This window comes from Cryptomeria japonica, chromosome 5 (genome assembly GCF_030272615.1).
Source record: "Cryptomeria japonica chromosome 5, Sugi_1.0, whole genome shotgun sequence".
Taxonomy (NCBI): Eukaryota; Viridiplantae; Streptophyta; class Pinopsida; order Cupressales; family Cupressaceae; genus Cryptomeria; species Cryptomeria japonica.
The window spans coordinates 747,432,060-747,504,148 of NC_081409.1; positions in this window are offsets into that span (position 1 = coordinate 747,432,060).

Consider the following 72,089-nt stretch of genomic DNA (forward strand, 5'->3'; position numbering starts at 1 on the left):
AGTGGTGGAGAGGGATCTCATCATGGATATAGTCGCTACGCCAACAACATTTACATATTCATAAATCACAATGCTTGCAACTATAATTTCTGATAAAAAATTCTTCAATAAAACAAGTAAAACAAGTAAGCAAAATGACTCAATTGTATTAAGAATATCATATAATATGAAATAAACTTAACCAAATCCTCATTGACAAAGCTCAAATTAAATGAATATTTTAAATTAATGATGTCTTACTCCATCACAAAAAAATTGAATCTATTCATAATAATCATGTGATAATATATATGAAATGAACAAGCTAACTTAGATCATCTACGGTCAATATTTCTCGAGTACCATTCAAGACGATTGCGATGGTATACACCGTCGGATATTTCGCGTTTAATTTTGCTTGCGTTTTTCTATGCATTTTTCTATTCACCCGGAGCATGCTGGAAGTTGTGTTTCTTGGAGAAACAAACTTACTTTCCCACGTCACTTCACATACTCCAGTTTGACTACTTTCCATCATTTATGATCTAAGCACTCGTTTAAAATTTATACTAAGGCTAGAATTTATACTAGTTGCTTCTTTTGTTCTATGACTTTAGTGCATGTTTTTAGTAAATAAGATAAAATATAAAAAATTCACTTGACTTTTTTTTAAGAGTAAACTACTTTTCGTAAGCAAGTCGATTTAGTAAATGGATAAGCTCAATGTTACTTTATAAATTACTCTCATATTCATAGAATGTAAGTTCAAAATTAGTGAATATTTTTTTTAGTTTGTTAAACATTTGTTTATAATAAGAGATGCAATGCGTTACGTTCCTGTCAATAATGTGGCTAGTTTAGTTGGGAGAGATAGAAAGAGGGAGGGAGAGAAAGGGGAGAGATAAGTAGAGGAGGAAGAGAGAAGAGGAGCGACAAGAGGAAAAGGGAAAGAGATAACTAGAAAGTGAGTAGAGTGATAGGGAAAGAGATAACTAGAGGGTGATATATATATATATATATATATATAGAGAGAGAGAGAGAGAGAGAGAGAGAGAGAGAGAGATAAGCAAAGAGATAGAGAAATAGATAGGGAGAAAGAGGTGGACAAAGATATGGAGAGAGAGAGAGAGAGAGAGAGAGGAGGGGATGGAGGGGAAAAGGTATGGACAAAAGGAGATAACAAGAAGAATAAGAGAGAGTTAGAAAGAGAGAGAAATGGAGAGGTAGAGATAAAGAGGAGAGATGGAGTGAAAAAGGAGGGAGGTAGAGATAATGAGACAAGTAGTCATAAATTAAATTAATTCGAATTACTTTTGATTATTATTTGTAATTTCATAAAAAGACATAAATAATAAAAGAAAATTTCAAAGTTCAATTTAAATTCAAATGAAAACTACTAAAAAGAAGAAAAATCAATTCGTAATTTTATGATTTATTTAATTCAACTTATATATAACTAATAAAAATTATTAATACTATTCAAATTTATATACAATATTTTTATTTATTTTAATTATTTTTAATTTTGAGTTCCTGCCATGGACGATACTATAGCAATCATTATGTTTTTAAATGGCTTAAATAGTTATTAATCATTGTTCTTCCCAACCAATCAATTTTTAAAAAAAATCAAACTAAAATAATTTTTTATATTTTCAAAAGTTAAAATGCAAAAAAAATTAGTAAAAGTTATTTAAAAACTGATTTATTGTCATATGATTGGTCTATATTATTTTCAATAGACATAAAATTCAATTTTTGTCAACAAAAAATATAAAATAATTACATCAGCAAATGTCAAATCATCTTTTAACTTCAATTTATTTTATTACTATACATAGAACATCTCTACATCATTTATTATTACTAGTGACATCATGTCACATTAACAAAATATTTTTATAAAAAAACATATTTTTATACATATATAAGCATTATTAAATTTTTGAGTGACATTATGTCACATCTAGAGTTTAATTTTCCATTTTTTTTAAATTTAAATTTACATGTTGATGTTTGTGGTGGGCTATACAAATGATTTAGCTTAAGAAAGTTATTTTCATTAACATATTATTATTGTCTTAATTTTTTATTATAACTTTAATTCTTAATTAATAAATAAAATTGACACTCAATTTTTTAATGAATGAACAAGTTTTTCCTTTCCACTTTTTATCATGCTTGCTCTCTAAGGGCATTAGAAATTATTAATCGACCATTCACCTCCTCCTAAGAGTAATTGATCACCTTTTTGAAAGTTTAAATTAGATAAATTTATTGTATTAAACTAATGTAATATATATTTTATAAATTAATATAATATACATTCATTCATATAATTATAGGGTAATTTAGTCTAAAATTAATTGATAGACTATAATGGGATTTTGGATGTATAATGTCAAAAAATCATGCTTGACAAAATCTACTTCTTGGATACTATATTAAATAATTCAAGCTTGATAAAATCAGTTTTTAAGATATGCAATGAATATTTTTGAAAGGAGAATATAGTAAGATAATATGCATTCATTCATTATAGATAGTATTTTTACTTAATTTTATGTCTTTCAATCAACCATTCTTTAATTTTAATTTTATGGAGAAGGAGAGTGGGGAGTAATATAAAATTAAAGAATGATTGATTGAAAGACATAAAATTAAGTAAAAATACTATTTATAATGAATGAATGCATATTGTTAGAGTTATTTTTATTAGCTAATAATTATTTATTTAATTATTAGTCTATTATACTCTATGCTTAAGAAAAACTTAGGAATCTTATAATTATTTAGGGTTTTCACCTTTAGGGTTTCGAGTATCGTTTTATAAGGATTCTCTCTTTGTATTTTCATTAACAACTATAATTATTGAATTGCATTCTTGTTGCACAATCAATATGACTCCTTTTTTTAGGATCTCTGAATTATGGCTTCAATAGCTTTTTTGTTTCTCTCCTTCTATGACAGGTTTGCATGCAGGTGATCTTTGGGAGCTGTAGAGTTGATTTTTCCTTAACTCCAATATGGTATCAAAGCTCCAGATTTGCATGCCCCTGTTCTCTTCATGAGAGATTTTGGGCCTTGTTCTTCAGATTTGTGTTTTTGGGGGTTTGTGCAGTTATTTTTTTTTTTCCATTTTTGGGAGTAGTTGATTTTTTGGTACATTTTGGTGCCAAAAGGACCTCATAGTTGGATTCAAAAGGCTGATTCCATGGATTTTGATATATAATTTGACTATTTTCTGTGACAGGGGCATGATTTTTTATTGGCTCATTTATCGAGGCACCAAAATCCATACGATTGTACCTGCAAATACATCAAAAAAAATCATCAAAAAAAAATTATTATTTTTTACCCTATTTATGCCCTACAAGAGGGGTTTTTTTTTTGGCCGTAAATTGGTCATACGGAGGTGCTTTTTCAAAAACCTTATATCGTCGAAAAGCTCTTTCCGAGCTCTATCTAGATCTGGAGGTTTGAACTTTTGATTGTAAATTTTTTATAGCATTTTTTTTCTGTCAAAGCTAGAGGTTCTTTTTTGCACTCCGGGAGACATAACTTGAGCATCTGAACTCCATTTTTGAAAACTTTATATCGTTCTGATTAATATGAAAAATAGGTTTTAAGGACCCGAAACCTTTAACAAAGGAGCATAAAATAGTTCATCAAAAAGAATCTAGACCTGCTTGAAATAGCTTACAAAATGACTGGCAAAAAGGCCAGTAATCCGAACGGATAGCAAAAGAAAGGAACAGCAAAGCAGAAAAAACCAGTAAAAAGACAAACAACAACTATAAAGACTTAAGAAGATTCGTCGCCTTATTGATCAGTTGGTCATAGTTTTTCGAAGTAGCTTTGAGCTCTTCCATATCCTTGTTTGGCTTCTTCTCCTTCTTTTTGCCTCTAGTCCTTGTTCTAGGTCCTTGCACTTCTCCTGTACCTTCAATGTTTGGTTCTAGCTCCAGGGAATCCTTCTCATCCTCCAATTTGTTGATGAGAATTTTGGTATTGTCGGTCGAGGCCTTCAAAATGCTATAGCTTTATTCAGCAATACTTTTGAGGCATTTTTCAATTTTGTTGAATTTGTTGTTAGTATCTGCCATTCTCTGGTCCATAACATTATCATTAGTTTTTATCTCTGTCGGGTCCTTCTCAATTTGCTCAAACCTAGGGTTGAAAGAATCTCTAATCTCTTCAGCTCTGGCAACATTTTTAGTTAGATCCTTAACATATTCTGCCATAGATTTGCCTCCACCAATACTGATTGTCCCCCGAATTCGGACCCTGTGGCTCAACTTCTTATTATCCTCCATAGCTTTCTTGTAACTGTTAATTAACCAATCGATGGTGTCTACAAAACCTTTCAATCCCTTAGAGGGAGGATTTGAAGGGGGAGTTTTCTCACCAAGATTGTCCTGTTCATTTTTGGGGATGTCGCCACTAGTGATCTTATCAACATTTCCTTCAACCCTCTAATCAAAACCTTCCCCTGTGGTCTCCTCCTCCAATTTCTGATCGACTTCAAGATCCTTTCTCTGCACTTGTACCTCCAACTCCATAACATTATCTTCCTGCCTCTTCTATTTGATCCTTGTCTGAATAGAAGTTTTAGTTTTCTTTTTCTAAGGAGATTGGGGTTCATCCTTCTCAGAATCCTCAAAGACCTCCGAGGAGGAGGAGGAGGAGGAGGAGCGGATCTAGAATACCTTTTCTTTAGATTTTTTCTTACCCTTCAAGGAGGAGGGCCTGGTACTCACTTTTTTTTTTCCTTACCACTTTTAGCTTCAGAGTCATCCTGACTCTCCTCTGACTCACTCATTGAATCACTTTCAGACTCCTCACCCATAGAAAAACTAGAATCCAACCCTTCCTCCTCAGACTTTGAGATAGAAGGATGAGGACGGGAAATCTGGTTGGCTTTTAGATGGTCATAAATTAACACCATAAGACCTTGATGCATGGTTATATCACCCTTAGGGTTCTCTTTATGGGCCTTAATGGTAGCATTCATTGAACACAACAGGAAATATGGAATATTAACTTTTTCACCATACCTGAAATGATTAAGCAATACAAAATGATAGCCATACACTTTTGTGAATCTGTCATCCAAGGTAACATAAGGCATAATAGAAAACAAGACCTCCCTCCATGGCTTAACAAATGCCCTACGCGGGTAGTAGATTTTACTTAGCTTTATCGGGCACTTTTTCTCCCTTGTCGTTTCAGGGTATCGCTCAATAGCCTCCTTGCTCAATTTTTTGTCTCTGTAGTAATTGCTTCCTTCCCTGCAAAGTCACGTGACTTGAGCGATGAGGTATTCATCAATGGAGATTGTTTGATCTCCCATCTTCAAGGTGCCCTTCCTCCAGTTTTTGCAAAAAAAGTTAGTGATTGTGGCGTCCCTCCCATGGAGCCTCTCCATAAAATTCGTAAAGCCCTTTTGCAAAATGTTCCACACAACCTCCTTTTGTTTTCACTCCTTACAGTTGATGGGTTCATAGCAGTATGTATTTCCTCCCATTTTATTTTTTCAGAATAGAAGGTCGAGAGTTGTAGAGAGCTATAGGCAAGAAATTTCTCAAAGCTACCACATATACCCAGAAAGTGTGGGAAAAGATGCCTTTTGTCTTGTAATAAATGGTATTGATATTATTATAATTACTCATAACCCTCCTATTAATCCGTTTAATCATTACTTTTGTCCATTTATGATCTTTGGGGTACTATTGTATTGATCCATGAATATGATCAATCTAACTTCATCGAGGAGACCCTCTTCACCCTTCTAGGTAACCATATTGTTGTGATTGACTACCACGTTGGCTGCCCAGTCAGGTGGACCATTAGCTTCATGATAAATGTGGGAAATGAAGCATTTCTTGAAAGTGTTGATGAGATCTCTAGTAGCCTTTATTATGTTGTTGATAGTCCATGAAGGCTTAGAAGTTCCTTTTAGGCACTTGATGATGTTATTAGAATCCCCCTCAATCCATAGATAGGGACAGTTCCATCTTTTAGCCAGGAGAATACCTTGGAGAGCAGCCATAGCTTCCACCATGTGGTTATTTTGAGACCCTATAGGAACAACAATCATTTCCTTACAACTGCCATTTTCATCTCTGAGAATTGCTCCACATCCCGATGGGCCAGGATTGCCTTTGGAAGCTCCGTTGAAGTTGATTTTGAGCCAACCATGAGGGGGAGTGTGCCATCTGGCTTCTAGTCTCTTGTTTAGTTTGGGATCAGTACTACCAACACTCTTCAGATTCCAGGAGCTGAAATTGTGAGTTTCCAAGGGGTTGGCAGAATTGCAAGGATCCCCAATGATCTCAAAGTTCTCCACAATAGCCCTTTGAATGTTTTGGAAAACAACAGCCTGGGTGAGAGAAGTGTCCCTGAAGATGCGGTTGTTCATTTCTTTCCAGATCCCCCACAGAATGTGAGGGAGAGATATCTGCCACAAAGATCTCAAAGAGGGATTAGACCAATGATAACTCCAAGAATGGAACAATTCACTGATAGTGTTAGGAAACACCCAATCCATGCAAAAATTCTTAAGAAATCTTTCCCAATTTGAAGCAGTGAAGGAATAGTGGATAGCCAAATGGTCCACAGACTATTCCTCCTCAAGACATAAAGCACATCTATTTGGGAAGGAAAAGCCTCTAACCTTAAGATTATCTAAGGTCAAAATTTTGTTTTGAAGGATTGTCCAATAGAAAAAATTGATCTTAGGGATAAGACCCTTTATCTAGGCTTTAGACCAAAAGGGATTCTCTGAGGGGGCAAGGGAAAGAACACCATACATTGAAGAGATAGTTATGTTGCCTTTCGGTTCAAATTTTCAAATAAGGGAATCTTCCTCATTATACAACCAAGCAGAAGACAGATGGTTGTTAAGATTGATAAGGTCAGGGTGAATACTTTCAATGTTCTATCATTTATCACCTATCCAATACCCCTCAACCAAGGAGCCAAAGACTCTAATACAGGGGGCAGCAAAAGGGGCCCAATCAGGGATTTCAATCAAAGGCTTATCAAAAAGCCAGGGATCCTCCCAAAATATAACTTTCCTACCATTGCCAACTCTCCATTTCACCCCTTTAGCAATGTTGTCTTTACACTTAGAGGCATGATTTCAGATATGGGACCCATTAATACTGAAATTAGAATTGATGAAAGAGAGAAGAGAAGAAGACAAAAGAGGATACTTACTTCTCCAAATTTTACACCATTCACTATCAGAGTGGAACGGTCTCCAAATCTGTTTAGACAAGAGAGCTTCGTTGAGGGTCTGGATTCTTCTTAGGCCTGGGCCACCTTTACTTTTCGATCTACACACCTTGTCCCAAGCCACTAAAGTCATTCTTTTCTTTTCCTCAACCCCTGACCAAAGAAATTTTTTTTGAATTTTCTCAATGGCATCAACATACTTAATTGGAATTTTGAAGAGGCTAAGGGCATAAATAGGTATGCTTTGAAGGGATGCTTTAAGAAATTGAAGCTTGCCAGCCTAACTTAAAAAAGCACCTTTCCAACCAGCAAGCTTTCTTTGAAATTTGTCCACTAGAGAACTCCAAAAAGAATCAGGTGGAGCAATGCCCAAGGGGAGACAAGGATAAGTAGCAGGAAGATCAGCAATCCAACATTCCAGAAAACTTTATATCATTGGAAAGCTTGTTCTGTGTTATTTCCATTCATGTGAGTTTTCTTTCCAGATTTTGGTCTAGGTATATTTTATTCATTTTTTTTCTTTTCAGCACTAGTGAATATCTTGGATGTTTCAGGTCCTGGGATCTCCTTTTTTTTAGTAGAATGTCTCATCTTTGGTTGTTCTTTATGTTTCCATTCTTCTATATCTTCTGATCATTGTAGCATTTTATTTATCCAAACGCACTGAGATAAAGTTTCACCATGCATTGTATACTTGGGATCTTGCACATCTTGTGTCTTACTATACATGCACTACTTATAAAGTGCCATGGGGGGGTTGATGTTTGTCTTTGTTTGTCATCTACCTTTGTCACGTGAGTGTTCCTTCCACGATATTAGCCTCATGATGTGTGTCAAGTGAGTGTTCCTTCCACGAAAATATGTACTTTCTTTGCACCTTCGATGTTCCTGGTTCTTCGTCATGTAGTTCTTGTTGGTTGTTCTTTTCAGTGTACCTATCCCTCTCCCTTTTCAGCATTATGGGGAGGTTTTCCCTATTGTTCTAATTCTTCCTTGGTTTGATTGATCAGCTCTTCAAGCTATGGTGTTTCATGTCATTTGTATCTTCGAGTTCAGTTGTTTGTCTTTGTTTGCCATCTGATTCGAGTAATGTCATTTAAGGATACTCATGCAGATTACAGTCTTCTCTACTTGATCATGTTCTATTTCAGTGGAGGTTCTTCATATCAGCAGTTACTCTTCGATAGTGTTTGCAGCTATTTCATGCTTCAATGGTGTTCTTCATTCTCTTATTTTTGTTCCTATCTTTTGGAAAACTCTTGTTTGGAGGCTTCTTAATCCTTCACATGATCTTTCATCTCTTCTTGGAGAGGAGTTTTTTTCCCACACGGTTTTCTCCTTTTTCTCCACTTTACAGAAATTTTATTGTACTTGGGTACCTCATCAGGCCTAGTTGTCGGGACCCATTGTTGTTTTCTTGCATTTTTTATATGCTTTTTTAGTCCTTGTTGTTTTTTAGCTACTCCCTAAGTTCATCTTAAGGGGGGGTGTTAGAGTTATCTTTTATTAGCTAATAATTATTTATTTAATTATTAGTCTATTATACTTTATGCTTAAGCTAAACTTAGGAATCTTATAATTCTTTAGGGTTTTCACCTTTAGGGTTTCAAGTAGCGTTTTATAAGGATTCTCTCTTTGTATTTTCATTAACAACTATAATTATTGAATTGCATTCTTGTTGCACAATCAATATGACTCCTTGTTTCTGGATCTCTGAATTCTGGCCTCCATAGTTTTTTTGCTTCTCTCCTTCTGTGATAGGTTTGCATGTAGGTGATCTTTGGGAGCTGTAGAGTTGATTTTTCCTCAACTCCAATACATATTATATTACTATAATATCCTTTCAAAAATATTCATTGCATATCTTAAAAACTGATTTTATCAAGCTTGAATTATTTAATATAATATCTTAGAAGTAGATTTTGTCAAGCTTGATTTTTTGACATTATACATCTAAAATCCCATTATAGGCTATCAATTAAATTTAGACTAAATCACCCTATAGTTATATGAATGAATGTATATTATATTAATTTGTAAAATATATATTACATTAGTTTAATACAATAAATTTATCTAATTTAAACTTTCAAAAAGGTGATCAATTACTCTTAGGAGAAGGTGAATGGTCGACTAATAATTTCTAACGCACTTAGAGAGCAAGCATGGTAAAAAGTGGAAAGGAAAAAAAATGTTTGTTTATTAAAAAACTAAGTGTCAATTTTTTTTATTTTTTTTATTTATTTTTTTTATTTTTATTTTTATTTTTATTTTTATTTTTATTGTTTTGGTAGGTAATAGGCCGAAGCCGCAGTATTTTTGAATTATTATTATTATTATTATTATTATTATTATTATTATGTTTGATTAGATTGACCCTAGACCTTCCCCATTTTTATGGAAGGTCAAGAGTCACAACTTAGAATTCATTTTAGATGTCCTTATTGGTAATTGAACTTGGATCTCCACAGTGAGAACCCAGTGTTTTAACCAATTAAGCTCAACCCCTTGGATGAGTGTCAATTTTATTTATTAATTAGGAATTAAAGTTATAATAATTATATATGAAATTTATAATAAAAAATTAAGGCAATAATAATATGTGAATGAGAATAACTTTCCTAAAGCTAAATCATTTGTATAGCCCACCACAAACATCAATATGTAAATTTAAATTTTAAAAAAATGGAAAAATAAACTCTAGATGTGACATAATGTCACTCAAAAATTCTATAATGCTTATATATGTACAAAACTATGTTTTATAATAAAAATCTATTCTTAATGTGACATGATGTCACTAGTAATAATAAGTGATGTACTCTATGTTCTATGTATAATAGTAAAATAAACTGAAGTTACAAGATGATTTGACATTTGCTGACGTAATTATTTTGTATTTTCTGTTGACAAAAAATGAATTTTATGCCTATTGAAAATAATATAGACCAGTCATATGACAAATAAATCAATTTTTAAATAACTTTTACTAAAAATTTTGCATGTTAACTTTTGAAAAGATAAAAATTTATTTTAGTTTGATTTTTTTTTCAATTGATTGGTTGGGAAGGACAATGATTAATAACTATTTAACTCATTTAAAAACATAATGATTGCTATAGTATCCTGCCATGGTATGAACTAATTAAGGGGTTAGGGTAAAATCTTAGTTGTTTAAAGTATGGTTAAATATATGCATAAGCATATAATTACATCTATATTCATGTGTAGTATAAATTTTCTTTGTATAAACAAATCATTAAGATCAATAGATATAAATAGAAAATAATGAAAATAAATAAAATGGTAATTAATTTATATATTCTACATACATGTAAGAGTTCTTAATTTTTTTTTAAAAGGAGGGAAATTGGGGAGAATAATAGAAGGAAAATTAATTAGTGAACTTTAGCATCTTATAGGTATCCATCTCAACTCACATAAGATATCATATGAAGAATTGGGATTCCTTATAATGATGCTAGAGGATTAATATTTTACATTTTTGTTCCTAGCTTTAGTAAATAACTTGATTAAACAATGTTGTAGCATAAAGAGATTGATATGAAATAAAGGTTGTCAAAAGTAGAAAAAAAAATTTAAAAATTAATAAAGAATATAATATATAAGTAAATTATATGATTCAATATTTCATTTATACCAAGCATTTATCTTCTCTTCTTATTAAGGAACTTCTTTTTGAATTTTTATTTAGAATAAAACTTATGTTTATTTGGAATATAAATTTAAAATAATTTTAAAAAATAAGGTTGAGAATATGATAAAATAATCAAAACATATAATTTTCTCTTTTCTTAGTAGATAAAATTAATATTTTCAAATACTTGTAAATCAAAGTAAAATGAACTGAAAATAGGGTGATGGAGCACTTGTGAGAGGTGCAGGGTCGAGCTAGGGCATTTGCACCCTAGCCCGTGGGCAGTCTGTGATGGTCAGTGCGTAGAGGGGTGGGTAGTGAGGGTTTTTCATAGGGAGGGGCGGATTTTGCTTAAGCGACCGATGATTGGTGGTTGTGTTTGAGTGAAGCATGTAGGGAGTCTAGGGTTAGCGGCATGATGGTTGGAGCTAGCAGTGTGAGGTGGGCTTGGGCTCATGTCCTCTCTTTGGTGGTGTTTGGGAGAAGCGTGTGGAGGGTGGGGTTCTGGGGTGTGGGGTATTCGTGCCCACTACTATTTGGGGTGTGGTTTTCACAGTAGGGAGAGATGTCAACTGCTCATGGAGAGTCCTCGAGGGTAACCATCGTCAAGGATTTTCGTACTGTATTGGGATCAACACATTTGAACCAAGGTATCAAGTCTTTTGATAATGATCTGTTTGATCTAGATTTGGGGCTTGTTGGTGCAAATATGCCCAATGGGTCATAGATTACAAAGATTAATGGTTGCCTTGAGAGATGCAAAGAGAGCCCTAAATTGATTATTCTATTGGAGATGATTGTCGAGGATGTTGAATACTTTTCAAAGCATTTGTTGTATTGCAATTTTTTGGGAATGAGGGTTTTGTTGCAGGTTTTGGAGACTTGGGCTCAGAGGACTTGGGCATTGGAGGGAGAAATGGAGATAATGTTACTGGTGAACAATTACTTCATCGTCACTTTTAATTGAATGGCTTATCACAATAAGGTTTTTGAGGGAGGCCCGTATTTTTATAATCAGGTGGGAATGTTCGTCAAACCTTGGCATGCGAGATTTAACCCTTTAGAGGAGCTTCTGAATTAGGTCCCAGTGTGGGTCTAGTTTCCTCGACTTCCAATGGAATGTTGTCGGGAGGAGGTTTTGCGCATGTTAGCCTCATTGTTGGGGAAGCCTGTTGGATCTTCAATGCAAACCGTAGGGAGAAAGGTAATGACTTTTGCTCGTATCTGTGTTGAAATTCATCTAAGTAAGCCCTTGCCAGATGTTGTAGATATGTGTATGGGTTCTTACTCTTGGGTGCAGCAATTAGAATATGAAACTCTTCCATTCCACTATCTGCTTTGTCATGAATATGGTAATCTACAACGTAGATGTCTAAGAGATAAGCCTATAGAGTCTCAACCTTCACAACCTCCTTGATACCCTCCTAAGGTTGACAAGGGGAAGAATACTACACAAGGTGAGGTTGTGGGTTCTGACGATTTTGTTCTGGCTAAAGCCCGCACCAAGAATCAGGGTCAAAAGAGCACTTTTAGAGAAAGGTAAGAGGAGGATACCTATAATAGGTTTAAAATTTTGGATGATCTCAACCACCAGGAAGTAAACCCAGGCTTGATGAACTTGGACCAAGGGGTGATGGTGGACTCAATTCAGGAGGTCCTCATTTCAAGTGATTCATAAGATCTGAAGGGAGATGGGACTTTGCACATGGATATTGATCAGCAGGTGGGGGCTCCGGATGTGCCAGCTCTTTTTGTTGAGGCTCCAAAAGGTGGTGGGGATTCTTCACATCCTGGGCATACTATAGGTTTGGAAGCAGCAAAAATCAGCAACTCTCCTTCTCAGCTGGGCCTTATGCAAAAGGACATCAAGAAAGGTGGGGCAGAGAAAGAAGCTAAAACTAGTAGGAAGAAGGATTTGGAGAAAATTAAGCTAATAAGTAAAAATTTAGTGGAGTCAAGGTCAGTTAAGACTCTAGATTCACACTTTTCAAATCCCCCAAAATGATGGTTCTTTCATGGAATGTAAGGGGCTTGAACAGCGGCCCTAGATAGAAAGTTGTTCATGATTTGATTAGAGGTCAAGGTCTTGATGTTCTTTTTCTTCAGGAGATGAAGCTTCCAGTGGAGTCTATGTTTGATTTAGCGCCCAAGTTGCGGAGGAATGGGGAGTGTCAGTGCATTGGTGCCCTTGGATCTTCTAGGGGTGTAGCTTGCCTATGAAACCCGATGAAGATATGTTCTATGGTTTGGATGGCATCTAAATATTCTATGTCTATGATTGCCTCTAGTTTGGAGATGAGGGAGGTTATCCTCTGTCCTGATATCTATGCACCTATTGAATTTCCAGGTAAGCAGTTGTTATGGTCCCATATTAGGTTTGTTCATAGCATGGCACCCTTTCACCCATGGATTTGGGCTGGAGATTTCAATGCTATTTTTGAGCTAACCGAGAAGTGGGGGGGTAATGCGAGGTTGGATCCCTTAGCCATGCTTCTTTGGGATAATATTGATACTCTAAACTTAGACGATATCAAGCCTAGTAATGGTCATTTCACCTGGAATAATCGCAGTACTGGGGAGTACTATATTGTTTAGAGATTGGACTTGTTTCTTGTTTCATGCTACTAGGTGGGTGGTAATTGGTATTCTTGTTCATAAATCTTGGATTGGAGAGGATCAAGTCATTGGCCTATCAAACTTGTTATTGATTCTACTTGAGTGCCTCGCAGACCCTTATTTAGGTTCCATCTTATGTGGCTACGTGACTCCTCTCTGTATGATTGTGTGGCTGACTGGTGGAGGAGGGGTAGATCAGTTTTTGGTATAGCTATGTACATCTTTGCTAAGCTTCTTCAATTTGTGAAATCTTAGCTCAAGCGATGGAATAGATAGTGTTTTGGAAATGTTTTTCATGCGAAGGCGGTGTCTTAGGCAGAGTTGGATAGTATTACGAGATTGATAAGGGAGAATGGGGTACTAAGGAGTTACTTTAGGAGGAGGCACGAGCGGTGAAAGCTCTGGAGGAGTGTGAGATGAGGGAGGAAGTGTATTGGAAATAGAAGGCGCAAATAGAGTGGCTTCGGGAAGAGGACAAAAATACTGCATCTTTTTCAATTCAGTGAAAGCTAGAAGACATGGAAATTCCATCCCAACTCTGGTGAACAATAGGGGTGAGCATCTTTCCTCTTTTCCTGAAATCTTAGGTGAGGTAGTGCAGTACTTTACCTCTCTCTTTAAGGACTTGCAGGGGGGTCGCCTGAGGAATCCCAGGTTCTCTCTTGTTTTCTCTCTTTGGTTTCTAGAGAAATGAATGATAATATTATGAGGGACGTCACGCTTGAAGAACTGGAAGTGACTTTTTTTCAGATGAATAAAGGGAAAGCCCATGGTCTTGATGGCTTCTCGATTGAATTTTTTCAAGAATTTTGGGATATTATCAAGTTGGATCTTTTGGCAATTGTGCAAGAGTCTTAGAAGAATAAACAGATGCTAAGGGCCTTAAATTCTACTTTTCTATCTCTTATTCCTAAGTATGATGGGGTTGATAGTTTAAGTCAATTTCAGCCCATATCTCTATGTAATGTGATCTATAAAATCATCTATAAGCTGGTAGCGAGCAGATTGAAGAAGGGGCTTAAAGAGCTTATTTCTGAGGAATGGAGTCATTTTGTGGTAGGAAGGCAAATTTTGGACGGGATTGTTATTTCAATGGAGACCATTCATTCTATGGTCTATCCCAAGGAGAAGACAATGTTCATCAAACTGGATATGGCTAAGGCTTATGACAGAGTCAGATGGTCCTTCCTAAGGAAGGTGCCTAGTGTGTATGGTTTTGGGGAAGAATGGATTCAGTGGGTTATGAGTTGTGTTACTTCAGTGTCCTTTTCGACACATTTGCAGTTTGTAGATGACATCACCTTGATGGGTATGGCTACTATCAGAGAAGCTTCTAATCTTAGGAGCGTGTTGGATGTTTATCTGGCTTCCTCAGGTCAGTTGATTAATGAGGATAATTCTTCCATTTACTTCTTCAACACTTTGGTTGCCATTCAGCAAAGGCTGGCTCATATTTTGAGGTTTCAGATAGGTGCTCTCCCTTTGACTTATCTTGGTGTTCCTATTGCGGCTAGCAGGATTCCCAGGGAGGCATACAGAATATTTTAGACAAGTTCCGAGCAAAAGTTAATCACTGGACTCATAGGTGGTTATCCTTTGCAGGGCGAGTTCAGTTAATTAAATATGTGGAGGCGTTGCCCATCTACAGGTGTATGCTCCAGGTTGCCCCGTTGGGCTTTGTTAAGGATTTGGATGTTGTTACTAGACAGTTCTTATGGGCTAGATCCTTGGAGTTCTCCAAATGGAGCTTGGTTAGATAGGAGGTGGTTTGTAATCTGAAGTAGCTAGGTGGTCTTTGACTCCAACAGATGACTTTGGTTGGAGTGGCTCTAGCTACAAAGTTGTATTGGCCATGGTGTGTTGAGCAAGAGAGGGTTTGGGCTAGGTTTCTATCTCAGAAGTATCTCTCGAGAACTTCCCTGCGTGATAGTCCCCGCTATCCCCTTGAGGGAAAAGGCTCGCCGATTTGGGGTACTCTAAAAAATGGGTTGCGCTTATTAAGGAAGGTTTGTTTTGGATTTATAAAAGGGGGAATGAGGCTCACTTCTGGTTGAATTCTTGGGATGGTTTTCCTCCCATCATCTCTCAGTTCCCTAACATGTTGAATCTTTGCTAGAGGTTTATGGAGGCAGGTTGGTCTCAGGTTAGTGATTTCAAAACCTTCACCTCTTATGAGTAGTTAGAGATTGTAAGGTGTAACATTTTGGATGCTTGGTCGGATGTTGGCTTGCAAGAGGATTGTACTGTGTTACAAAATATCCTCTCTAGTAGGTCACGTATCTCTCTTCAGGATGAGGATGTGCTTGCTTGGTCCCCTAATCTAAAGGGTGTCTATATGGTTGTTGCTGGCTATTAGGTGTTATTATCCCAAAGGTTGGTTGGGGAAGAATTTCAATGGTGGTAGAAGGTTTGGAACAAGTTCTCTTGACCAGGAATAAATGCTTGACCTGGGATAATATTCAAAAGAGGGGTTTTCAAGGCCCTTCTATATGTGTTTTATGCAAGATGGATGAGGAGAACTCTACTCATTTGTTCTTTCATTGTGCTTTCACTCTCCAAATTTGGTATTTTTGGTGGGATGTTTGGCAAAGCCCCTATGTTCATGATTCCTCCTTGATTGAATTTTGAGTCATTTGGGTAAGCCTCCCTCTTTGACTTCTTTTATATAGGATGTGTGGTATGTGGGGCCTATTTTCTTATTATGGAAAATCCGGTTGGAGCGTAATCAAAGAATTTTCTGAGGAGAGAAAAGTCTTTTACAACAAGACTGACAGAGAGTTATGAGCATGATTTAGGAGACGTTGGAAGCTAAGTGTGATATTTTTTTTCCTTTGGAGAGAAGGGATGAGGAAGTGGTTGAGAGATTGGGGATTCAGGGGTTTTCTATGGCTTCTACATGCATTGGGAGAGGGTGGTGAGTGAAGCAGAAAATTCAAAGGGGTGGGAGGTGGTAATGCCCTCCTAAAGGTGTGTTAAAGATTAATATAGGTAGCTCATCTTGAGGTAATCCTGGCCCTACTGGTATGGGTGTGATTGGTAGGGATTCTTCAAGGTCAATGAGGTTCTTTTTTTCTTTTCATGAAGGGGTGCAGACTATTAACCTCGTGGAAGGGTTGTCTATTCTTCATGCTTTATAGAAGGCACATGCAATGGGGTGGAGCAGGATTATTTGTGAGTCTTATTCCAGGTTCTGATTGATTCGCTTATTAGTTGGAAGGTGGTGGGGGTCAATTGGCAGCTGGCTTTGGTGGTGCAATAGATTTTGCAAGTTAGCTCTATGATGGATATGGTGACTTTTGTTCATATTTTGAGGAAGTGGAATAGGGCTGCTAATTGCTTGGAAAAATGGGCTTCGGAACATTTAGATGGTGGACATTTGGAGGGTTGGGAGATGGTTCCCTTGGAACTTAGAAATGAGTTGGAGGGTGTTCTTGCTGAAGATAGGGATGGTTGTGGTACAAGATGTTTTTTTCTTATTATTTATGCTTGTCTTTGTTGCTTTCTAGAGCCTTGGCTCTATTGTTCTTATATAATTTTGCTTTCTTAATTTCAATAAAGTTTTTACCCTTTTTATTTTATTTTTTTAAATCTAAGTAAAATATAAAATTGATATGTTTTTTAGTCATTATATAATTTAATATTTGAATTTAAACAAATTATACTTGATTGTATTTTTTTAATGATTATAATTAAAATGTAATATAAAATATGTTCAATTGAAATATTTCTTAGAATAATATTAAATAATTTTTTATTTTTTTTAAGCAAAAGGGGCAAGCCACTGATATATATATTAATAAGAAAACTGATTCAAGAGCTCAAAAGGGAAAGAACTAAAAAGAAAACCCTATATCCTTGCTCGGATACAGTGAAGAAGAAGGAAGGAGGCTATGAGAAGAAGCCACCCGATCCAGAGAGATAAATAGGGATTTCCCATACAATGAGTCTCTTAGGGGCCAAAAAGAGAGTAACCAATCGGGACGAGACTGGAGGAAACCAAAAATAACCAAACCCCTTAACCGGTTACTGTGGCGACTGAGAAGCGTGAATCTGATTGTCGGAGCACTGATTGGTTGCGACAACTAGTTTTCGATTGTGTTGTATCGGTGCTTTGATACTGGTATGATGTCCTTATGACCGATTCATAAAAAGAAAAGCCTCCAATACCGGTGCTAGTCGTCAAGCAAAGAAGATGACTCCTCTACCGGTTTGGTTGTCGTTAGATTTTCCACCCGTCAAAAAAAAGAGCATATTCTAAGAAGCAAAAAACAAAAACCAAAATAACTTTACTCATTCATGGCGGTGTCTTCCTGGATCTGAATTGCAGGGGCATCGAAGGTGGGTGGAAAGGAAGTAGTCCATCCCGTGACTTCATCCTGCGCCTGTACGTTGAGGTCCGAAACTCTATCTATAGTCCGACCCCTTTCCACAGGTTGCAATATTTGCAAACAGGGGTCACCATTTTCTATTTCTAGGATTTCCATTAGAGCCCCAACTTTGATTTTGACTCCATGTACAATGTGGTCATCCAATTGTGTGTCAAATTGATGCAAGTCATTCTTCACATGGCAAAAATTTTGTCGCTCAAGGGCATGCTTTATTCGGTCATAAAGTACCATGTAAGCATGGCTAGATTGAATAAAGTGATGTGGAAAGAGGCCCCCAAGGAGAGCCAACCCCTACCATAAATTATATTTTGTTAGGGCTTCATGGAAAGGGGTCGGGGGAAGCACATCTTACCTTACCAGCTTGAAGAATACTAATTATAGCAGTGGAATAGATTGCAAGAGATCCAGAGCATTTGACAGAAAGGAACTGAGAAGTTCATGGGGATACAGAATCCTTTTAGCTTGCGGGGATAACATCTCCTCACCGATGAAGTCTTTGACAGTTCTTCTCAATTGTGGATTATGTAACAGAAAAAGTTGGTCGAGGTCCCTGCCATTAATGTGTCCATGAAAGGCCACCGAAGGTTCTGGAATTTGCAATAAAATCCGGTCATTCCATGGCATATACTCCCAGTGAATTTTCCTGCATCCTTCGCAAGAACCGTCTTCCATATTGTAGAGCGCTATGATACTTCAAAAATTTAAATTTTGGAAAATTTTGGCTAAGAGTTGTGTAAGAGCAGGCTGGTTCCATTTATAAACAAAAATTACCCTCTCAAAGTGCAATAAATGATCATATTTAAGGATCATGTTTGCGATCCTTGTATTAATTTTGTGATCATAATATAGTTGAAGGGATGTGTGAGAGGCCTAAGTCTGTTTTTCCCTGTGTGAAGTGACATATTGAGAATCCACGGGTACTTCACACTAAAGTTCCATACATACCATCTACAAAATGCATTTAAAAACATAAATGCAAGTGTCCTTTTAGCCTTCTTATTCACCGACACCGGTTATGTTCTTGCATACGAGTATTTAATAGGAAGTAGCTTGTGATAAGAGTGTTGTACTTTCCTTTTGTACTAATTTGATCAATTTGGGAAAAGAAGATAGTTTAGAAGGAATTGCGATCGAATCCACGAAAATGCCATCGCAAACCATGTTTGCTAACAGGTTAGCAACATAGTTTCCCTCTCTTAGTGTGTGACTGACAAAGTAGTCCGAAAAAGTGTCGAGAAGATCCAAGGTATGCTTCAAAACATAAGAAAGCTGTCATGTCTTAGATCTTTTTGAGGTAATTGAGTTGATAATGACTAAAGAAACCCCTTCTATGTGTATATTGGAGAGGCCGCACTTCCTTGCTAACACCAGACTGGTTAGTAAGGCATTTTCTTCCGCCAAGTTATTCGTACCCAGAGGGATGGGTGAAGCTTGGAAAGCACGCATTTTGCCAAAATGGTCTCGTATGCAAACTCCAATTCCTGATTTCCCTGGATTTCCACGAGAAGAGCCATCAAAGTTTATCTTAAAAAAATTTGGAGCTGGGGGTGTCCATTTTATGGACAGCTTGTCTTTCACATGGACTAAAGACCAATTCAGGGGAATACCTACTGGCAAAATAATACCATGTCAGGATTTTGCAATTGCCTTATCCCACCGGGTAAATGACTGGATGTCCTTGGAATTTGTAAGAGAAGAGTTTATGATTTCTACAATCAAATTTTCCAATTTAATCAAAACTTGATCCAGAGAAGAGGGTGATTTTCTAAAGATTCTTTTGTTCCTCTCCCATTAGATTGTCCAAATAATGTGAGCAGGAGCACATTTCCAAATACCTGAGAAGGTTGATGTAGAGAATAACAAAGGCCAAGAGTTAAACATATCCCACAGTGATTTCGGAAAGGGCAACATGAGTTGGAGTTTATTCATGATGAAGAACCAACATCGGAAGGCGAAAGAGCAGTGTAAAAATAATTGATCAACTGATTCTTCCTCTAAGTCATAAAATACACAATTAAAAGCTTGTGTAATGCCTAGTTTTACTAATCTCTCTACTATTAAGATTTTTTTATTCAATGTTAGCCACGCAAAATAACTTGCTTTTGGTAAGACAATGTCATTCCAACAGAAGGAGTATGCCCGACTACTTGCCTTACTACTGCAACCCTGCTGCAAGGTATTGTAACCTTCTTTGATTGAATATTGCCCTGATTTTGAAGCTGCCCAAAATAACACATCATCTCTGTTAGACATGATAACTAATCAATTCGATAAAATGTTGGCGAATGAGTAAGATTGCTGGAGGGATATTGGGAGAAGAGTAGGATCTTTCTAGATTATTTTCCCTGAAAATATTTCTACAGCAAACACATAGTCACTCAATTTTGGACCCCAATGGGCTATGGTCGTACTCATAATGTCTGCCATGTTATCCAATTGAGAAATAGGAGGATGCTCACACCATGAGTCTATCCAGAAGTTAGCACTGAGACCATTGTTGATTTCCCATGAAACATACTTGGATATTAGGTTCCTTGAATCCATCATGAAATTCCAAATAGCAAACCCCTTTGGAGGGTCTAAAAGTGTCAATACTCTTGATGGTTGAGTGTTGTCCAAATATTTAGCTTGCATAATCTAGCACCATTTGGAGACCGGGTTAGTGTACATTTTCCAAATTAGTTTCCCTCCAAAGGCCTTGTTGCGGTGCTTCAAATTGTGAAGTCCCACTCCCCCTTGGGATTTTTGGCATGAAATATTTTCCAGAGAGGTTAGGGTGATTTTCCTTTCATTTGTCATATTACTGTTCCATAGAAAATCTCTAACAAGTTTCTGCAATTGTTGGATGACATATGAGGGAGCCTTGAGGACAGACATGTAATAGTTTGGTATTGTTGTTAGCACTGACTTGATAAGAAGGATTCTACCTGATAGTGAAAGCCATCTTACTTTCCAAGATGAGATTCGTGCCTAAATTCTACCAATGACAGCAGACCAATAGGATGGTTTGTTTGATCCCATAAAAAAGGGAATGCCAAGGTAGGAGGATGGCAATTGGTCCATTGAGAAGCCCAAAGTCTTGCATATTCTTAGAGATAAGATTTAAGGTGTCTTGAAAATAAAAATCTTAGACTTGGCAGCATTAATTTTCTGACCCGAAGCAGAAGAAATAGATATCCAGTGTTTTCTTGATGAGCTTGGCTTCTTTTAGAGAAGACTTACCGAATAACAATGTGTCATCAGTGAAGAGAGAGTGAGTTACTGATATTGAAGGACCTGGAAGGGTGACCCCAAGCCAAAGCCCTTTTTGAAAATTGAAAATTGAAACTTGATGTATCTGCTCAAGGCATCTGCCATGAGGATGAAGAGAAAGGGTGAGAAAGGGTCACCTTGTCTTATCCCCTGTGTACCCTAAAAAAACCCTGAGGGATGACCATTTATTAGAATAGAAAAATGTGCACCTGAGATACAGTTTTTGATCCATTTGTACCATTTGTCTGAGAAACCGAATTTTGATAATAATTTAAAAAGGAACTCCCCCTTAACCTAGCCATATGCTTTCATCATATCAAGTTTGATAACAAATTTCTCTTGTTGGCTCTCATGGATAGAGTGTAAAACCTCATGCACTACTAGGGTTCCTTCCATAGTCTCCCTACCCGAGACAAAACCCCCTTGTTCTTGTGAGATGATCTTAGGTGTGAGGAAGTGCATTCTAAGGTAAATGGCCTTAGTTACAATCTTATATATTGTGTTACAAACAGAAATGGGTCTGAACTCTACAAATGAACAAGGGGAAGCGGTTTTTGGAATAAGAACAATATTTGTTGCATTAAAACCTTTCAGCATAGCTCCCCTTTTCTTGAATTCTTCCATAATCTCTAAGAGGTCAAAACCAATCACATCCCAACACTTTTTAAAGAAGAGGGCGGTGAACCCATTCGGACCTGGGGCTTTATCTAGGGAAAGGGAAAATACCACTTTGTGGACTTCCTCCAAAGTGAAGGGGGCCAAAAGGGCTCTGTTATCTTGGTTGGAGATTAGAGGTGGAATAGATTGTAGTAGAAGCTGATAAGTCGATGTATTGACATGTTTTTAATCAAGACTCTTAGGTTTTTGGTATCTTTTGGGTTGCATTGTGATAGTAAAATATTGTGAATTGACTATATGTAATCCATGTTTTAAAACTGAACTTAAGAAATCATGTTTGAATTTTGTCGGTTAATTCCTGTAGCCATGCCAATTTATTCCTGCAGCCAAATGGTTTGTCCCTATGATATGTAGATTATTTAGGATGATTTCATATGTGAGTTAATGAATGTATTAGTTAAGTAAGCTACATATGCATGTCCTTGTATGTTGTTTCTGTTTTAGTGCAGATAATAATTGATGCTGCGGTGGAGAATTTTATTTCGCACCTAAGGACTGGAGAATCACGTTCAAATAGCTGGAGGTCAAACTGAAGGAGATTCAAGTGAGCGCAATCTATGGCATAATCGGAGTAGTTGTACTTCACCATGGGAGTTTAACTTCGGTGCATATTTAATTTGCAAAATATCACTTTGGCGTGCAAAGACTGTGGTTCGGCTTCAGATCCACAGTTCCTGCAACCAAGCTCTCTATTATCCCCTTCATCTGACAGCTATCCGCCTCTTCTTCTGGGTGTAACTGGAGTTGTCCATTGTAGTTTATCTTTTCTTTATAATAAGCTCTTCCTTCTTTTTTGAGAGTGAGACAAAATGGAAAGGGATTGAGCAAAGTTTTTGTCACGCATTCGGAATTTTTCTCTTTTAGAATATGTAATCATCTTTCAGGAAGAAATGAATAAAAATATGTTATTCTGATCTATTAATAGTTCTTTGCTGAGAGTTTGATATCACTCATCCAAGGGGGCCCACTTGGTGAGTGATCCTATGTTTATGATTTTTGAAGTTAGTTTTTACTTAGTTGCAGTAGAAGTTCATGACTGGATTGTTCCTACAGCCACTGGAAATAGATCCTTTGACTGTTCCTGCAGCCAAGGCAGAATAGTGTGATTCCTGTTATTTTCATTAGATCATTTCAGCAGAGTTTTGTAAAAGCTTTCATTTAGCCTTTTATGATTTCCATTCCTACCTTTCCTACAGTAATTAAGAATAATCATTTAAGGAGATTAGTGCATATATATTGCATACCCATTTCAAGTTTTACGTTCCTAGATTGACAACTAAATGAACACCAGCCATGAGAATAGTAAACTCTACCATATGAATGTCCAAACTTCGGATTGAGATTTAAATTAGAGATATTATTATTGCCATTATAGTTGGGGTAGACATTTTTGGCGTCGTTGCTGGGGATGGTGTCAAGCTAAGAGCCTTTTATGATTATTTTAGTTTCTAGTTAATTATTTGAATTTCATGAATCTACATGCATAATAGAAGAAGAGATGCTAGAGGTATATTTTTGCCCACTCATACTACTCATGGAGAAGATAGTTTTCCAGATATAAACCCTTTTTCTGAGCAGTATCAAGTCCCACAAAATTTGAATCACCTTGAGTCTGGATTTCTAGAAGGTAGTCTTCAGTTCCTTTTTGGTCCACAAGAAGAACAATTGCCTATTGTAATAACCCCCACAAGTCTAATGCAAGGGAACCCACCTCCTATTGGAAATAATCCACCACCACCACTTGGTCCAACATTTGAGTTTCCCATCTCTGACCAGCATGATAATGCTAACCTCAAGAACATTCCAACATCTTCACTTCCTAAATATTATGGGTTGGTCATAGAGGATCCGGATACATTTATGTTTGAGTTTGATGTTCTCTGTAGGAGTTTTGACTATACTACAGATGCCCATAAGCTCAAAAATTTTCCAGCCACTTTGAAGGAGTCATCCTTGAGATGGTTTATGAGCTTGGGTAGTAGCACAATCAATACATGGGATGAGATGAAACGGTTGTTTCTTGCAAAATACAAAGATTATTGTAGAGGCACTGATCATCATGGGGATGATATCTTTAGAATCACACAAACTGAAGATGAGAGCCTTGAGGATTATCTGGAAAGGTTTTTGTTTAGTGTCAAGAAGTCCAAGCATAGTACTCTGAATGAAGATTCCCTCAAATTGATATTCTTGAGGGGTATCAGTGATGAATGCACCGATTCCTTAGATCTAATGGGGGGGTGACATTACACATTCTACTTGGGCTGAAATAGGACAAATTTGCAAGAAGTATTCCAGATCTACTTCTAAGAAGAATAGGAGATTTAAGCCAGGGGCACTATCATCATCATTTGGAAATGGATTTTCTAGGTTGGAACTTAGCCATTTGTTAAAAGATTTCAAAGAGGATATTATAAACAATACGGCTACTCAGTTGGATACATTGGTAGCTAAGAAGAAGCATGAGGAAGTTGATGCATTTCTTGCAGAATTTTGTCCTCATTGTAAGTAGCAGAAGAAAGATTGCAGATGTAAGACAGTTGCAAATGTTGAAGTACCTGATTTCAAACCAATTCAAGGGGAGGATGAACAAGTCTTCTATGTTGCGTAGAGAAGACCAAATTTTCAAAGACAAGGTATGCCACCTGATCCACTTTCCTTTTCTAGTTATAGTGGTAATTCTTATGCACCAAATAACCAATGGCAACCACAGTATTCTCAAAATTTTGGTAATTATCCATATTTGTATGGATCACAAGGTCAAGGATAGCAATTTGCTAATCAAATCCCCCAATGGCAGTAGCCATAGGGAAACTGGTATCCACCTCAGGGTGCAAGGAACCAGTTTCAAGGGAATTGGCAACCTACCTCTCAATAGAGGGGAAACCCATCATGGTCATCCAAATCTTCTGGATATCATCCCCCTGCTCAATAGCCACAACCTCCTACTTTAATGCCACCTCCTATAGCCACAACACCACCTCCCAAGACAACACAGCTGCCTACTCAATCGTTGCCTAATCCAAATATAAAATCTCAGCAACAACAACAAGCTTATTCAACTGATGCTAATCAATACCCAGCCTATTCTTTATCACTAGATAATATTCACCTCCGATCTGGAACAACACTACCTAATCCCTCTCAGCCAGATATTACTGAGGTACAAGAAGAGTAGCCAATCTCTGATCCTAAAGATGTAATACCTCAGAATCAAATATTACCACCATTTCCCCAAAGATTGAAAGACAAAGAAGTTTCAACTAATCAACAACAAAGCTTTGATATTCTTGATCAACTGAAGTACATTTGTGTTAAAATTCCATTGCTGCAAGCAATAAAGGATGTCACAATATATGGTAAAGCATTGAGAGAGGCATGCCTAAAGAAACTTGGCAGAAAGAAAAAGGATCCACAAATAGTTCATGTTATAAGTCAATATGCTGATATTATGTTAGGAAAAATTGCTATTCCAAAGTATTCTGATCCAGGTAGTCTTGTTGTGAGTATAGTCATTAATGGCAGTCAGATAAAAAATATTTTAGTTGATCTAGGGGCAGCCATTAATGTAATGACAAGGGAAGTAATGAAACATCTAGAGATAGATAGTTTAAGGGCTACACCCACAGTTCTCCAACTTGTTGATGGCTCTGCAATAAGACCTGATGGTATGATAGAAGATATAGTGGTCATTCTAGATTCCTGGGAATATCCTGCAGACTTTATGATTTTATCCCCAAAAGCAACATTGGGGGGATATCCAGTCATTTTGGGAAGACCATGGCTTGCCACAGCTGATGCATATATTGGGTGTAGATCACGAGACATGACTATTTCAGATGGCAGTTCCACAAAAACATTGGCCTTGTATTCCCCTGCACAACCTCAGCTTGAGTAGCAGCAGGCTGTTTGGCCTATTTTGGGAGAGGAATCTGAAGAAATTGACTCTATTAATCACCTTATGATGATTAATCGAGTGTCACTCATGCAGTTATATGATGAAGAATCAATCCTTTATAAGGTCTTGATAAATGAATTAATAGAAGACCAAGAATTGCAGGAATTGGTTCTGAATATTGCAAGGTTGGATTTTTCTATAGCCACTGATATCTTGCATACCTTGTTGCTGTAGGAATTGTCATATTCTCATGTTTTTGATATAAATCAGATTGATCTTACTATCAAGATAGAGGTTGAATTGAATAAATATTTGAACATCAATAAGAATATAACAGATACTCAGAAGGATAGCCTGGTGGACTTGCTAAAACTCCATAGAAATGCCTTTGCATGGGATTACAAGGATATGAATGGAATTGATCCAGCAGTTTGTACTCATCACATTTACATAAAGGATGAGTGTTGCCCCCTCAGACAACCTCAAAGAAGAGTCAATCCTACCCTGAAGGAGATAGTTAAAGAAGAATTGCAGAAATTGTTGAAAGCTGGGTTTATCTATCCTATCTCTGATAGTCAATGGATGTCACCTTTGGTGATAGTTCCTAAAAAGGGAGGAAAATGGAGAGTATGTGTTGATTATAGGGCTTTGAACCTAGCCACAAGGAAGGATCATTTTCCACTGCCATTTGTGGATCAGGTATTGGATTCTCTTCCTGGTAAGAAATATTTTTCATTTTTGGATGGATTTAGTGGCTATAATCAGATACAAATAGCTCCTGAGGATCAGGAAAAAACAACATTTACTTGTCCATGGGGCATTTATGCATATTTTGTTCTTCCTTTTGGGTTGTGTAATGCTCCAGCTACTTTTCAAAGGACAGTCATCAGTATTTTTTTTGATATTTCTCAAGACATTATGGAAATTTATATGGATGACTTTACAACCTATGGTTCTGAATTTGATCAAGCATTGGGTAATTTGAAGAAATTTTTGCAGCGGTGTGAAGACTACAACTTGTCTCTAAACAGTGAAAAGTGTTTCATTATGATGGAAGAAGGAATAGTCCTTGGTCATCATATATCTGTACAAGGCATACAAGTGGATCTAGCAAAGATTGAGGTTATTCAGCATATTAATGACCCTGTGAAGCAGAAAGATGTGGGAAGTTTTCTTGGTCATGTTGGATACTACAGAAGGTTCATCAAAGATTTCAACAAAATTGCAAGTCCCTTATATACAATGCTTACTAAAGATGCAGAATTTAAATGGACCTTAGCATGCAATGAAGCTTTTTTAAAGCTTAAGCATGCTTTGACTCAAGCACCAGTTCTAAAAGGACCTAATTGGTCTCTACCATTCTAAATCCATACTGATGCATCTGATTATGCTATAGGAGTAGTGCTAGGACAAAAAGTTGACAAGTTAAAAAATGCAATATATTATATCAGCAAGAATTTGCAAGGACCTGAATTGAATTATACAGTTACTGAAAAGGAAATGCTAGCTGTCATATATGCCCTTAACAAGTTTAGACACTATATTATAGGGTATCCCATATTTGTGCATACAGATCATACTGCAATTAGATATCTCATGAATAAGCCATCCATCACCGGTAGATTGGCTCGCTGGTTATTGTTGATGCAGGAATTTGATATCATAGTTGTTGATAAGCCAGGGAAGTCTAATGTTGTTGCAGATTATCTTTCACATCTTCAATTGCAAGAAGACTCTACAATGATAGATGACACTTTTCCAGATGAGCATTTATTTCTCATACAGGCTCATACTCCTTGGTATGCTGATATTGCCAACTATTTAGCTACAGCTAAGATGCCAATTTCTTTTTCTCCTAAGGAAAGAAGGTTGCTAGTAGAAAAAAGTTTTAACTTTTCATGGATTGTTGATTGTCTATTTTATATTGGACCTGATCAAGTCATGTGAATATGTGTCAGAGAGGATGAAACATATGGCATCTTGCATGCATGTCATGATGAGCCATGTGGAGGTCATTTTGCTGCCAAAAGGACAGCACTGAAAATACTCAATACTGGTTATTATTGGCCTACACTAAGCAAGGATGCAGCTCAGTACACAAGGAAGTGTGACAGATGTCAGCGAATGGGTAGACCTACAAAATTTGATGAGATGCCACTATATCCTCAAATATATGTTACACCATTTGAAAAATGGGGATTAGATTTTGTTGGCCCGATTGATCCACCTTCTAATGGAAAATCTTATATCTTGGTATGTACAGACTATGTGACAAAATGGGTAGAAGCTAGGGCTATGCAACATGCAAGAGATAATAAGGTAGCTGAATTTCTCTATAAAGAAATATTTACAAGGTATGGAGTACCCAAGGAAATTGTCTCAGATCAGGGACCTCAATTTACATCAACATTGATAAAAGCTTTGGTCAATGAATAAAATATAAGACATAGGAAATCTACTCCATATCATCCACAGTCTAATGGCCAAGTAGAAGTTACCAACAGAGAGCTTGAGGCTATTCTTACAAAAACAATGTCTATCCATAAGAAAGATTGGTCTAATCAGCTTTCAGAGGCAATTTGGGCATATAGAACAACATGGAAAACACCAATTGGATTCACACCTTTTGAGATGGTTTATGGCAAAATAGCAATGATGCCTATTGAATTTGAGCATAAAACCTTGAGAACAGCTCTACAACTGAATATGACATTGTCTACAGCACAAAAGGAAGGCATTCAGTAGTTAAATGCTCTTGATGAATGGAGAAAGATAGTTGTTCAACAGACAGAGTTGATTCAAAACCAAAGAGCCAGATGACATGATAAATATATCAGAGAAAAGAAATTCAAAGTTGGTGACTGGGCACTCTTGTATGATTCCAGATATAAGGATGCTATGGGAAAACTCCAAACAAGGTGGTTGGGTCCTTATGAGGTAGAAGAAGTTTTTCACAATGGAGCAGTTTGATTGTCCACAATAGATCCTGTTCAATTTAAAATCTTAGTGAATGGACACCGACTATGACTTTATCACAAGCCAGCTACTAGAGAAGAGTTCCTGCAATGGTTTGCTCCTCAAAATGAAATACAAGTTCCTACAACAACTGTTAAGGTTCCTGCAACAACTGTCAATGCTTCAATATCAATTCATGAGCTTCCTATTGCATTTGAGCATGTTGATAAAGGTGATGTTCCTGTAGCCTCTACAGTGAACTTATTTACCATATCATAATAAAATATTTCCATGAGGAATATTGTTCTCCATACAAAAAGTTCCATCCACTACACTCCATCCCACTTTCTTACCTGTCACTTCATTTCATTTCACCATCATTTTCGCCCAATTGTAGGTATGTGTATATTGTACTTTATTTTAATTATGCATTTATTAGGTCATTATGATTTTAATTCTATTTTAACCCACTCCAAACCCGAAATCTCGTCAGCCTATGTGGACACGTGCTAGGTTAAGTTGGGGGGGGGGGTACTTTATAGTCTTTTTTCCCAGTAAGATTTATTATCCCAAACTAATTTCCTAACTGACATTACTTATGATGATTATTATTTTACGCGAGTGAACAATAAGTTCTGCCGCCAAATTTTAGATATGTAGATTTTAGCTTTTGTGAATCTATCAAACATTTTGGTGAAGCTGCGGAAGTATCAGAGTAAAAGATGGCTGGTGATCCGATTTGCCATGAACCAACTGTCCATGAATGGTGTAGGATCACCCTTCCAAACTCTTTCTCTTTCTTGTTTTTTGGTGTTATGCTTCTTATGAAGCCATTGTACATAAAATAATGAGCCATGTGCTCATAGGTCCTAGTTAGGGTCCTAGAGGAGATCTTAGGGGTCATAAGTCAAGATTGTGATTTTATTGAAAATGAAGGGTATGTGTGTCCTGGAGGTGTTTAGGGGTCCTTCACATCATGGTGGGGTCCTTAGGTTGGCCCATTGTGGGTCTAGGAGTCATGAAGAGCAACATTGGGAAAGTTGCTCAAAAGTTGCAAAAGTTGCATGACAACTTTTAAAAGTTGTCAAGCAACTTTTCCACCATGATGTCAAGTTCTTTAGGTTAGCATGGAAAACCCTAGTTTGGGCACATAGACCAAGGCAAGGGTAGTATAAGTACTTGAAAACCCTAAATTCATGGGTTGGATGTCAGACATTGTACGGCCCTAGCAAAAATATCAGATTGAGACTGTAATACTATTACCAGTCAGTTTGAATGAAGGAAACAAGCAAGTTAATGGATTGAGAAATGTCTAAAACTATGTGGAATGTTTTTCATGGTGTAAATAATTTCATTTCAAGCAATTATTTTAGGTTCTTACTTGTAGATAGAGTGTGTTTGTGAATAGTTTGTAAACTGTCTTCTTACTGTCCAGTTTTGGACAGGATTGTGTAAATGGTTGCATAACTCCATTCCTCATTGTGGAACCACCATGAAACCATGGGGAATTAGAGTGCAGACCTTGTACCATATTGAAAAACAAGCAGGGCCCTTAAAAATGCAGGAAGGCCAAGAAAAGACCTACTCCTAGGCGAGACTGGATAGTGCCCGGTTAGGAGAGGTTGAATTGCAGAGGTCTTGGAGAGCAAGGTTGGATAGAGGAGAGTACATCCTTTAGAGGAGGTGTAGAGGAGTGTTAGAAGCATCATTGGTGTGAAGGAGGAGCCTCCACCAATCCAAACAAGGTGGCTAACACACAAAACCTTCACTATCACCCAGGCAGACCACAAAACCCTCACAAAACCCTTAAAACCCCAAAATTTGCCCTAGGCACTGTACGGCCACTTGGAGGCCCAAAACCTAGAAAATCCTTGAGTCCTTGCCAATTGATTGGTAGTCCATTTTGGGAGTTTGGGTTGTGTATGCATCATTTGTGAGAGAAATCCCTAAAGGACCAGGTAGGAGGCCTAATTGGTCCTAATCCTTGTAGCCCTTTTTGAAGGCAAAAACCCAAATTTGTGAAATCAGTAAGGGGTTAGAATCTTGAAACCTCTTGGGGGCTCATAAATGGGTGGATAGGCCATGAAATAGACCTAAAACAACCTTTCTAAGACCTTGGAAAGTGTGGAACAAGCCTTAGCCCTTATTAGCCATAGTAAGGGGTTTTGAGTCTCATGAGTAGGTGAGACCTTAGCAGCAGCACAACAACTCATTGGTGGGTGGATTGGGAAAGGTTAGGGGATTCCTCAAGAAAAGGGAGTCCTAGAGACCCTAGGGTGTGAGGAGAACACTAGGTGATCCAAGGAAAGGATTCAGGAGCATAGACTAGGCTAGTCTATCCCAAACCCCATCCCATCAGATTGGTATCAGAGCAAGTGAAAGACTTGTTGGACTGTGTATGTCTCTATATACAAGTGAATCAGTAGGGGAGAGAAAAATGGTTACTAATGCAGAGCTGGCAGAGAGGTAGAAGAGCAGAAGGAGAAGAATAGACTCCTTGAAGCAGCAATGAGTGAGATAAGGGATAAACTTTAGGAAGTGGTGGATCAGAGGACACATGAACCCTGGGATGAAGACACCAAGGGTAAAGGCAGGAGAACTATAGACATAGATGACATAATCACTGAACCTAATCCCCTGTTCAATGAAGAACCTTTTGTGAAGGCTATTAAGGCCTCGAACACCAAAGCCTTTGAAGGATTGCCACATTTCAGTGGAAGAATGGACATAGACACTATTATGGAATGGATTGAGGGCATGGAAAACCACTTTGAGTGTGAAGGAGTGACAAAGGCTCAGAAGGTTAAAATTGCCAAATCAAGATTAAGGGGAGCAGCTTTGACATGGTGGAAGTACCTAGAAGAAAAAAGGGTTAGCATGGGGAAGCTACCTATTGCAAATTGGAAAGCTATGGTGAGTAAGATTAAGGAGAACTACTTACCAGAGGATTATGAAGTCCAGCTTCATAAGAAGAGACAAGGATTGAAGCAGAAAGATCTTGATGTAACCTCCTACACCAAAGAGTTACAAAAACTTTGTCTTAGATCAAAGGTCCAAGAAGATGAATCTAATAAGGTGGCTAGGTATCTAAGTGGCCTAAAGTGGAACATTCGGGAGGAGATAAGCCTATGGACTCCTACTACTGTGTAGAAATGTCATCAGCCTGCTGTCAAGGTAGAAGAGAGGATCAAAAGGAAAGGAGACTCCAATAACAAGGGTAGAGGTAGAGGTAGAGACCAAGTGAATCACCGAGGTGGTTACCAAAGCAAGACAAATGAGCCAAGGAACCAAGGAGAAGCCAAGTTGACTGAGCATGGTTGTGAAACCAATCTTAGAGGAGGACATTCTAGAGGAAGAGGTGCACAAGGTGGTCCAAATAGGGTTAGAGGTACTGGCAAAGGTAACTCCTATTTTGCAACTATGAAGTGTCCCAATTGTGGACAATTGGGACACCTGACATATAGATGCCCTGACAAGCCTACCTCATCAAATAGTGGAAAGAGGGTTGTTTATGCACAAGAAGACCCTTCAAGCAACAAGACACTGGATGTGGACCAGATTAAATTAGAAGTTGGTGAGAATCTGATGTTCAATAGGATTTTGATTAGACAGCCAGTTAAGGAGGAACCCAAACATACGAGAGCATTGTTTAGGGTGAGATGCAAAGTTCTTGGTAAAGTGTGCAAGGTGATAGTTGATACAGGCTCAACTGACAACATCATCTCAGAAGAGGTAGTTAGGAAGTTGAAACTCACAAGAATACCCCACACCAATCCTTACAAGGTGACTTGGTTGAACAAAGGACAAAGTGTGCTAGTCAATGAGCAGACTTGGGTAGAGTTGTCTATTGGAGGATACAAGGAAAAGATACTTTGTGATGTGTTGCCTATGGATGCATGTCACTTGTTGCTAGGAAGACCCTGAAAATTTGATAGGAAGGTGATCTATGATGGAGAGGAGAACTCCATATCATTCAAGAAGGACAGCAAGACTTTCAAGATTCAGTCTTTGACAGAGGATGAAGAGGGCACTTCAAAAACACCTAGTGTCTTAATGGCTACTGGTAAAGAGTTCCTAAATTTGCTACATGAGGAGGAGATAGTGAAGTGTGCCATCTTTGTGAAGCCAAGGGAGAAAGTAGACAAGTTGTAGGAAGAAGTACCCAAGGAGGTAAAACAAATGTTGCAAGAGTATAAGGATATAGTGAGGGATGGAGCACCTGCAACACTCCCACCAAGAAGATCTATAAGCCATCAAATAGACTTTGTTCCTGGTGCATCCTTACCTAACAAGGCTGCATATAAGCTCACACCTGATCAGAATAAGGAGGTAGCAAGGCAAGTGCAGGAGTTATTGGAACAAGGACTGATTAAGAAGAGCATCAACCCATGTGCAGTCCTGGTAGTGCTAGCATCAAAAAAAGGAGGTAAATGGAGACTTTGCACTGACTCAAGAGCAATCAATAGGATTACCATAAGGTATAGGTTTCCTATTCCTAGAATAGAGGATTTGATGGACTATTTAGGAGGGGCTATGTATTTTACCAAGCTTGACCTTAAAAGTGGTTATCACCAAATAAGAATTAAGGAGGGTGATGAATGGAAGACTTCTTTTAAAACCACAGATGGATTGTATGAATGGCTTGTGATGCCATTTGGGCTTACTAATGCTCCAAGCACCTTCATGAGGTTGATGAATGAGGTGTTGAAGGATTTCACAGGTAGATTTGTGGTAGTGTACCTAGATGACATTCTTATCTATAGCAGAACCAAGGAAGAGCACCTTGAGCATCTGAGGTTAGTTTTAGAAAGGTTGCATGAGGAGAAGTTATCCATCAACCTTGAGAAGTATGACTTCTTGAAGCAAGAGCTGGTTTACCTAGGATTTGTAGTGTCTAAAGGAACCTTGAAAATGGATCCAAGCAAAGTGGAGGCAATCTTGAATTGGCCTACACCTAAAACGAGGACTGAGGTAAGAAGTTTCCATGGATTAGCTCAATTCTATAGGAAATTTGTGAGGAATTTCAGTGGTATATGTGCACCAGTCCTTGACACCATAAAAGGAGGCCTTAAAACTAAGTTTGCATGGACTGAGTAGGCAGACAAAGCATTTCAAATGTTGAAGCAAGAAGTAGCCACAAAACCCATCCTTCTCCTACCTACATTTGATAAGCTATTCACTTTGGAGTGTGATGCAAGTGGAGTTGCAGTAGGTGGTGTATTGAGTTAAGAGGGAAGACCTGTAGCATTTTTCAGTGAGAAGCTTAATGAAGCAAAGAAGAAGTACTCAGCTTATGACCTAGAGTTGTATGCATTAGTGCAATCTCTAAAGAAATAGAGGCATTAGCTACTTCCTAAAGAATTTGTAGTGTTCACAGACAATTAGGCATTGAGTTACATAAACACTCAAGAGAAACTAAGCAATAGGCATTTGAAATGGATGGAATATCTCCAATCCTTCACCTTCACCATCAAGCATAAGAAGGGGTAGCTTAATAAGGTGGCAGATGCATTGAGCAGGAAGTTGTTGACAGTTCAAGAGTTACAGTTGCAGAGCATTGGGAATAGAAGGTTTCAAAGACCTCTATGAAGGAGATGAAGACTTCTCAACAACTTACAAGGTTTGCAAAGAGTTTGAGAACCATTTCCATGGTGAGTATGTAGATTACACTCTCCAAAATGGTCTCTTGTTCAAGGGTAACCAGTTGTGTGTACCTAGAGGATCCATGAGGGAGAACCTCATCCAAGAAAAACATAATGGTAGTTTAAGTGGACACTTTGGAGTTAACAAAACCTTGGATTTAGTACAGAGGTACTATTGTTGGCCTAAGTTGCCAAGGGATGTGAAAATATATGTAGAACAGTGTGGTGTATGCCAAAGAGCCAAAGGTGGATCAAGCAATGCTGGTTTATATCAACCATTACCAGTCCCTAGCAGACCTTGGGAATGTATAAGCATGGACTTTGTAGTAGGACTTCCCAAGACAAAAATAGGTATGGACAACATCTATGTGGTAGTAGATAGATTTTCCAAGATGAGTCATTTTATCCCATGTAAGACTACACATGATGCAAGCTATGTTGCACATCTCTTCTTCAAAGAGATTGTTAGAATTCATGGACTCCCTTTAAGCATTGTTTCAGATAGGGACAGAAAGTTCATGGGTCATTTGTGGCAAACATTATGGAGGAGACTAGGAACTAACTTGTCATTTAGCTCAGCTTACCATCCACAAACAAATGGGTAGACTGAAGTCATCAATAGGGTGTTAGGTAGCTTGTTGAGATGTTTAACTAAGGAGTATGGCCAAACATGGGACCTAATTATTTCTCAAGTAGATTATGCATATAATGATAGTGTGAATAGAACCATCGGTAGAAGTCCTTTTGAGGTTGTCTATGGCAGACATCCTAGAGGAGTATGTGAGTTGAGAGACCTTGGTAGTTTGGAAATGAAGAGTGGGCAAGCAAAAGACTTCACTCAAACCATCATGGAAGTTCAAGAGAAAGTTAAGAAGGTCATCCTTGAATCCACTAAAAAACTAAAAGCCAAAGTGGATGAGAAAAGGAGAGAAGTTTAGTTCAATGTGGGTGACTATGTGATGGTCCATTTGAGCAAATCTAGGATGCAAGGAGGTAAGCCTACCAAACTGCAGATGAGAAGGGTAGGACCTTGTAGAATCCTGTCGCAATATGGTAAGAATGCCTAAAAAGTTGACCTGCCTTTAGATTTAGCTATATAACCAATCTTTAATGTAGCTGACCTGATCATGTACAAGGGTGAGATAGTAGGGCAGACTGAGAACCAAGCCAAGGTACTGCAAGACCTTGATGTTAATGTCTTACCATAGGTGAAGAAGCCTAAAGTAGAGGAGATCTTTGAATCAAGGGTGAAGAAGTTTACTAGACACCAATTCTACATGGAGCACTTAGTGAAATGGGCAGATCAACCAGTATTTGAAGCTACATGGGTGGAGGAGAGCAGGTTCAAGGCACTTGGAATAGACCCGACTCTCATCTCTTCTTCTATTTCTTAATTGTGTGCAGATGGGGAGTATGGTGCAGGAGCACCCTTCCAAACTCTTTCTCTTTCTTGTTTTGTTGGTTTTATGCTTCTTATGAAGCCACTATACATAAAATAATGAGCCATGTGCTCATAGGTCCTAGTTAGGGTCCTAGAGGAGATCTTAGGGGTCATAAGTCAAGATTGTGATTTTCTTGAAAATGAAGGGTATGTGTGTCCTGGAGGTGTTTAGGGGTCCTTCAAATCATGGTGGGGTCCTTAGGTTGGCCCATTGTGGGTCTAGGAGTCATGAAGAGCAACATTGGGAAAGTTGCTCAAAAGTTGCAAAAGTTGCATGACAACTTTTAAAAGTTGTCAAGCAACTTTTCCACCATGATGTCAAGTTCTTTAGGTTAGCGTGGAAAACCCTAGTTTGGGCACATAGACCAAGGAAAGGGTAGTATAAGTACTTGAAAACCCTAAATTCATGGGTTGGATGTCAGACATTGTACGGCCCTAGCAAAAATATCAGACTAAGACTGTAAAACGGTTACCAGTCAGTTTGAATGAAGGAAACAAGCAAGTTAATGGATTGAGAAACATCTAAAACTATGTGGAATGTTTTTCATGGTGTAAATAATTTCATTTCAAGAAATTAGTTTAGGTTCTTACTTGCAGATAGAGTGTGTTTGTGAATAGTTTGTAAACTGTCTTCTTACTATCCAGTTTTGGACAGGATTGTGTAAATGGCTACATAACTCCATTCCCCGTTGTGGAACCACCATGAAACCATGGGGAATTAGAGTGCAGACCTTGTACCATATTAAAAAACAAGAAGGGCCCTTAAAAATGTAGGAAAGCCAAGAAAAGACCTACTCCTAGGCGAGACTGGACAGTGCCTGGTTAGGAGAGGTTGAATTGCAGAGGTCTTGGAGAGCAAGGTTGGACAGATGAGAGTACATCCTTTAGAGGAGGTGTAGAGGAGTTTTAGAAGCATCATTGTTGTGAAGGAGGAGCCTCCACCAATCCAAAAAAGGTTGCTAACACACAAAACCTTCACTATCACCCAGGTAGACCACAAAACCCTCACAAAACCCTTAAAACCCCAAAATTTTCCCTAGGCACTGTACGACCACTTGGAGGCCCAAAACCTAGAAAATCCTTGAGTCCTTGCCAATTGATTGGCAGTCCATTTTGGGAGTTTGGGTTGTGTATGCATCATTTGTGATAGAAATCCCTAAAGGACTAGGTAGGAGGCCTAATTGGTCCTAATCCTTGTAGCCCTTTTTGAAGGCAAAAACCCAAATTTGTGAAATCAGTAAGGGGTTAGAATATTGAAACCTCTTGGGGGCTCATAAATGGGTGGATAGACCATGAAATAGACCTGAAACAGAATTGCTAAGACCTTGGAAAGTGTGGAACAAGCCTTAGCCCTTATTAGCCATAGTAAGGGGTTTTGAGTCTCATGAGTAGGTGAGACCTTAGCAGCAGCACAACAACTTATTGGTGGGTGGATTGGGCAAGATCAGGAGATTCCTCAAGGAAAGGGAGTCCTAGAGACCCTAGGGTGTGAGGATAACACCAGGTGATCCAAGGAAAGGATTCAAGAGAATAGACTAGGCTAGTCTATCCCAAACCCCATCCCATCAATGAACGGTTGCTGCAGGATGTTGTCTGTGTGCATTATTTCCAAAACCATGGTGGGTTGGATTATTTCTTGAGAATCAAGGATTTCAATGACAAAATAGCTATAGAATTTATACATTCTTTTGACGAAGGAGAAGCTACAGTTAAGGGGTTGAGGGTAATTGCTACAGAGTAGCGAATTGCAGAGGTCATAGGGTTGCTGCAGGAAGGAGAACTCTTTCCAGAATCAAAGGATGCAAGGAGTGCCAGGGCAGAGTTCACAATTCCTACTGACAGACCCTTAATGGTGGATAGACAAGGGACTAGAAGGGTTTCTTTTCCAACACATTGGCCTCAGGTAGCTCTGTATATTATGAAATATATTACCTGTGAAGGACGGTATTCAAATCTTTGTTCACCTCACTTCAAGTTACTTAGTCATCTGCGTCATGACCAGTGAGTTAATGTTCCAAATTTCTTGTATCATCTAATTTCTATAGGTGCTAAGGAGACTAAAAAATATTGAAATCGCTATGTTAGCCATCGTGGACTGGTGAAGTTGCTGGTACAACAGTCCCTAAGAGATGTTTCATAGATGGAATGGGGTGTGTTTGAGGATATTCTACAATTTAGGGTAGATGAAGCCCCTATTGAAAATAATATGCCAATTCAAGAAGAGATAGTTGAAGAAGGACTTTCTAGTGAAGATGAGGGTTTTTTGGTTGCTAAAGGAGCTCCAATTATTTCAGAAGAAAATATTGAAGCAGAGTTAATCGAAGGACAACCCTCTACCTCTCTTCAAGGAGGTTCACCTATTTTGCAAAGGGAAGGAAAAGAATTGGAAAAGGAGGAGTCAGATGAAGAATTTGTTATCCAGCCACAGGAAACGCATATCCCTCCTATAGCTAAGAGGTGTCGAACAAAAATAAAAACTCCTGCATCTATTTCAAAAGTGTATGTGAGGAGAACAAGAAGGAGGACATAGAAGACTCAACCAGTGAGTAATCCAGCAAAGGTGATTGTAGTAGAAACTTTGGAAGAAGAAGATGCTGCAGAGAAGGAAATTCAAGAAAACCCTACAGAGAAGGAAATTCAAGAGAACCCTGCAGAAGAGGAAATTCAAGAAAATCCTGTAGGAGAAGAAATCCAAGAAGAAATTCAAGAAGAATTTTTAATGGATAAGCTTGAAAATCTGGCTTCAGTGGCATTGCAATGTGAGGAGATTATTGAGGATGTTCCACAGCAACCTGAAGAAAATGTGGGAGATATGTCAATCTAGAATGAGGAAGTTATTGAAGAAATCCCACGGTCTAAGGTAGGACCTATAAGAACTCCTTCATCCCTAACTAGTTTATCAATTGCTTTAACACTCTTTAGGCAATGGGAAATAGAGAAGGATAGGTTGCAAGGGATAATTAATAAGCAGCAAAAAGAGATTGAGAAGAAAGATAATAGAATTAAAGAATTGGAGACTAAGGTAGAAGAGATTTATGGTATGGTTCCTGAGATAATGCAGTGTAGGGCTCCCCCAAGAATTTACGCAGTGCACTTGAAAGAACGGTATCTGAATTTCAGATTAAACCGCATTGTAAGTGGTCTTAATCCATCCTTGGAAACACCTCAGGAATTCTATCATGCTTATCAAACCTCCCCACATTCTATAAGGATTTTTTTATGTGAATTATATTTACATAATTATGCTGTACCCCAGGACAGAGAATAGAATCCTTTGTTGTACATTGGGGATATCCATCTCAGAGCTCTAATGCCTTGGATACAAAATGAAATGATTATAGGACCACAAGCCAGGGAGTTTAAAAAATTGGAACTTGACTGTCCATTGCCATTGAGGAGGGAATCAGAAGCACCCAGGGTTCTGTATTATGATTGGCAAAAGTTGCTAATAAGAGATGGTGTTAGTAAGATAGTACTTCCAATGAGAGAGGAAGTCTATCAAGCGTATGAGCAATTGGTTCAAACCCACAGGACAACAACACTAGAAGGACTAACTCAATTCTAGAATCATCTACCAGATCATTTAAAACTGAGAGAACCCTACTCATTATAGAATTTTCATGCAGCTATATAGAGAGCCTCCAAGTACATACAGCTAGGTAGGGAGAAATCCAATAATTGGTTGCCATTAATCTTTCAGCCTCCTATCCTTATGTGGCCACTTTTGGCATTCCAACCAACAGAGCAGAATTATGATGTAGATGTGGAAGAAACAACTAGATGGTCCAGGTTGTAGAAAATGAAAGGATTTTATTGGAATTTGCCTTCCAAGGGAACCGGACAGGACACTGTTGGTGATTTCAGAGTTTCAGTAAAAATCAAAAATTTTCCTTTTGCTACAGAAGCAACAAACCCTTAAAGTTGGGGGACATGATAAGTCGGTGTATTGACATGTTTTTTATCAGGACTCTTAGGTTTTTGGTATCTTTTGGGTTGCATTGTGATAGTAAAATATTGTGAATTGACTATATGTAATCCATGTTTTAAAACTGAACTTAAGAAATCATGTTTGAACTTTGTTGGTTAATTCTTGTAGCCATGCCAATTTATTCCTATAGCCAAATGGTTTGTCCCTGTGATATGCGGATTATTTAAGATGATTTCATATGTGAGTTAATGAATGTATTAGTTAAGTAAGATATATAAGCATGTCCTTGTATGTTGTTTCTGTTTTAGTGTAGATAATAATTGATGTTGTGGTGGAGAATTTTCTTTTGTGCCTAAGGACTGGAGAATCACATTCAGATAGCTGGAGGTCAAGCTGAAGGAGATTCAAGTAAGCGCAATCTATGGTATAATCGAAGCAGTTGTACTTCACCATGGGAGTTTAACTCTGGTGCATGTTTAATTTGCAAAATATCGCTTTGGCGTGCAAAGACTGTGGTTCAATTTTAGATCCACAGTTCCTGCAACCAAGCTCTCTATTATCCCCTTCATTTGACAGCTATCCGCCTCTTCTTCTGGGTGTAACTGGAGTTGTCCATTGTAGTTTATCTTTTCTTTATAATAAGCTCTTCCTTCTTTTTTGAGAGTGAGATAGAATGGAAAGGGATTGAGCAAAGTTTTTTTCATGCATTCTGAATTTTTCTCTTTTAGAATATGTAATCATCTTTCAGGAAGAAATGAATAAAAATATGTTATCCTGATCTATTAATAGTTCTTTGTTGAGAGTTTGATATCACTCATCCAAGGAGGCCCACTTGGTGAGTGATCCTGTGTTTATGATTTTTGAAGTTATTTTTTACTTAGTTGCAGTAGAAGTTCATGACTGGATTGTTCCTACAGCCACTAGAAATAGATCCTTTGACTGTTCCTGCAGCCAAGGCAGAACGTGTGATTCCTGTTATTTTCATTAGATCATTTCAGCAGAGTTTTGTAAAAGCTTTCATTTAGCCTTTTATGATTTCCATTCCTACCTTTCCTGTAGTAATTAAGAATAATCATTTAAGGAGCTTAGTGCATATATATTGCAGACCCATTTTAAGTTTTACGTTCTTGGATTGACAACTAAATGAACACCAGCCATGAGAATAGTAAACTCTACCATATGAATGTCCAAACTTCGGATTGAGATTTCAATTAGAGGTATTATTATTGTCATTATAGTTGGGGTAGACAGAAGCTCAGCATTGTCCTTCCAAATAGGATCTACATTAGAATGTGGTGGGGCTAGGAGATTATTAAAAAACTTTACTCCTTAATCTTGGATATCTGCTAAGTTTTTAATCAATTCCTCTAAGTCCTCATGCTTGATTGAGAATATAACATTAGATTATTTTCTTTGTTTTGTAGAAGCATGAAATAATTTTGTGTTCTTATCTCCCTGTTGCAGCTAGAGCTCTCTTGATTTATGTCTCTAGTACTCTTCTTCTCTCTTGCAGACCTCTTCCCATTCACTTTGAAGGCCCTTTTGTGTAGAGTGCAGGAGTTCATCCAAACCCTTTGAAATTATGTTTTGGTTAACTTCTTCCAGTTGTTGAGCAATGATTTTTTTTTGAGCAAAAACATTTGTAAAAATCTTTCTATTCCATTCCTTAGCCTAGATCTTAATAAACTGAAGTTTCTTAAATAATTGGAACATCTTCGTTCCTCTACATGTAGGGGCAGATACCCACCATTGTCTTAATAAATCCTGAAAATGTGGGTGTCTAAACCACATGCGCTCAAACTTGAAGGAGGATCCATAAACTGGCATGGGGTTCTTTTTTTGCCATTCTAGGATAATTTGGACTAGGAAGTGATCTGATTCAGAAATGGGGAGAATGTCTGAATGATAACTGACCTAATTAAGGCACCATTCTAGAGGAATGAAAAACCTGTTGAGTCTCTCTGCAATCTGAAGGAAGCCTGATCTCCTGTTAGTCCAAGTAAAGAAACCATTATTGGGGATCACATCTAATAAGTTGTTTTCAATGGTGAAACTTAGAAAATCCTGCATAGATCATGGGGGTGGGCAGATTCCTCCTTGTTTTTTCTTATGAGACAAGATTGCATTAAAGTCTCCTCCAATGATGAAATTTTGTGCTTCCTCTTGTTGAAGTAACAAAGTTAGCTTGTCTCATAGACCTTTCTTTTCTAGAGTGGGGATGGGGCCATAAATATTAAATACTATAAAGGTCATGTCATAGCATAATACTTTCAACATTTTCCAGTTAAGAACTAGATCTAATAAGTGAACTTGGACTTTTTTAGGATTCCATAATGTAAGCAATCCACCCGAGGCCCCAACACCTTGCATGTGGGCCGATCCAAATTGTGTCCATTTAGCCACTGTTTTGTGATACATTTCCTATGATAGCTTTGTTTATTGGATTAAAAAAATGTCCGCCTTTGAAGAATCAAGGTGAGATTTGATTCTCCCTCTTTTGTCAAGGGCATTAATGCCCCTGACGTTCCAAGAAATCATTTTCATTGTGAACAGGGAGTTCCTTTTGCACTCCTTGTAATTCTTTTTGATACTTTAAATTTTCCGTCTAAGGTACTCTGCACACCTGCCTCTATTTCTTCTTGAATTTTCACAGAGTTTGGTTTTCTACCTCTCTTTTTTGGGGTTATAAAGCCATTTGATTTCAAACTGGGGCTCTGTTCAACCGATAGGGATTGTGCATAGTCAAAAGTAAAAAGAAAAATTCCTCACCATCTTGTGAAGAGGTTTCCACTTCTTCCTGCCTAATTTCTGAGGGGAGTTCCCCTTTATCTGAGATGTCAGCAGATGAACAAACGTACCTTGTTTCTCGTAAGGGACACATTATGCTTGTTATACTAACACCTTCCTCTTCTACAATTTCCTCAATCATAGTGGCAGCTAGGGTGGATAAGATATCATCTGCTATTTCCTAGATATGACCCTCCTTACTTGAGATAGCTATCCCTGAAACTGATAAGCTATGCATTAAATTCTAGATATCGATCAAGGATTTGTTGAACATTAGGTCCTGAACTATAGCTTCTCTGTCATTAGATGTTTTGTCACATAATTGGAGAACCAGTGTGGGCATGGAGGCAGATTTATAGCTATAAAGGATCTAGTTATACATGATAAAAAATGGGTCAGCTGATTAATCCATTGAACATAAGATGGTTCAAAGGCATTCTGAGGTTCAGGGGGATCATTACATGATTGTACATGATTGGAAGGTAGAACTACCTCATGCTGGCGGGCAGGACACAGAAGAGGATCTGAGCAGTGATTTTTATAGACTAAAAGCTCTGGGTGCTCATGACCACTATAGGAATTCGTGAAGTGGCCTAATTGTTGCTGATATTTGCAGACAACCTTAGCATTATCCAATGCGATGTCTTGATTCCACAAACCCCATTTTGATGAAATGGTTAAAAACTTTGGCAGGGTCTTTTTTGAGGTAAGGAGAAGACAGACCCTAACATCTCTCTGGATTGTTTCAAAGGGTATAAGATCGTGAGCGACAAAAATGCCTATTTGGTTGGCCATGGTCTCCACAATATCTAGGTCTCTGTATTCCAAAGGCAAACCTAGAAAGGAGATCCAATGGGGATAAAATCTGCAAAGATTAGCATCTGGTTTAAACTTTGGAATCTAAGATAAGGTAAAAAGACCAACCCCTTGACAAAACCAACCTTTGTTTTTGTGTATTGTATCTCTATCTTCTGTTGAAGAAAATAGGCTATTAAAAATCCTGAGTGACTATCGATGAAGAAATATCACGAAGACCCAACCAGTGACTATTTGTCCACGAAAGCAGAGTTTGAAGCTGGATTGAAGAACTAAACTTATCAATGAGAGTCGATTTCAGGAGAAAAGAGACCGACTGGGAGAGAACATGGTCCGAAAAGGATATCTTGACAGGGGAGGTGTCCTCAACCGGAGCCCGAGTTTAAATATTTAGTGTCCACATAAATTTTACATTCTTAGACATAAATATAAAAGAATATATAATATAATTTCTATATATAATACTAATTAAAGTATTATAACATTATACATTAAATATAAATATTAAATAATATAATATATTATATTATTATATTGTTCCTACATATAATACTAATTAAAATATTAAATATATTATATGTTTAGTATTTATAAGTATTTATTTTTAAATTTATTATTAAATTAATGGAAAGATATAATAATAGTATATTCATTATTACATATTATATGAAATATGCACAATATTAATTATAAATAGTATAGACATAATTTTTTTATAAATAATATTATTAAAATTAAATATAAATATAATATAATATATAATTTTTTTATTGATTAATTTGCATTAAGGACGTCAAATCCATTAAATAAAAAATTATAAAATTTTACTTAAAAGTAGATAATAGCTTCTATAGATCCACACCATCATTCACTCTACAATTGTTGGACTTACATTTTATGGATTTTATTTTTTGTTTACATTTCCAATTTATAATGTACTACTTTATCTCAAAATCTTTCCCCGCTATTGCCTCCTCTATCTATATCTTCCCATCCCTCTCTCTCCCTCTTTGTCTATATATCTCACTATCACTTCATATATCTCTATCTATCTCTCTGTTTGCCCCACTATCTCAATATATATTACCCCTATATCTCTTTATATCTTTGTTCTCTATATCACTCTCTCTCTCTCCCTCTCTATCTATTGAGCTATCTCTCCCTCTCCCTAGATACCTCTCTCTCTACTTCTCTCTATTTGTTTGTATGTTTATCCATCTCTTTGTATCTCTTCCCCTCCACCTCTATATCTTCTTATATTGTGATATCTCTATCACTCTATCTCATCATCAATATTTTTCTTTATCTCTCCCTCTAACCCTCTTTATCTCTTTATCTATTTCTCTCCCTCTATCTTCATCTCTACCTCTATCTTGCTCTCTCCCCTTCTATCTCTAGACATGTCTCCCTTTATCTACCCATCCATATCTCTCCTTCTCCCTCCCTCTTCCTAAATATCTATATCTATATCTCTTCACCCCTTTATCTCCATCTCTCAATATGTATTATGATCTCTCCCCCATATTTATCATATTATCTTTCCATCTCTCTTTACCCCTATATCTTTCTTTACCTCTCGCTATATATTTATTCCTAGTTCTATCTTTATCTTTCTATTTTTCCTTCTCTCCCCCTATCTATATATTTGTCTCTTCCATCTTTATCTATCCCCCTCTCCTCTCTCTCTCTCTCTATCCCCTATCTCTATCTCCATCTCCATCTCCATCTCCATCTCTATCCTAACTCCTTATCTCCTTATCTCCTTAGCCCTCTCTCTCACTCTACCCCTTCTCAGTATACAAAAAATAGGCCAAATTTTTCCATGATTGACCTTCCATACCTTTTTGGTGTACCTAATGCACACAAAGGTGCAATTTCTAGTTACTATACAAACAAGGAAGGAAGAAGATGCACTTGAAGAGACACTTTGTGTTATACAAATAAGCAAGGAATAAGATGTTGAACCACTAGATATTGATGACGTCAGTCAAGATGAGGTACTTATCTTATATTGAATAGGTAGATCATATGTTGAGAGTTTATCAATACAAAAGAGCTATGTAATGTTGTCAATATATAAGGATTATAAAATACTGTCAATATTATTATTGCTTCTTATGTGTTGATAAAACTCTTGAAAAAATTATTCCTAAGAGATTTTCTTATATTGATCATAATATAATTTTATTTTTTGGATTCTCTATCTATTTAGCAGTCAATTCCTCGACGCTAGAGGAAAAGCCACACCCATGAGACTAACCCACCCAGTCAGAGTTGAACCTTGGACCTATATGAAAAGAACCTAAAGCCTTAGCACAACCTTACAAACCATCTTAATGTAACATTTTATTACTTATTTATTCAATGTATTTCTCTACTTTTTATAGTAAGTTGTTTGAGTCACATTTAAATTTATTTCTAAATAACTATTCATAACTAGAACTATTATCTCTATATATTTTTTAAATAAACACATTTAAAATATTTATACTATAAATAATATTCATAAAAATGTATTTGTTTTGTCTACACAAATAATGTATTGAGATGACCTTTATGCTATTGGAAAATAAATAATAAAAGCTAAGATATTCAGAAATTTTATTTTAGATTAAGACACTCTGAAACAATTATTCACGGTGAATTTTCTTCACTTTGGGCATTTTCTTACCTGACATTTATTTACCTGGTTGTGATTAACTAACCAACGAATATATGGGGTTTTAAGTTGGTACTAAAACAATTATGATGTTGACCACAAATCAGAAAGCACTAGTTGTTTATACACAGAATACTTTGGTTGTTTATACACACAATACTTTCCATTTCAATGTTGAAATGAAAGTAAATAGTTATTAAAGATTTAGGATTTGAGTTTGTGAATTTTATTATATATTTTTTATCAACATTTTAAATCATTCTATGATTTATCATTAGGACAATGAGTTAGAGAAGAGAGAAAAATGATTCCAAATATTGGTGAAAAAAGATACACACAGACAAATCAAAAAGCTCAAATCACCATACATATTTATTTATGGAGAGGGAGATGGGTGGAGGGTGCATTTTTTATTAATAGGAAAACAAAAAATTAAGAATAGTTTGAAGAAAAACATTCATTAGAAAAGTATATCATTCCTAATATTATTTTGTTGATCGATTTAGAAGCCCAAATATCTGATGATATCTATTTAAGTGACTGTCAAGGATTGAGATTCTCAACCAAAGAGATATCAACATAAACTATAGAAAAATGGATGCCTCCTGAAAACAAATATAATCCTAATCTTATTGCTATACACCATATCTCATGTGATTTGAATCTTGATGAATAACACAATCAAGAAACCTACCATTAACCCTAACAAATAAACTACAATACTTTTATTTTTAATTATAATTATACAATTCAAACTATAAACCTAATTCTAACTATGAAAAATTGACCTTGCAAACAATAATAGTTTGCAAGGGACTTACTCATACACTATCAATCATTTCTTAAAAACATATACCATTGATGATTATAACATTTTCTTATCTTACAGCTCTGAAGCTTGGAGTCAATATCAGGAATATTTCTTTCCTTTCCTTTGTTAGATATGAAGCTAGAATGGGGTTGACTATATTATTAAATTTTTCTTATTAAAAGAAATATTTACAAGACATAATAAAAAATAGTACAGGGAACTTAAGGAAATAAAATCTCATATCATTTTTTACAAGAGAATTCAATAGGTGGGAATAGCTTAAACATCACACACTAAGCTTACACTTCTAGTCTTAAATGTGTTAAACACTCATATTTGGCTGACATTTTCTAGGCTTAATATGTTGCTTAATGTATATGGTCACATTAAGAATACACTTCTAGACTTAAAAGTGTTAAACACTCAGAATTGACTAACACTCTCTAGACTTAATATGATGCTTAGCGTGTGTGGTTTAAAGTTGGCCCAATAGATGCCATATGCCAAACCATGATAAACTGAGAGAGTCACAACCATCATAATAAAAAGAACAAATAGCACTAGAAACCATATATGTTGCTCTGCTAGTAGTTCTTGTTAAAATAAAATTTTACACTCCTACCATGGTGTGCATAACTCCACCACCATCTCCAAGAATAAATGTGATCTCCTAGTTTGAGGGCATCTCTCTCTATGTATGGAGCCATGAAAACTAGTGGTCTTGCAGCATAGATTTTAATACCATATGTTTCATGGTAATTAGTTATAGTTGAGTGGAATGTACCAATGTTTTTTCTCCTGCCTTGAAACATAACTCAGAAATGCGGCCATGCCCATATCTATCCCTCTCCTCACATCCTTCCCTATCCTACGCTACTCACGGAGAAATAACTCCTCTCTTCTCCAACACACTATTTGTTGTCCTTTCTAGCATAGATATCTGATATGCAAATCCCCTGCAACATTTTTTTATTTCTCTTATTTATGAAAGAGTATTGTAGGGAATCATACACTCTATCCCACGTCAATGGTTCCCACTTTTGCCAACAAAGAAAATTGGCAGAGGTGGAGAATTTTTTTTTTTTTTTTTTTTTTTATTTTTTTTTTTTGGGGGGGGGGTGGTCGAACGAACTAGGGGTGTTTGAGCAAGCCCCCCCCCCCCTCAGGGTTCGATCGAACCCACCATCAGACATGGGTTAAATCGAACCCTGGGTGGGTTTGTGGGTTCGATCTGTTGGCATTATGTGAACCGGTATGAAGACATAATGATATTGTATGTTGTCATTGATGTCAATATGTGACATGATGTGAACCGGCACATGTGATAGGTAAGAAGAGAGAACTGGTATATATGCCAAAGTGAAGCGGCATATCGGTTCAAGATGAACCGGCATGTAGTTATGGGAACCGGCACATGGAAGCATTGTGTGACTACTGGTTGGTAGGTAGTTTCCACTTTAGGATTTCCGGTTGGAGTACCTCAAGCCGGTGTGACTCAATCAGTGATCTTTGTGTGATGAGTTAATAGTATAACGGAGAACAGGTAGTGTTTCCATGTAAGCTCTGTGCACGTGAAGGATTTTGCATGAAGAAGACTATTCCTATCTACCTCGGGAATGTGCGAAGTTTGTCAAACAGTGATAACGCATGATGGGTTATCAGCCGCCATGAAATCAGTGGATAATGGACGATGGAGAATGACTTGAGATCGATTCAAGATTGTTGCATTTAATGCAGTATGATTCAACGGTCAGGATTGAACCGCTTGAATTGCTTAAACCTTACAGGTTTAGGGTTTAGGGTTTTTGCTACCGACCTGTCTGTTTCCTATAAGGTCAATGTTGTGTTTCTTTCTAGGGTTGTTGGCAAAAGTTGTGAATGTGTATCCAAGGGAAGTGATACGTGATTCTTGCTAGACCAAAGGAGAGAAGAGATACCTGCAAAGTGAATGTGCAGAAGGAGAAGAGGAGCCTAAACGGATCTGCATTAGCATTGAGTGTTGTTAACATATCATTTTAATTCTTGTTGATCTCTAACCACTTCAACAGTTGTAAAATCCCGTAACAGGGTAGCCTTAACTAGCTTGCTGCAAAATCCCCTAACATGGTGGTCTTAACAGGCTTGATTCAAATCCCTTAACTGGGTAACTCGAGGTTAATGAGTTCTGAGAAGCTATATAGCTCTAGAGATCCTTTAGCTATTGAGTTCTTGAAATCCTCTAACAAGGTGACCCTATCGGGTTTAACCCTTAACCGGGTATTATTGTTATCCCTTAACCGGGTGATCCCTAATAGGATCGGTTCCTAGCAGAACCTATTGTAATGTCTTTAACCGGACAAGGCTCCTAACAGAGTGGACTTCAAAAGAGTTCAAAAGCAACTTGTGGGTATTCATCCCCACTGTGGTTTTTCCCAGTTGGGTTTCCATGTGAAAAATATGTGTGTCATGTGTGATGCTTTTATCTTGTGATGCTTTGTTACTACCTGTTGAGCATATGATGGTTCTGTGTTTTATGCCTATCTATAAAGCATACTGAACTAATTGTTGTGATGATCAGAGGATAGTTTATCTGTTCATGCATGAGGCTGAAATGGTAGTGTTGTTTTGAAGTTAAATGAAAAGCCAAGTGTTCAACCGGTCAATGCTTGTTTTAAAAACTCTTGGCTTTATCGGTTGCAGTTTGTGTTGAATAGGTATTCTTGTTTGCCAGTCGTTTGGAGTATTTGTTGTCAAACCGGTTTTGGACTGTATTTGTGTTTGTACTGATTCACCCCCCCCCCCTCTTAGTACCGCTTTGGTACTAGTGGTTCATCATTGAGTCATCATGATCGAACCCTTTAAAATATTTATTTTTAACGGGTTCAAATGAACCCCTTTTTAAATTGTTTTTTTTAAACTTCTATAAAAACTAAAAAATGACAATTAAACTGTCATTTTCAAATTTGTATTTTCTATGTCCAGAGGGGGTTAGAGAAAACCCGATGTCGGCACCACGTCACTGTGCCCTGTCTGTAGTAGCCAATGCATATCACCTTTCAGCTTTCGATCTACATTCTTTCAGGTGCACAAAATAACCTTTTTTTTGTTTAATAATGTCTTTTTTTTATTAAATTTATTTAAAAATTAATAAATAATTTGTTTGTTAATTTATTTTTTTAATTAAATAATTGTATATTTATTATTTTTCAGCATTTAAGAAAAATGTTTGAAAATTTAATGTTTTGATTTAATGTCAATTTGTTTTTAAAATTAAATAATTGTATATGTTTTTTTTCAACTTTTTAAAAAAATGTTATGAAAAACATAGAAAACTAAGGTCTTAGAAAAATATTAGCAAAAAAAAAAATCGTACAAATCTAAATATAATAAATTAAAACGTTAGAAAAATTAATAAATTTAAATTTAAAAAAATATTATAAAACTTAGATAACAAATTTAAACAAATTAGACAAGATAAATCCTCTACAATGTGACCCCTTTTCACATTCTATTACACACACAGCATGACCCCTTAGGACTCCTTAAGACCACATATGCCCCTGATGACACTATATGTCCCCTTAGGATCATAGAGGATCACATAGTGGACCCTAAGGGGTCATATGTGGTCCTAAGGGGTCGTGCATGTGTTCTAACACATGCGTGACCCCTTAGGACCGCATGTGACCCCTTATAAAATCCTAGTGTGTATGACATACCCCTTAGTCCATTACATAGTGTCCTAAGGGGTCATATGTGGTCCTAAGGGGTCACGCATGTGTTAACAAATGTGTGACCCCTTAGGACCACATATGGCCCTTTATAACATCCTAGTGTGTACGATATACCCTTAGGATCACATAGTATCCTAAGGGGTTATATGTGGTCCTAAGGGGTCACACATGTGTTCTAACACATGCTTGACCCCTTAGAACCGCATATAACCCCTTATAAAATCCTAGTGTGAATGACATACCCCTTAGCCCATCACATAGTGTCCTAAGGGGTCATATGTGGTCCTAAGGGGCCATGCATGTGTTAACACATGTGTGACCCATTAGGACCACATATGACCCCTTATAACATCCTATTGTATACAACATGTACCCCATAGGATCACATAGTGTCCTAGAAGGGGTCATATGTGGTCATACGGGGTCATGCATGTGTGTTCTAACACTGTACATGTGTGACCCCTTAGGACCACATATGACCCCTTATAACATCCTAGTGTCTACAACATATGATCCCTTGAGATCACATGTACAGTTTCCTAAGGGGTTGAATATGTGGTCTGAAGGGGTCACGCATGTGTTCTAACACATGCATGACCCCTTAGGACCACATATGACCCCCTATAACATCCTAGTGTACATACAGCATTCCCCTTAGGATCACATAGTGTCCTAAGGGGTCATATGTGGTCCTAAGAGGTCACGCATGTGTTCTAACACATGCATGAACCTTAGGACCACATATGACCCCTTATAACATCCTAGTGTACATACGACATTCCCCTTAGGATCACATAGTGTCCTAAGAGGTCATATGTGGTCCTAAGAGGTCACACATGTGTTCTAACACTTGTGACTCCTTAGGACCACATATGACCCCTTATAATATCCTATTGTACATACGATATTCCCCTTAGGATCGCATAGTGTCCTAAGGGGTCATATGTGGTCCTAAGAGGTCATGTGTGTGTTCTAACACATGCATGGCCCCTTAGAACCACATATGACCTCTTATAAAATCCTAGTGTGTACGGCATATCTATCCCTTAAGATCATATGCATTAGTGTCCTAAGGGGTCAAGAATATGTGCTCCTAAGGCATCATGCGTGTGTTCTAACACAGGTGTGACCCCTTAGAACCACATATGACCCCTTCTAAAATCCTAGTGTGAATGACATACCCCCTAGTCCATCACATAGTATCCTAGAACGGGTCATATATGGTCATAGGGGGTCATGCATGTATCTATCTTATTAAAACTACTAAGATGTGTCTATGCAAGATGAGTGATAATGATGATTAATGCTATATATGATATCTATCCATATTATACAAGGAGTTAGTCATAATTGTAGACGTATAAAAATGACCAAATTCCTAAATGAATATTTTATGTTCATTTCTCTATTTAATTAAATCCAATTTAATTAAATTACATGCATTCCTCTATTTAATTAAGTAAATTACTCAATTAAATTCACTATACCATTTAATAGGATAAATTCATTTTATTCAATTAAAGCCCCTATCCACTTTTTAATTAAATTCAAATTTAATTAAAATAGTCATCCTAAATTAAATAAATCTAATTTATTTAATTGCAACCAAATTCAATTAAATTCAATTAAAACCTATTTTCCCTCACCCACTTGCAAAATCCTACACCTCCCACTTGCATCCTAACCCTCTTTCTAACCTCTTCTAGATTCTTCTAAACCTAATTAATTAACCCAAAACCATCCATTATCCCTTTTCCCTAAATTTGAGGAGGTCACTTCTCAAATTTGGAGCAAAGTCTTCAAAATGCATTAAAGCCTTTATCCATTCAACAAGCTAACTTGTTGAATGCCCCCAAATTTGGAAGGACTTACAAATTTGTCCCCAAAGTCTTCATAACCATTAATGGTTAACTCAGCCCTCTTACATGGTTAAAGAATTTCCATAAACTCAACCTCCATCTAACCCAAGGGTCTCATCAAGCATTTATTGCTTTGACCATGGTTATCCTTAAACCTTTGCACAAGAGTTTATCCTTTGGGTAAAAGCTTTATCCAATAGATAACCTTAACTTAACCTTAACCCTTAACCCCTAGGGTAACCATGAGGTCTTCTCAAGCATTTAATGCTTCTTACATCTCCTCTCAACCAACCTTATGTTGACAATTGTCACCATTTCATTGGTGCCAATTGCAAACATGGATTCCCAACTTTCAAACTTGGCCCTTGATTGCCTCTTTCAATCCTGACCATCCATTTCCCTATTTTTGCTATAAATAGAGCTCTCATTCCTCCATTTTTGAGGATCCAAGTCTTTAAGCATCACACTTATACTCAAATCCATTCAAGCTTTCATATCTCATTTTATGCTCATCATTTAGCTTCTCTTTTAAATAGGAATTAATCTAAAAATACAAATTTAGAGTATGTTCCTTATCATTTAGCTTAAATCATAAACTAATATAGTATGCTAGGATAGTCTTGTTTACTAACCTTGTCATCTTAAAGCTAGTTTATTTCATTTGTAGCATCATGCATAGCTTAGGATGCATCTCATTTTAAAATCAATAAAAGCATCCCTCGTTCTTGCATTTGTCATCGCTAAACCATTTTGCTTAATGATCTAAGAGCAAAAACATTGGTTTGAGGAACCGTGCAAGATAGAGAACCATGGAACCATCCTTGGGAAGCTGAGCCATACTTCATGACTCCTTAGCTTGCACCAAGAAGTCCTGTGGATGTGTGAGCAAGGCTCCCTAAAGCTCCGTTTTTCACATTTTGAGTGCTATCGACCCGCTTTTCCCGCATACATTTCTGGCGCCCACCATGTGGCATTACCCCATATATCAAATCGGTTTTTAAATTTAACCACTTTTGCAACTCTGCGGGAAAAAAGAATCAGTGTATGGGAAACATTCCCTAGTGCATCTAGTCAATAGCCTAGCGTGTCTGGATTACTATTCAACGCGTTGGGTCCATCATCTAGCACGTGAAGTCTATTTATTAGTGCATAATAATACTAACATTTTCCTGTAGGTCTCGGCACAGGATAAAAATAGAGCAGCGCTTCCGGAACACAGAGTAGCGCATACCGAAAATAGTATAGCACATCACTGTTATTTTGTAGCGCGTACAGTTTATTCTGTAGCGTATCATAGACAGATAGAAATTAGAAAATTAAAATCTGTAATCGAGGGTAAAAATTAGACTTGTTAAAGTCCACAAGTCATCTAACATTTTTAGCTTGTTCTTTTGAGGGATTCTAACAATTTTGTCACAGATAGGAGCTTAGTCTTAAGATTATTAAGATAGTTAGAATTTTCACTAACTTAGTTAAGTTAGTCTAAAAATCTGAACTTCTTTTATTCTTAAAATTAAACTCACTCTTTTTTTGGGCATAAAAAGAACCACAAATCAGAAAAATTTCTTGCTTTCATAGGAGAAAAACTTGTTTTGGGGTTTTAAAAGGGACAATACAAACCTTCCTTCTTGCAAAAGTAGCTTTAAAAAGAACCTCACCATCCTTTGGTGTATAAAAGGATTCATTTCAAAAAATTTGCAAAGGAAAGAACCACACTTAAGAAATTCTTGTTACAATCAAAAGAGGGAAGTCATTCCTCTTTTTACTGGTTTCCTTTTGTTATCCAAAATTGAACTTTTGCTTTGTTGACTCGATTATTTTCCTAGATTAAATAATCACTGATTTGGGGAAATAAAATTAACACCATGCTTTTTGGAGCAACATCTCCCAATAGAAGTTAGCAAATCATTTGTCTTGAAGGCTAAAAAGAAAAATTGTTTACCTTGTCTCGAAAGTGGAAGGTCTATGCTCTCCCCTTAACTGGGTGATCAAAAAGCCAAACCACTCTTAAGCTTTCAGTACTTCAAGCATTTTAAATCCTTTAGCAGGCCTGCCTTCCCGAGGAGTTGGAATCAACTCTTAAAGCCATTTATGGGTGGTGTGAAGGGAATGACCTAAGTGGGAAACAACTTTGACGCCAAGTATTCCAACCCACTATAATCAAAAGTGGAAAGTGATGAAAGTCCTTTTCAACAGTTGGCCGCAGTGATTAGCCTTCCCCCAGTATCCTTGAGATACGTAAAGCCTTTGTTCTAAAGGTTGGGAAGCCTCCTGAGGGAGTTTATAACTGACGGACAAACAGGAAGCCTGATTACGAACCATAGAAATAGAAACCTTGAGCCAAGTCAGTAACCAGACATTTATAACATCATAGTGCAAGGATGGGGAAGAATCCGCCCCCAAGATCGCTCACCATATATGTCCCAAGATAACTACTCAATTGTGAAGTGATTCACTTTGAGTTAATTTCTAGCAAAAGGCAAAAAAATGGGTGCCCTGACACGGTTGTTTGAGCTGATAGAGTATCGAGACTAGTGGGCTATGATTTTATTTATGACCTTTGAATAAAGAGTCTTCTTGAAGTGTATTATTCATATCCAAACCTATTAAAACATTGGGGATTTGAACACATCCTTGCAGAACATACACTTTTTGTTAGATTAAGCAAAATGGTTGTCTTTTTTGTGCTATGCTTGCATTTACTACTTCAGAAAATCATCCATCACAACTGAAAAAATCACTACAAAAATTCAAAAATTGCCAAAAACCAACCAAAGGAAAATATCAAGACAGTTCAGCGTGTGAGAGAAACTTCTTAGTGCATGTGATACTTCTGTTAGCGCATCTAGAAAACAACCTAGCACGTTGGAACATTAGCTTAGCATGTAGAAATCAAACTTTAGCACGTAGGGTTTAATAGTTAGCGCATGGCAGACCCATGCTAGCGCATAACCTTTTGAGCTAGGCAAAAAACAAATTTTAAACAGTCAAAAACTTTAGCGCATGGTAGGGGGCAGCCTAGCGCGTGTGCTCCTTTATTTAGCACGTGAAGTAAATTTGGTAGCGCATCTTGTCTTTGTTTTAGTGCATGACCAAAACCTAAAAAACAGAGGGCAAAATAGTAAGGAATTTTGAAAATTTTGAAAATATCTTTGGAAGCCTCTTTTCATTAGCATCATTTTTCATCAAAACAGAGTAGCAAAAACAAAGCTTTAAGAACTATTTATTGAGAAAAATTTGTGTCAAACAAAGTTGTAAAAATCCAAAACTGATCACACGGTAAAACATATTTATCCTATCAAAATCTGGAAATGTCATCACAAGTAACAAAGGGATCCTTTATCATCTCATGGATTTCATCTCAAAAACACTAGTTTAAAACCTCAGGTTGTCAAATCAAGTTTCCATATCGGGAGACTTTATCCATATCATTTGACACGCTTTGTCGTGAAGGGGCATCTAAACCTTCACTTCTATAAAGTAAAACTTGAGTTTTCAAAGGAAGATCAACTAAATCCAAAACAAATCAAAAAGAAACCATTGATCACTTATGCATGACTAATCCCCATATTCTAAGAAGAAAGAATATTTATCGTAACACCACATTGAAGAAACAACAACCAAGTTTTTCCAAATTTATCAAAAGAAACAAGTTTTTATACATCAATTGTCAACTCTTCAATCTCATCGAGTATTCCTTCATCATGTCAAACTTTATATCCAAAACAAATCCAATGAATTTGACAAAGAGCCTTTAAAGACTAGGGCATATTGTCAAAAATCCGCCTTTAATCAAATCATAAACCGTGGAGAAAGGATCAATCCGAAATTCTTGCCCGATGAGTGTATCACTTATAACACACCCCGACCTGAACCACCAACCCCTGAGCGACATATCGAAGAGGATTTTGTCCACTTTGTCACTGAAAGTTTCTACTAAAATGTTTATTACTCGCTCTCAACAAAACCAACAAAGCAAGGCACAAGCAGAGTCTAGTATGAATCGAAGGTTATCAAATCCTTTTGAAGGTCCACACCTAGAGGATACTGAAATTTTTGAAGAACTTCTTCAGGAACGCCAAGAAAGTGCTTCATTCCAAAACCTTGTAGAAAGGCTCATGGAAAATGACAAGGAAAAATACTCGCTCATGCTCAAAAGCAAAGGAGTCAAACTCCCTGAAGACCTTGACGCAGATGTATTCAGAATGAGACCTCAACATTATGAATATCAAGAATGACAATGAGAAGGGGAAGCACGCAACCCTGAACAAGATATCCCTGAGCAAAACATACCAGAGCAACATACACCAAGACAAAACATCCCTGAGCAAAACATACCATTCCATACACCGTTTCAACCTAGGATCAATGCAAGGGAAGAACTCTTTCCTCGGCAAAACAATACACCTTTGGTTGCCTTTGCTTAGCAAATGCAAATGTTACAAAGACAAATGCAAGACATGCAACAAGGGACAATAGTGTGGTACTCATTAAACAAAATATGTCCTTATCCTTTTAACAGAAGATTGCACATGATCCCTTTTCCTCCAAACTTAGACGTGCCTAAATTTGACAAGTACGATGGGAAAAGAGATCCCCATGATCATGTCAGAGAATTATGTACCATGAGTCTTGAATTTGCTCATGATGACACCTATCTAATGAGGTTGTTCCCAAGAAGCTTGGGAGGACAAACAATGGAATGGTTATCCAAAATAACCCCGCCTGTTAGATCATTTGATGAATTGGTTAACAAGTTCATAACACAATATTCCAATAACATTCAACATGCTATAATCATGCTAGACGTCTGCAACACCAAACAGAAAAACAATGAAACATTCATGATATTCCTTCAACGCTAGCGATGTATGGTTTCACGCTATCCTCAAGACATTCCTGAAAAGGAGAAAATGGAAATCTTCATCGACAACTTGAATGGTGAAATGAGTTACAGGCTCAAACTCCAATGCATACTGTCTTTTGCTAAATTGATTGAAAATGGTGTTCAAGTAGAAGAAGCATGTGTCAAAAAGGGAACGCTCAAATTCTTCAAAGAAGGAACCAATTCATCAAGCTACAATAACCAAAACAACAGCAACTTAGACAAGTCTCGATTCTGGACTCGAAACAAAAACAAAGGCAACAATGAATCACATGATCCAAAATCTAAGCAACCAATGCTCGCATTATCCAGAAATCCTCAAGCTACAAAGAATCCTAAAGGTGCTAACCCAAACGCTAACACATAGGCACCAAATACCAATCAAGGTCAACCAAATGCAAACAACACCAACAATACTCAAAACAAAACCACGAATCAAGGACTTAATAACAATTCATGTGATGGCACCACCAATTTCCAAAAATGTGTCTTCACACCACTAGGACAATCACTAGAGTCAACATTCAGAGAGCTTCTGGCAAACAAGATTCTCTCTTTTCCTGCAATCAGCAACTATGAACCCCAAATCAAACCACCTTGGTGGAATGATTCACACTATTGTGATTTTCATCAAACGAATGATTGCATGAGATTGAAAAACATTGTTTAGGACATGATTGATTGAGGTGACTTAAAGGTAGATGGTCTCAAAACAAATGGTGACCACGGAGCTTTTAAAAATCCTCTTCCAAACTACAACAAAGATGAAGCTTCAACCTCAAACAATACACATGGATCTCGTATCAACCACATCTACAATAACACCATCAATCACATATCAGCTGAAGACCATCATGTGAATGTCATCACAATCCAAGACCAGCATGATCATGAATCCATCAATGTAACAACCCAAGCTCAGAAATATGTCTTGAAGGGACATACATCGCCTACAACCACTACACCAAAAATCCAATATGATTTAGTCAGCCAACTACGCAAAACTCCATCTCAGATATCTATACTAGAATTGCTAAAATTGTCACCAAAACAAAAAAATATATTGGAGCAAGCTCTATTGGAAACCAATGTACCTCAAGATCTGGATGCAGACATATTTCAAGCCATGGTCGCTCATATGACAGGGCCTCATAATCTCACCTTCTCATAGCATGATAATACTTCCTTGAGTCATCTGCATAACACTCCTCTCCATATTGAATTCATCGCTTATAAACACCGAGTAAAAAGAGTATTGATAGATGGAGGAGCTGGACTTAATATATGTACCTTAAAACTTATCTATGCATTAGGCTTCTCAGAAGAGTCTATTGATCCACGTAAAAAGATTACCATAAAGGCATGTGATGATGAAGAAAGGTCATCTAAAGGAATCATGATGTTACCCATTCAAGTTGGACCAGTGCAAAAGGATACTATGTGTCAGGTCTTAGACATAGACCTCACCTACAATATTTTATTAGGCCAACCCTAGATACATGAAATGCAAGCAGTGCCTTCTATGTATCACCAGTGTGTCAAATTTCCCTATAACAGAAAAGAGGTCTCTATATTTGCTCATCACAATCCATTTCAACATTGTAATGCAATGGGGGCAGCCTAGGACAGTTTGGTTCCCCATAATAGGGAAAAACAGAGATCCTCAACATTAGACCTACAGACGGCAAAGCCTGAATCATTGCCTGGAGATTTCAAGCAAAAAATGCAAATCAAAGAACAAGGTATGGGAGAATACTCTTTGGAACCCGTGTGTTTGGCCAAATTACCAACATCAACCAAATCTCATGGATTGCCCACTCCATCAACACATCAGGTAACTCAACCAATCACCAAATTTGATGGTACCTTCATCCAACTAGGCACTCTAGCACATGAATCAAAAGATAAGGACATTCTTAGCTGGTTATACAAAGATGAGGAAGAAGATAATAGAGTAGCTACTCTGGTTATAGTTCTACCAACACACCTCTATGGGAAGGGCTACTTAATCATGCACCAAATGGGATATGATGGTAAAGGACCTATTGGAAAACACAAAGGAGTCACTGAACCCATAGATCTTCCTTCGCAGCCCAGTAGAGACAAAACATGATTGGGTTGTAAACTCACTTTCCTATTAAGAAGGACACCACGCATAACTCCAAAACCTCAATGGAAAGCAAAGAAGAAGTACAAAGAAGAATCCTAGCAGGAAGCACTATTTGAGTCAGTAGAAACAATCCGCAAGGCACGTGAACGTCAAGAACAAAAGCAACATCAGGAAAAGCTTCTCACTCACAAGAAGGCCATATATGTAGCAGTAGCTCATATTCAAACACCAATATCTCAAGAACCAATAGAATCATCTCTTGATACTGTTATTCCTCCCCAAGGAGGCATAGTCTATGAATAAATACAGAAAGTAGAAGCAGGATCCGACACTGAATCAGCAAAGACTATCAAACTGGTATCTATCATCAAAGATCTATCTTCACCCTACAACATACCTATTTATAGCACTGATAGAATCTGGGATGATGCCTCAGAGACTGATTCCAATGAATATGAATGGGGTAGCTGCTCAAATGCTACTAGAGATATCACTAACAATACTGGCTCCATATCCCTTTCCCAAGAAGAGCATAACGTAGAAGATAGACCTCTTGAATTTGGACCGCAGAATATTTATGACGCGAAGGAAAGTGAAGAGAAACATTATGAACAAGTCTATACAAAAGATAATACCATCGATGACCTTGATGAAATCCTTGACTTCTTTACCAAGACCAATCATGATGAAACCTCTGTCTTGACACTTACAGTAGCAGAACTTAATCCACCGAATGATTCCTTACCGCTTGTCTTTCCTGACCTCATTGACTGGGACGAACCCGAAATACATGATATACCAATTTTCCTAGATGATGAATCTATTATCCACTACCTATGTACCATTAACCCAGAAATAGGCTCTACCAGTGAACGAAGTAACGATGTCTGCAAACCAGGGAGTGCCAAGTCTCTCAGTCGCCAAAATGAACCAAATAAAAGATCTGAAGCTGAATACCAGTCAATGGCAGCTCTAGATCACAAAAAAATAAAAATAAAGGACCCATCTGAGGATGAAAACTTTTTTAAGGCACCTAAAGATGGGAGACTTGACACTCTTCCTAAACATTTTCATGAGCGATCACCCATATTGATTGAGCCCACTCAATCAATCAACATTGGTACCACGGAAGTAGTCAAAAACATACACCTAGCAGAATCTCAGACATAGGAGGAAAGATCGGCATTTCTCATCTTTTTTAAAGAGAAGCAAATTAACTTTGCTTGGTCATATGCAGATATGCCCAGAATTGATCCACACTTAATCATGCATCATTTGTCCATCTCTCCAGGAGTTCAGCCAGTCAAGCAAAAACTATGAAAGATGAATCCATAGGTGGCACTCATGGTCAAGGTTGAACTGAAGAAACTATTAGATGTCAAATTGATCCGACCCATCGACTATGTAGAATGGATCTCCAACATAGTGCTAGTATCAAAACCAGACGGCAGTATCAGAATCTACACTAATTTCAGAGATGTCAACAAAGCCTATCCAAAAGATGACTTTCCTCTGCCCAGTATCGACATAATTGTAGACCTCACAGTAGGCCATGCAATGCTCTCACTAATGGATAGTTTTTCAAGCTATAATCAAATAAAAATAGCCCCAGAGGATCAAGATAAATCAGCGTTTACCTATCCTTGGGGAACGTACTATTGGAATGTTATGCCTTTTGGCTTAAAGAATGCAGGAGCTACTTATCAATGAGAAATGACAACAATCTTTCATGACATGATGCACACATTCATGGAAGACTATGTGGATGATCTGCTAGCTAAATCATTCACCAGAGCAGAACATCTTGGCATCCTAACAAAGATCTTTGATCTATTGGAAAAATTCCAAGTCAGGCTCAACCCTAAGAAGTGTGTCTTCGAGGTTACATTAGGAAAGTTACTAGGCTACATCATCTCAGCTAAAGGTATTGAAATGGATCCAGCAAAGGTACAAGCCATTATGGAGATGCCACCACCAAAGAATATCAATCAACTCAGATCTCTACAAGGATGACTCCAATCAATCAGGTGATTCATCGCTCAACTAGCTGATAAAAGTCTACCATTCAATCATTTGCTCCATAAGAATGTACCTTTCAGATGGGAGGCAAAGTGTGCAGAATCTTTTTATCAAATCAAACAGTATCTGATGAACCCACCAGTTCTAGTACCACCAGTTGCAAGAAAGCCCCTTATTCTATACATTTCAACAATAGATATATCACTAGGGGCACTGTTGGCACAAGAAGATCAACAAGGAAAGGAATGAGCCATATACTACAACAGCAAGAGATTGAATGGCTATGAACTCAACTATACATTCATTGAGAAGGCTTGTCTAATGGTGGTCTTTGCATCTCAGAAGTTCCGACATTAAATGATAGCACACTCAATTAAGCTAGTAGCAAAAATTGATTCTCTCAAATATCTACTCAGCAAGGCAGCTCTTACCAGCTGGTTGGCTAAATGGGTCATGATTCTCAGTGAATTTGACATCCAATACATAGAACGAAGAGCTATCAAAGGGAAAGCAATTGTAGATCAACTAGCTGAAGCATCGCTACTAGGAAAACAAACTATGGAGATTGAATTTCTAGATAGGGATGTTCTTGCTATTTCTACCACACAATGGACCCTATACTTTGATGGATCCTACACCCAACATGGTTCAGGTGTTGGCATTCTCTTCATCACTCCTGAAGGACACACTATACCAAGATCATATCAGCTTATGTTCCCATGCACAAATAATGTGGCTGAATATGAGGCATTGGTTATAAGCATCAAAATGATTGTAGAATGGAAAATCACAGAGTTAATGGTCTATGGAGATTCACAACTAGTCGTCAATCAAATCAACAACAACTATCAGACAAAGGATGACAAGCTACTACCCTACAAATGAATGGTGGATGACTTCAAATAGTATTTTGTACACATCACCTTCGAGCAAATACCAAGGTTGAACAATAAAGTAGCCGATGCCATGGCTACTATCACTTCATTACTACAAATTCTAGAGAAAAAGAGTCGTTATGAGATCCTGGTAGAGCAACTGTTCTCCCCAGCCTATGACCACTCTGAATCCCATGTTGTCTATGCCTTAACTGGTTCAGATTCTCCTTTGTATGGACCCATATATGATTATCTAAAGAACAACATCCTACCCATTGACCAATCTCATAACCAAAAACATAATTTTATCTGACAAGCTGCCCGTTATACCCTTACTACTGATACTTTGTACCGTCAAGGTCTAGATGGTACTCTTCTTTGTTGCCTTGATCGAAATGAATCTGATTCTGCTTTACATGAGCTTCATGAAGGTATTTGTGGCACACATTCAAGTGGGACTACTCTTGCTAAAAAACTTCTAAGGATGGGATACTACTGGCCCAGAATGGAAAAAGATTCTTACCACTTTGCCAAGAAGTGTCCTAATTGCCAAATCCATGGCAATCTGATACATGCACCAGCACAGGAACTACAGTCATTTACAACATCCTGGCCCTTTTGTCAGTGGGGACTAGACTTGGTCGGCAAAATTTATCTTCATCTTCAAATGGACACAAGTTCATTATAATTGCAACAGAATACTTTACCAAATGGATAGAAGCAGTCCCCATGACCATAGTAACTGGAAAGCAAATTACGTCTTTTATCCTGAACTATCTGATCTATAGATATGGTATTCCAAGTTCCATCATCACCGATAATGGATGACCATTCAAAAACCAAGATGTCCAAGAACTATGTGAGCAATTCAAAATACAACATCAGTTCTCTACACCATACTACCCCTAGGGGAATGGTCAAGCAGAAGCATCCAACAAAACAATACTGAAAATTCTCAAGAAAATAGTAAATGATGCAGGCAAAGATTGGCATATACAACTCAATCCAGCACTTTGGGCATACAGAACTAGCATTTGTACACCTATAGGAGCAACACCTTTCTCATTGGTCTATGGATCAGAAGCTATTTTACCACTAGAGGTAGAAATTCCATCTCTCAGAGTCTCTCTAAAAGGCTTAATTCCAGATGAAGAGTATCGGGTCAACTGACTGCAAGAACTAGAACTATTAGATGAGAGACGTCAGCATGCTTACACTCATCTCAAAGCATATCAGCAACGCATGTGCAGAAGCTACAATCACAAGGTCATCCCTCACAACTTCAAGGTTAGTGACCTAGTCCTCAAAGAAAATCCAAGAAATCAACAAGATCGAGGAAAGAAAGGGAAATTTGAACCTAACTGGTTGGGTCCCTATGTCATCATATCAGTCTATGGATCAAGTGCTTATCAGCTTACAACTTCAGAAGGAGATGTGCTTGACGAACCAACTAACAACATTCATCTAAAGAAATACTACACTGGAGTAGTCTAATGCACGGAAAAAACAAAAAAAACAAAAAAAAACAAAAAATCAAGAAAAAGCAAATAAAAAGGTACAATAAAAGCAACTAGTGAAAACCTGGTAACAGGTGCTATTGTGAAAGGACAACTCCTTTATCTATATCCACATTCTTATCTCTGTAGTAGAGCACCATCGGCCTTCACCTAACATTAGCAAATATCCAGTCAGGACATACTTAGCGTAGTCACTATCCTAGTTTATCCATGTATCCTATCACCACATTTTACCATGGCTTGGTAATCACTGTACATATTCACATCAAGAGGCACACTCAGCTAGGGGCGATAAATTGTCAAAACTGGCAACACATTCAAGACATCAAAACTATTTGCAAAACTCAGAAACATTGCATCCAACAACCAAAAACTTCACTCCATCGCAGAGCAAAACATTGGATCACTAAAACGAGAATCACAAAAAAACTAAGATGGATGATTTTCTGAAGTACTAAATGTTGCATTATCACATAAAGTCTTAACTATTTTTGCATTTGAACTTTTTAAAATTATGGGATTCTCTACATTTTCTCACTAAATGCTTCAAAGCTAGAGATCATGAGGAAACTCCAACATTTTCTTAGTCTTCTGTCTGTGAGGCGATCACTTGTACTGTGTAAATACTTGTCTCGAGACGTGATAGATCGAATATCACTGAAGACATTATTCCACTTTATGCATACAAATGGTTTAATCTTGTTTGTTTATACACAATCCGCACTTTGGTCGTCCTGGTTCAATTATACCTTGACGCTTGTGCTATCTTGCAAAATCAAACATCATGTAAATTTTTCTCAAGACATTATGGTTTAATTATACCATTATGCTGTATAAATTTTCAACATATCCCAAACAAATCAATGCTCAATGATGATACCTATATCGAAAGCAAATAACATATGGTTATATCAGGATGACAAATACAGAATGAGGATGCTCCAAAAACAAATAGTTGCATATCATTTTAAAACTTTCATTACATCTCATCATCATTACCATTATCATACATCTCATTTTCAAGATACATCTCACATCATTATCATTATCATACATCTCATTTTCAAGATACATCTCACAGCATATCAAATCATACATCAGACATTTCCATCATGCATCATATCATCTATCTAAGCATTGCATCATCATAAAATAAAGAAAGAACATTTATAGAACATGCATCCATAACACATCACATGATCAAAGAAAATGGTGTCATCTATATATATCAAAAATGATCCAAATGTACAAAATCTGTCATGTCTGTGCCCAGTACAAAACAATGATCTAAAAATACAATAGAGACATCGTCTCTCAAGTATGACTATCTCCTGAGGGGGATGGTCTCGCAACTGATGTCCCAGCTCCTGGATCTCTAGGAGGATCCTATCTTGAGGGCCCCATCACGCCTCTTCTCTCTGACTGTGACCCCGTCTCTCGAGATCGACTCGATCTTGCCTACGTGAAGCTCTGCACTCTGCGCTCCCTAGGCACGGCATCCTCATAATGGCATCGATAATACTTCACCTCCCTCACTCTCGAGGATATCTCTCTCATGATATCTCTCATCGGGCCCCCTATAGCCGCTCTCTGAATGCTAGCTACCAACTCCTCCACTTGACCGCACTGCTCTATCTCTGTATCTCTCTCTAGAGTCAGCTGAGTAATCTGATGCTGCTGCATCAATAGTTGTGCCTGTAGCTGTTGAACTATCAACTACAAGGTCCTGATCTAAGCATCCTCCACATGTGTCGGGACTCAGACCCGTAGGGGCACCTGTGAAGGGGTACCCCCTATCCCTCTATCTATCCTAGGTGCTGGTGGCGGTAACTCATCAGTCATCCTCCTCTACACTGGTCGCCTCCACTCATTCGTCCCTCCCACTGCTGCCATCACCTCTCCCACTCTCCCCTCCTCCCTTGCTCCTATCGCCAACACTCCTCTCCCTTTGTCCATCACAGCTTGTCGAACCGCCTCCACTCATCCGTCCCTCCCACCACTTCCATCACCTCTCCCACTCTCCCCTCCTCCCTTGCTCCTATCGCCAACCCTTCTCTCCCTCTGTCCATCACAGCTTGTCGAACTGCTCTCTCCACCCAACCTCCCCCATCTCTACCCCTGTCTCCTCTCCTCCCTTGATATCCTCTCCCTCGTCATCCTCCACCACCTCCATCATCTCCATCATCTCCATCTCCCCCAACCTCCTCCTCATCGTCATCAAAGGCCAGTCGCATCTCCCCAGGATTTGATATCCTGGCCACAGCACAAGCTGCAAACAAACCAGCAAACTCATGGGTCATCCCTGCGTCTAGTATCTCGGGAGCATAGTCCCATATCTGACCCGCTAAGCTGGAGAACTCCTCTACAGCTGCTCTACTATCAATAGTAGGACCCCAATCTAGTATGTCTTATCTCCAGCGTGCATATAAGAAGGTCCCCTATGGTATAACCTGCTGCTGACCATACTGTCTCAAAACCCTGCCTGCCTGGAATCTCTCAATCATAAAGGGTGTCTGCCCTATCAAAAACTGGCTCATAAAAATATAAGGCATCTCTAGCCCATCCTCTGCCCAAACCTCACAATCTGTATATGATCGCCAGACGACTGTATCTATATCATCTAGAACCCTCCTCCAGTGCTCCAGTTTGCCCAGCTTACGCTAGACAACTAGACCCCTATAACCATAAGCATATGCCCGCCCAGCAGGCCTATCTCTATCCACTAGTGGCCTCGCTACTAGAATGTGCTCCCAGCACCATACCTATAAAAGTGTCACACCAGCTGACAAACTGTTGTAACCCAGATACACGACCTCATGTAGGCCCCTGTACAAGTGGACTAACATGGCTGATCCCCAAGCAAACCTGTGGCCCTGGGTCACCATCTCCTCGAGTACCAATCCCCAACCCACAGAGAATCCCTTTGACCTATGATTAGGACAAAGGAATCCACCGATAAAACCTACTAGTACTGACAGGAGAGGCGCGTAGTCTAGATCCAGGAACTCTTGCCATGGGATCTCATACCCACACACTATCTCATCATGGAAAATATGTCGTAGTGCCTTAGTCTGCTCGTACGACAATAAAGCACCTGCTACGGGAATCCGCAAAATCTTGTAACAGTCCTCTAGAGTGACTGTCATCTCACCAGTAGCAAAGTGAAAGGTGTTCGTATCACTGTGTCACCTCTCAGCAAGCACCGTAAGTAGACCCCGGTTCACAGTGAACCGAGGCATATCTAACAAAGATGATAAGCCGCATCTCTCAATCACATCTAGGTCAGCCTGTGCCAACCGTGAAATCAATGCCCAAGGTCTAGGGAACCACTCCTACGACTGCACCACTCCCAATCGCTCCTGTCAAAAAGAAAAACAAGTCCAATATCAGTTTCCACATCAAAACAAAGATATCAAAATCAAAATCACATCAAAAATATGAAACAATTTGCAAAAACTAATCAAGTTCCACATCATATCATTCCGTATCAACTTTTAACACAACTCAAGTTTTCAAAAACCATATCAAAACTTGTAAAACAACTCAAGTCTCCACATCACATAAACTTGTAAAATAAATCAAGTTTCCCACCCATATCAGCTTGTAAAAAAACTCAAGTTTCCAACCCATATTAGCTTGTAATACAACTCAAGTTTCCAACCCATATCAGCTTGTAACACAAATCAGGCTCCAGACATTTGAACTTGAAATAGTGCAAAACAAATCATGGTTCGATCAAAACAACACATTAATAGCTACATCAATAACTTGAAACGAATCACAAATTTAAACCAAGTTATATCAAAACTCATACTGGACAAATTATCAAACACATGACCAAAGACATAGCAAATAGAAAAAATCCATCTCTCTCGGCAAAACTGACCTTTTCCTATATCATTTTCTTCATTCAAAATCATCCAATCTTGCAAAACCCAATCCATGCACTAATTAAACTTGGTTGTGCACTAAACTATACCCATGTGCTACCCTGTTTTCACCACGCGCTATTTTATCTACCCTATGCGCTAGACTAACTCTACGTGCTATCCTTTTTTCTCCATGCGCCAACCAGTCTACCCTAAGCATTAAAACCAACCCATGCGCTAACCTATCCCATGCTTACACTACCTATTCAACCCTATGCGCTAGGTCTAACCAATGCGCTACATCCCCCTACCCATGCGACCCCATGTGGACTCTATGCGCTAGGTTTGACCTATGTGTTACCTTTTTAACCGAAAGCGCTACCCTATGTTCATCATGCGCTAACCTGAGGCTGTGCGCTAACCTAAAACTTTCATGTGCTACCCTAAGCATTTTTGGACGCTACCCTAAATTAATACCCTATGCGCTACTGAATTTATCGTATGCGCTAACCTAAGACCTCTATGAGCTAAAACATTAAAACTGAATTTCAAAAAATCAAAAATGAACCAAAAATGATCAAATGAAAAATCAAAAGGGGTCAAAATGGTTGACTTATTGGTGGACCATATGCGGCAGGTCTCCGATGCCTCCGAATGCGCTCAAATCGATGCGTAGAATAGGGAATAGGCATTTTGTCTTCTCTCCAAAAGTCTCTTTCTCCAAAGTCAACAAGCACAAATGAGACAAAACAAAGCACTTTTCCCCTTTTATAGGGTAAAATGAAAATAGGGTTAGGGAAATGAGCATGTAATTTGTTCACGGTCTCCCTCATACCCTAAAACATGTCAATTATCGGGAGATGAATCAATTTCAACATTTCACCTAGCCATAATCTTACACACCAAATGCAAAATATCAAATCAAATCATTTTTTTCAACATATTGATTCATCTCCCGAGGGGGCATTATCACCATCATTTATCGAATCTGGGGCATCACACATCAAATCTGAGACACGACATAAAAATCCATAAAAATGACATTGATTATAAAATCGCAATGACACATCATTTTCTTTGAAATAACATGTGCACACACATCACTTCAAAGAGGGGCAAAATGTAGACGTATAAAAATGACCATATTCCTAAATGAATATTTTATGTTCATTTCTCTATTTAATTAAATCCAATTTAATTAAATTACACGCATTCCTCTATTTAATTATGTAAATTACTCAATTAAATTCACTATACCATTTAATAGGATAAATTCATTTTATTCAATTAAAGCCCCTATCCACTTTTTAATTAAATTCAAATTTAATTAAAATAGTCATCCTAAATTAAATAAATCTAATTTATTTAATTGCAACCAAATTCAATTAAATTCAATTAAAACCTATTTTCCCTCACCCACTTGCAAAATCCTACACCTCCCACTTGCATCCTAACCCTCTTTCTAACCTCTTCTAGATTCTTCTAAACCTAATTAATTAACCCAAACCCATCCATTATCCCTTTTCCCTAAATTTGAGGAGGTCACTTCTCAAATTTGGAGCAAAGTCTTCAAAATGCATTAAAGCCTTTATCCATTCAACAAGCTAACTTGTTGAATGCCCCCAAATTTGGAAGGACTTACAAATTTGTCCCCAAAGTCTTCATAACCATTAATGGTTAACTCAACCCTCTTACATGGTTAAAGAATTTCCATAAACTCAACCTCCATCTAACCTAAGGGTCTCATCAAGCATTTATTTCTTTGACCATGGTTATCCTTAAACCTTTGCACAAGAGTTTATCCTTTGGGTAAAAGCTTTATCCAATAGATAACCTTAACTTAACCTTAACCCTTAACCCCTAGGGTAACCATGAGGTCTTCTCAAGCATTTAATGCTTCTTACATCTCCTCTCAACCAATCTTATGTTGAAAATTGTCACCATTTCATTGGTGCCAATTGCAAACATGGATTCCCAACTTTCAAACTTGGCCCTTGATTGCCTCTTTCAATCCTGACCATCCATTGCCCTATTTTTGCTATAAATAGAGCTCTCATTCCTCCATTTTTGAGGATCCAAGTCTTTAAGCATCACAGTTATACTCAAATCCATTCAAGCTTTCATATCTCATTTTATGCTCATCATTTAGCTTCTCTTTTAAATAGGAATTAATCTAAAATTGCAAATTTAGAGTATGTTCCTTATCATTTAGCTTAAATCATAAACTAATATAGTATGCTAGGATAGTCTTGTTTACTAACCTTGTCATCTTAAAGCTAGTTTATTGCATTTGTGGCATCATGCATAGCTTAGGATGCATCTCGTTTTAAAATCAATAAAAGCATCCCTCGTTCTTGCATTTGTCATCCCTAAACCATTTTGCTCAGTGATCTGAGAGCAAAAACATTGGTTTGAGGGACCGTGCAAGATAGAGAACCATGGAACCATCCTTGGGAAGCTGAGCCATACTTCATGACTCCATAGCTTGCACCAAGAAGTCCTATGGGTGTGTGAGAAAGGCTCCCTAGAGCTCTGTTTTTCACATTTTGAGTTCTATCAACCCGCTTTTCCTACATACAATAATTACCAAATAAAAACCGTGATTGTGATGACTGATGTTTTGTGGGGATTGGTATGTGCAAGCTTGAGTCATGATAATTGATATATAGTTTAAAGTGCACAATAGTTTCTCTCAGTAGGGATCCATCCCTATTTTTTTATGATTGGAAAAAATAGGGGAGGTTCAGTCTAAGTTGGAGGGCTTTAATATATGCCTAAAATCCCTAGAGCTTGAACCACCCTCTATATTTGAATTGAAGCATAATAGTGTGTCCTACTAGTGGTCCAACATTTATTTTATTTTATTTTTAAATCTTCACATGATTAAAAAGTGTATGATGTTGTATCAAAGAAGGAGAGGTTTGATCCAAGCCTGGCGGGTTATATATAACCACCCTTTGTGGAGCCCTCAACATAGTCATCTATGCTTCCATCCACATACTAATAAAATATGTTAGTTTGCTTCATATTTTTAAGGGCCAAACAAAATCATCTAATCTTACAAGTATGCAACTAGGTTAGTGCTAGCTTTCTAAAAAGTATAATTTACATCTAGTATGTTTTTTAATATATTACAAATTTGATAATTTTATAACCATATGCCCATTACAAAAATACAATGACCTCTATTTTTTTGAGATATGGAGTTCAATAACAAACAATGTCAAAAAAATTAGATAAGTTACATTCCATTTTGTATCAATGCCCATGTTTTAGTGAACAAAAAAATAATGTTGATATACACAAAAATAATTATACGTTACAATAAAATATAGGTCTAATTTTTTTTGTTATTGACTTATAAAAATTATATATCATGTTCTTGAATTTTTTATGTATTTGATTTAAATGAAAAATTTATATGTTTTAATTTAGTAAAGTTGTATGTATATATCTTTAATGATCTCTCTCTCTCTCTCTCTGAAATTAATGTTAGATCTCTCTCTAGATGTCATGATTTAAATGATCTCCCTCTCTCTCTCAAATTAATGTTTTAATAATTTAAAATGTATGTATGTGATCTATATAGATAAATTTATATATGTTTTAATTTAGTACATGATCTATATATATCTTTAATGATCTATCTCTCTGAAATTAATGTTATCTCTCTCTCTCTGTCATGAAAATGATCTCCCTCTCTCTCTCATTAATGTTTTAATAATTTAAAATGTGCATGTATATATATATATATATATATATATATATATATAAATTATGCAAGAACTTCACATGTGTACATTTTAATTTTTAATGAGCTCAATATTAACGCTCTCTCTCTCTCTCTCTAGAATTTAACTGATTTTAATTTTTAATGTTTTAAATGGAATGCACTTCATATGTGTGTGCTTATGTATTTATTTTAACTTTATGACCTACCTAGATAGATAGCATCCTAGGATCCACCTGCACAGGCTCCTGATTAGGATCCACCAACACAGGCTCCTAATCAGGAGCCACACATTGATGATATAGATCCTCCACACTAGGATCCCCTATTCCCCGATATTGCTACCATTTTCTAGTACAATGATCGTGAGCTACATAGGTTGAGGGTCATATTAGATGACCCCTGTATTGATGGCATGTACAAGAGTACATGCAAAACCATTTTTTGATAGTTTGCAGACATTGAGGGACCACTTAGTTTCTCACACCTCATTCTCACCTAAGGTTGTAGATGATATTTATAGACAGTTGACGAGTGAGGTGAGGGGTCCTGATTCTTTTGTTGATGTGGTGAAGGTGGTCTCGAAGGAGACCATCAAGGAGAGATGTTTTTCATAGTATCAGGAGAAGAGTAAGGTAAGAGGATATCAGGTCACGAGATGTATCAATCCACAGGTTGTATCATTCATTTACCCATGCTTCTTAGTTGCCTATGGTTTTTATCTTAATAATGACCAGATACCATTATACTTTGCCTAACAGGTAT